This window comes from Nasonia vitripennis (assembly GCF_009193385.2).
Source record: "Nasonia vitripennis strain AsymCx chromosome 1 unlocalized genomic scaffold, Nvit_psr_1.1 chr1_random0001, whole genome shotgun sequence".
Classification (NCBI taxonomy): Eukaryota; Metazoa; Arthropoda; class Insecta; order Hymenoptera; family Pteromalidae; genus Nasonia; species Nasonia vitripennis.
In genome coordinates, this window is record NW_022279587.1 from 494,868 (window position 1) to 555,815 (window position 60,948).

Consider the following 60,948-nt stretch of genomic DNA (forward strand, 5'->3'; position numbering starts at 1 on the left):
GGGAGCATGGGGTAGGAGGGTTTAAGCACTTTGTTTTTAGATTTTATCCTCGCTTTGCTCGCCTTCCGCCGATGTGTCGAGGAGTTTTAATAAATAAATTACTGATCCGGGGAGCATGGGGTAGCTGTCTTTAAGCACTTTGTTTTTAGATTTTATCCTCGCTTTGCTCGCCTTCCTCTGATGTGTCGAGGAGTTTTAATAAATAAATTACTGATCTCGGGGATCATGGGGTAGCCGGGTTTAAGCACTTTGGTTTTTGATTTATATTCGCATCGCTGACTATCCTCCGATGTGTCGAGGAGTTTTTATAAATAAATTATGGAGCTCGGGTAGCATGGTGTAGTTAGGTTTAAACACTTTGTTTTTACATTTTATCCTCGCTTTGCTCGCCTTCCTCCGATGTGTCGAGGAGTTTTAGTAAATAAATTACTGATCTCGGGGAGCATGGGGTAGCTGGGTTTAAAAACTTCGTTTTTAGATTTTATACTCGCTTCTCTCGCCATCCTTCGATGTGCTGAGGTGTTTTTATAAATAAATTACTGATCTCGGGGAGCATGGGGTAGCCGGGTTTAAGCACTTTGATTTTTTATTTATATTCGCACGCTCACCTTCCTCCGATGTGTTGAGAAGTTTTAATAAATAAATTACTGATCTCGGGGAGCATGGGGTAGGAGGGTTTAAGCACTTTGTTTTTAGATTTTATCCTCGCTTTGCTCGCCTTCCTCCGATGTGTTGAGAAGTTTTAATAAATAAATTACTGATCTCGGGGAGCATGGGGTAGGAGGGTTTAAGCACTTTGTTTTTAGATTTTATCCTCGCTTTGCTCGCCTTCCGCCGATGTGTCGAGGAGTTTTAATAAATAAATTACTGATCCCGGGGAGCATGGGGTAGCTGTCTTTAAGCACTTTGTTTTTAGATTTTATCCTCGCTTTGCTCGCCTTCCTCTGATGTGTCGAGGAGTTTTAATAAATAAATTACTGATCTCGGGGATCATGGGGTAGCCGGGTTTAAGCACTTTGGTTTTTGATTTATATTCGCATCGCTGACTATCCTCCGATGTGTCGAGGAGTTTTTATAAATAAATTATGGAGCTCGGGTAGCGTGGTGTAGTTGGGTTTAAGCACTTTGTTTTTAGATTTTATCCTCGCTTTGCTCGCCTTCCTCCGATGTGTTGAGAAGTTTTAATAAATAAATTACTGATCTCGGGGAGCATGGGGTAGGAGGGTTTAAGCAAATAGTTTTTAGATTTTATCCTCGCTTTGCTCGCCTTCCTCCGATGTGTCGAGGAGATTTTATAAATAAATTATGGAGCTCGGGTAGCGTGGTGTAGTTGGGTTTAAGCACTTTGTTTTTAGATTTTATCCTCGCTTTGCTCGCCTTCCTCCGATGTGTTGAGAAGTTTTAATAAATAAATTACTGATCTCGGGGAGCATGGGGTAGGAGGGTTTAAGCACTTTGTTTTTAGATTTTATCCTCGCTTTGCTCGCCTTCCTTCTATGTGTCGAGGAGTTTTAATAAATAAATTACTGATCCCGGGGAGCATGGGGTAGCTGTCTTTAAGCACATTGTTTTTAGATTTTATCCTCGCTTTGCTCGCCTTCCTCTGATGTGTCGAGGAGTTTTAATAAATAAATTACTGATCTCGGGGATCATGGGGTAGCCGGGTTTAAGCACTTTGGTTTTTGATTTATATTCGCATCGCTGACTATCCTCCGATGTGTCGAGGAGTTTTTATAAATAAATTATGGAGCTCGGGTAGCATGGTGTAGTTAGGTTTAAACACTTTGTTTTTAGATTTTATCCTCGCTTTGCTCGCCTTCCTCCGATGTGTCGAGGAGTTTTAATAAATAAATTACTGATCTCGGGGAGCATGGGGTAGCTGGGTTTAAAACTTCGTTTTTAGATTTTATACTCGCTTCTCTCGCCATCCTTCGATGTGCTGAGGTGTTTTTATAAATAAATTACTGATCTCGGGGAGCATGGGGTAGCCGGGTTTAAGCACTTTGATTTTTTATTTATATTCGCACGCTCACCTTCCTCCGATGTGTCGAGGAGATTTTATAAATAAATTATGGAGCTCGGGTAGCGTGGTGTAGTTGGGTTTAAGCACTTTGTTTTTAGATTTTATCCTCGCTTTGCTCGCCTTCCTCCGATGTGTTGAGAAGTTTTAATAAATAAATTACTGATCTCGGGGAGCATGGGGTAGGAGGGTTTAAGCAAATAGTTTTTAGATTTTATCCTCGCTTTGCTCGCCTTCCTCCGATGTGTCGAGGGGTTTTAATAAATAAATTACTGATCTCGGGGAGCATGGGGTAGCTGGGTTGAAGCACTTTGGTTTTTGATTTATATTCGCACGCTCGCCTTCCTCCGATGTGTCGAGGGGTTTTAATAAATAAATTACTGATCTCGGGGAGCATGGGGTAGCTGGGTTGAAGCACTTTGGTTTTTGATTTATATTCGCATCGCTCACCTTCTACCGATGTGTTGAGGAGTTTTAATAAATAAATTACTGATCTCGGGGAGCATGGGGTAGCAGGGTTTAAGCACTTTGTTTTTAGATTTTATCCTCGCTTTGCTCGCCTTCCGCCGATGTGTCGAGGAGTTTTAACAAATAAATTACTGATCTCGGGGAGCTTGGGGTAGCTGTCTTTAAGCACTTTGGTTTTAGATTTTATCCTCGCTTTGCTCGCCTTCCTCCGATGTGTCGAGGAGTTTTAATAAATAAATTACTGATCTCGGGGAGCATGGGGTAGCTGGGTTTAAGCACTTTGTTTTTGGTTTATACTCGCTTCTCTCGCCTTCCTTCTATGTGCCGAGGTGTTTTTATAAATAAATTACTGATCTCGGGTGGCATGGGGTAGCTGAGTTTAAGCACTTTGGTTTTTGGTTTATACTCGCTTCTCTCGCCTTCCTTCTATGTGCCGCGGTGTTTTTATAAATAAATTATGGAGCTCGGGTAGCGTGGTGTAGTTGGGTTTAAGCACTTTGTTTTTAGATTTTATCCTCGCTTTGCTCGCCTTCCTCCGATGTGTTGAGAAGTTTTAATAAATAAATTACTGATCTCGGGGAGAATGGGGTAGGAGGGTTTAAGCACTTTGTTTTTAGATTTTATCCTCGCTTTGCTCGCCTTCCGCCGATGTGTCGAGGAGTTTTAATAAATAAATTACTGATCTCGGGGAGCGTGGGGTAGCAGGGTTTAAGCAATTTGTTTTTAGATTTTATCCTCGCTTTGCTCGCCTTCCTCCGATGTGTCGAGGAGTTTTAATAAATAAATTACTGATCTCGGGGAGCGTGGGGAAGCAGGGTTTAAGCAATTTGTTTTTAGATATATATTCGGATCGCTCACCTTCCTTCGATGTGCCTAGTATTTTTTATAAATAAATTATGGAGCTCGGGTAGCATAGTGTAGTTGGGTTTAAACACTTTGTTTTTAGATTTATATTCGCAGGCTCACGTTCCTCCGATTTGTCGTGGAGTTTTAATAAATAATTTACTGATCTCGGGGGGTATGGGGTAGCTGAGTTTAAGCACTTTGGTTTTTGATTTATATCCGCATCGCTCACCTTCCTTCGATGTGCCGAGGAGTTTTTATAAATAAATTACTGATCTCGGGGAGCGAATGAAAATCTCTGTTATTATTTGTTACACTACAAGTAATAATAAACCATCGCAAAAAAGGGATAATAGGTGTGTAAGCCGAGCACTTTGTCGACAAAGTTCGAAGTCCGCGATTTTCAACTCTTCGAACGCACTCTACTTAAGGTTCCTCACCTTCGATTTTAACGAAACTTGTTGTAATCATTTGTTATACTACCAGTAACAATAATCCGTCTTAAAAAAAGGGATAATAGGTTTCTAACCCGAGCACTTAGTCGACAAAGTTCGAAATCCGCGATTTTCACCTCTTCGAGCGCCCTCTAGATACGGTTCCTCACCTTCGATCATGACCAAACTTGCTGTAATTATTTGTTATACAACCAGTAACAATAATGCGTCTTAAAAAAAGGGATAATAGGTGTGTAAGCCGAGCACTTTGTCCACAATGTTCGAAATCCGCGATTTTGACCTCTTCGAACGCCCCCTGCTTAAGGTTCCTCACCTTCGATTTTAACGAAACTTGCTGTACATATTTGTTATACTACAAGTAACAATAATCCATCTTAAATAAAGGGATAATAGGTGTGTAAGCCGAGCACTTAGTCGACAAAGTTCGAAATCCGCGATTTTCACCTCATCGAACGCCCTCTGCTTAAGGTTCCTAACCTTCGATTTTAACGAAACTTGCTGTAATTATTTGTTATACTACCAGTAACAATAATCCGTCTTAAAAAAAGGGATAAAAGGTGTGTAAGCCGAGCACTTAGTCGACAAAGTTCGAAATCCGCGATTCACCTCTTCGATCGCCCTCTGCTTAAGGTTCCTCACCTTCGATTTTAACGAAACTTGCTGTTATTATTTGTTATACTACAAGTAATAATAAACCATCGCAAAAAAGGGATAATAGGTGTGTAAGCCGAACACTTAGGCGACAAAGTTCGAAATCCGCGATTTTCACCTCTTCGAGCGCCCTCTGCTTAAGGTTCCTCACCTTCGATTTTAACGAAACTTGCTGTTATTATTTGTTATACTACAAGTAATAATAAACCATCGCAAAAAAGGGATAATAGGTGTGTAAGCCGAACACTTAGGCGACAAAGTTCGAAATCCGCGATTTTAACCTCTTCGAGCGCCCTCTGCTTAAGGTTCCTCACCTTCCATTTTAACGAACCTAGCTGTAATTATTTGTTATACTACCAGTAACAATAATCCGTCTTAAAAAAAGGGATAATAGGTTTCTAACCCGAGCACTTAGTCGACAAAGTTCGAAATCCGAGATTTTCACCTCTTCGAACGCCCTCTGCTTAAGGTTCCTCACCTTCCATTTTAACGAACCTTGCTGTAATTATTTGTTATACTACCAGTAACAATAATCCGTCTTAAAAAAGGGATAATAGGTTTCTAACCCGAGCACTTAGTCGACAAAGTTCGAAATCCGCGATTTTCACCTATTCGAGCGCCCTCTGCTTAAGGTTCCTCACCTTCGATTTTAACGAAACTTGCTGTTATTATTTGTTATACTACAACTAATAATAAACCATCGCAAAAAAGGGATAATAGGTGTCTAACCCGAGCACTTAGTCGACAAAGTTCGAAATCCGCGATTTTCACCTCTTCGAACGGCCTCTGCTTAAGCTTCCTCACCTTCGATTTTATCGAAACTTGCTGTTATTATTTGTTATACTACAAGTAATAATAAACCATCGCAAAAAAAGGGATAATAGGTGTGTAAGCTGAGCACTTAGTCGACAAAGTTCGAAATCCGCGATTTTCACCTCTTCGAGCGCCCTCTGCTTAAGGTTACTCACCTTCGATTTTAACGAAACTTGCTGTAATTATTTGTTATACCACCAGTAACAATATTCCGTCTTTAAAAAAAGGGATAATAGGTTTCTAACCCGAGCACTTAGTCGACAAAGTTCGAAATCCGCGATTTTCACCTCTTCGAGCGCCCTCTGCTTAAGGATCCTCACCTTCGATTTTAACGTAACTTGCTGTTATTATTTGTTGTATTTCCAGGAACAATAATCCGTCTTAAATAAAGGGATAATAGGTTTCTAACCCGAGCACTTAGTCGACAAATTTCGAAATCCTTGATTTTCACCTCTTCGAGCGCCCTCTAGATACGGTTCCTCACCTTCGATCATGACCAATCTTGCTGTAATTATTTGTTATACAACCAGTAACAATAATGCGTCTTAAAAAAAAGGGATAATAGGTGTGTAAGCCGAGCACTTAGTCGACAAAGTTCGAAATCCGCGATTTTCACCTCTTCGAGCGCCCTCTGCTTAAGGTTCCTCACCTTCGAGTTTAACCAAACTTGCTGTAATTATTTGTGATACTACCAGTAACAATAAGCCGTCTTAAAAAAAGGGATAATAGGTATCTAACCCGAGCACTTAGTCGACAAAGTTCTAAATCCGCGATATTCACCTCTTCGAACGCCCTCTGCTTAAGGTTCCTCACCTTCCATTTTAACGAACCTTGCTGTAATTAATTGTTATACTACAAGTAATAATAAACCATCGCAAAAAAAGGGATAATAGGTGTGTAAGCCGAGCACTTAGTCGACAAAGTTCGAAATCCGCGATTTTGACCTCTTCGAGCGCCCTCTGCTTAAGGTTCCTCACCTTCGATTTTAACGAAACTTGCTGTAATTATTTGTTGTACTACCAGTAACAATAATCCGTCTTAAAAAAAGGGATAATATGTTTCTAACCCGAGCACTTAGTCGACAAATTTCGAAATCCTTGATTTTCACCTCTTCGAGCGCCCTCTAGATACGGTTCCTCACCTTCGATCATGACCAAACTTGCTGTAATTATTTGTTATACAACCAGTAACAATAATGCGTCTTAAAAAAAAGGGATAATAGGTGTGTAAGCCGAGCACTTAGTCGACAAAGTTCGAAATCCGCGATTTTCACCTCTTCGAGCGCCCTCTGCTTAAGGTTCCTCACCTTCGAGTTTAACCAAACTTGCTGTAATTATTTTTTATACTACAAGTAACATTAATCCGTCTTAAAAAAAGGGATAATAGGTGTGTAAGCTGAGCACTTAGTCGACAAAGTTCGAAATCCGCGATTTTCACCTCTTCGAGCGCCCTCTACTTAAGGTTCCTCACCTTCGATTTTAATGAAACTTGCGGTAATTATTTGTTATACTACCAGTAACAATAATCCGTCTTAAAAAAATAGGATAATTGGTGTGTAAGCTTTTCGATCATGACCAAACTTGCTGTAATTATTTGTTATACAACCAGTAACAATAATGCGTCTTAAAAAAAAGGGATAATAGGTGTGTAAGCCGAGCACTTAGTCGACAAAGTTCGAAATCCGCGATTTTGACCTCTTCGAACGCCCTCTGCTTAAGGTTCCTCACCTTCCATTTTAACGAACCTTGCTGTAATTATTTGTTATACTACCAGTAACAATAATCCGTCTTAAAAAAGGGATAATAGGTTTCTAACCCGAGCACTTAGTCGACAAAGTTCGAAATCCGCGATTTTCACCTCTTCGAACGGCCTCTGCTTAAGCTTCCTCACCTTCGATTTTAACGAAACTTGCTGTTATTATTTGTTATACTACAAGTAATAATAAACCATCGCAAAAAAGGGATAATAGGTGTGTAAGCTGAGCACTTAGTCGACAAAGTTCGAAATCCGCGATTTTCACCTCTTCGAGCGCCCTCTGCTTAAGGTTACTCACCTTCGATTTTAACGAAACTTGCTGTAATTATTTGTTATACCACCAGTAACAATATTCCGTCTTTAAAAAAAGGGATAATAGGTTTCTAACCCGAGCACTTAGTCGACAAAGTTCGAAATCCGCGATTTTCACCTCTTCGAGCGCCCTCTGCTTAAGGTTCCTCACCTTCGAGTTTAACCAAACTTGCTGTAATTATTTGTTATACTACAAGTAATAATAAACCATCGCAAAAAAAGGGATAATAGGTGTGTAAGCCGAGCACTTAGTCGACAAAGTTCGAAATCCGCGATTTTGACCTCTTCGAGCGCCCTCTGCTTAAGGTTCCTCACCTTCGATTTTAACGAAACTTGCTGTAATTATTTGTTGTACTACCAGTAACAATAATCCGTCTTAAAAAAAGGGATAATATGTTTCTAACCCGAGCACTTAGTCGACAAATTTCGAAATCCTTGATTTTCACCTCTTCGAGCGCCCTCTAGATACGGTTCCTCACCTTCGATCATGACCAAACTTGCTGTAATTATTTGTTATACAACCAGTAACAATAATGCGTCTTAAAAAAAAGGGATAATAGGTGTGTAAGCCGAGCACTTAGTCGACAAAGTTCGAAATCCGCGATTTTCACCTCTTCGAGCGCCCTCTGCTTAAGGTTCCTCACCTTCGAGTTTAACCAAACTTGCTGTAATTATTTTTTATACTACAAGTAACATTAATCCGTCTTAAAAAAAGGGATAATAGGTGTGTAAGCTGAGCACTTAGTCGACAAAGTTCCAAATCCGCGATTTTCACCTCTTCGAGCGCCCTCTACTTAAGGTTCCTCACCTTCGATTTTAATGAAACTTGCGGTAATTATTTGTTATACTACCAGTAACAATAATCCGTCTTAAAAAAATAGGATAATTGGTGTGTAAGCTGAGCACTTAGTCGACAAAATTCGAAATCCGCGATTTTCACCTCTTCGAGCGCCCTCTGCTTAAGGTTCCTCACCTTCGATTTTAACGAAACTTGCTGTAATTATTTGTTGTACTACCAGTAACAATAATCCGTCTTAAAAAAAGGGATAATATGTTTCTAACCCGAGCACTTAGTCGACAATGTTCGAAATTTCTCGTTTTGGGGATCGGACTTCGGCAGCGCCCTCTAAATCGAGTTTCTCATCAGGGATCATCGCAGAAACTGACATTTAGCCATTTTTTAAGCAAAATAATCATTACCCATTATTAAAAAGTGACCAACTAAAAAAAAATTTTTCGTTGCTAGAAACGTTGCGAACTTCAACTACATCCGCATTCCCTTTACGTACCATCACGACTGGGCTGGACCAATCGCTATCGGATGGCTCAATGATGTCGGCCGCAAGGAGCTTTCTCACTTTATCGTGCAACATCTCTTCCAGTCCTTTGGACACCGGATAATATTTCTGTTTGATCGGATGACATGTCTCGATCTCCAGATCAATTTCGACCAGATTAGTAAATCCGAGCGGACCCTCATATTTAGGTATCAATCGGTCGAGCATTTCTTCTAGCATTCTTCTTTGTCCTTCCTGTAAATCTTGAAGACCAATTGCTGCTAGGGTTGGTTGGCCATCATCGAGCGATGTGGCTTTTTCGGTTGATATGACCTCGATGGAATTCTCGATAGTCAGTGAAAATGTATCCCTTCTCTTCACATTTGCTGCCTTTAAAAAGGAAAGCCGTTCCATGGATGAGTACAGTTAGTCTGTTGCAGTTAACGTGAGTTGGCTTTAGTAGAATTTTTTTTTAAGTGATATTCCAATAAGCAAAGATGGCTTTAATCGTTTTTTGAACGCCTTGTTCAATTACTTCGTGATACTTTACAAAATGCTAGCCAAATGAGCATTAACGATATTAATTATTGCCTATACATGTGTAATTCTACTATAAAGGAGTTAAATGAGAAAATAGTAAAATCTAATCTTACACGAGGAGAGAAACAGAAATATCAAACTTGTATGACACATCTTTCATGTATGCAAGTTGAATTTGAGCAACATCTCCATCAAGGTGGTAGTTTACAATCTGAAGAAACTAGAGTTGAGTGGCGAGATGTGCAGTCTGCGTTCCAAAATCGCATTAGAAGTGGTGTGATTGTAAATATAAAACATGTAAACATTCTAAGTTTCATGAATGATGCATAAAAACTCTTCAAAGTTAAAACAGAGACATGCTTAAAAGAATACAATGCTATGAAAATAAATTCAGACTTTATTGCAGAATTTTCTATGCAGAAAAATGGAGAAAAAACTTGTGTTAAAATATGTTGTGTTAAAATTGTCAAGGCATAATATTTAAGAGCTCTTCTCGGTCTTCTTGGGAAGAAGAACAGCTTGGATGTTGGGCAGAACACCACCCTGAGCAATGGTGACACCGGAGAGCAATTTGTTGAGCTCCTCGTCGTTGCGGATGGCCAGCTGGAGGTGACGGGGAATGATCCTCGTCTTCTTGTTGTCACGAGCGGCGTTACCGGCCAACTCAAGAACTTCAGCGGCCAAGTACTCCATGACGGCGGCCAGGTAAACCGGAGCACCGGCACCTACTCGCTCAGCGTAGTTTCCCTTCCTCAATAGACGGTGGATACGTCCGACGGGGAACTGGAGTCCAGCCCTGTTGGAACGGGTCTTTGACTTTCCCTTGACCTTGCCACCACCTTTGCCGCGTCCAGACATGTTGAAATGGAGTAGAGTAGAACTTGGTTAGCAGACGAAACCAAAGCGACGGACATAAAATATTTTACAAGTGAAAGTGCTACAGTATAATTGGCAACAGATTTAGATGAATGGTTTAAAAATAATATCAAAGATTCCATCATTTCACAGCTAGAAGAATTTCAGGAATAGGATTCTGTCTGGACTTTAAAGAGTATTATAAGTTTGTGCATAAATATGAAAAAATATTCACCACTCAAGGGCAGTTCATACATTCCTCTTCCAAAGTTTATAGAGAAGAAAAAGGCGTGCATTAACGTTCATAGCAATGACAATCAGTGTTTTAAGTATGCTATTCTTTCAGCATTATATCCCAGTAAAAGTAATCCCCATAGAGCTAATCAATATCGATTGCATGAGAACGAAATAAACTTTGGAGTTATTGAATTTCCAGTAAAACTGAAAGATATACAGAAATTTGAAAAACTAAATAATATTTCAGTAAATGTATACATACTTAGAAAATATGGACCAAAGTATAAAGTATCTCCTTGTCATATTTACTCAGAAAAAAAGGAAAAACACGTAAATCTACTCATTATTCAAGATTTTTACATAGATGAACATGATGAAAATAATCGGGCTGATGATGGAATCTTGCCTAAATATCATTACGTCTGGATCAAAAGCATGTCTCGTCTTCTGAGTTCTCAATTGTCTAAAGTCAACATAAAATCTTACCATTGTGAAAGGTGTTTACAAATATTCTATAGTGAAGAAAGATTAGAAATTTATAAAAATAACTGTAAAAATATGAATAACTGTCGAATTAATTTAGCTGACTCTAAGAATAATATTCTAAAATTTGATAATTATAGTAAGAGTAAAAAAGTACCTTTTGTTATTTATGCAGATTTTGAATGTTTATTGAAGCCTACTGAGAATGAGAATGCTTACCAACTACATGAAGCATACAGTATAGGGTACTACATAAAATGCAGCTTTGACGACAGCTTATCTGGCTATAGATCATACAGAAGAAAAAATGAAGAAGAAGAGACAGCTGCAGCATGGTTTGTTCGAGAATTGAAATTAATTAGTGAGAAAATTGACGTACTCTACAAGAATCCAAAACCAATGACTCACCGATTTGGAGAAAATATCTTTTCGGAGATCAACAACTTGTCATATATGCCGAAAACGAATCCATGGCGAAGAACTTGCTGTACGAGACCATTGTCATCTCACAGGGCGGTAAGTTGTCTTCTCAATTATATATGAAATAAAGTAAACGAATTTTGTAATTCTAAGATAGATTTTCTTCTTCAGTTTCAGAGGTACAGCTCACAACTTATGTAACATGAATTATAAGGATTCAAGATTTATTCCTGTGGTTTTTCATAACCTCAATTACGATACTCACTTTATTTTAAAAGAGATTGCCACTTCAACGTTGATGAAAGGACGAGTCACTCTAATACCACATAATAAGGAAAAATATATTTCATTCACGAAGTATAAACATGACTCTGACATCAGTTTTAGATTCATAGATTCTTGGCAATTTTTACCGTCATCATTGGAAAAGCTTGCATCATATCTGAAAAATGTGCCGATAGCAGTAAAGGAATTTCGATCAGATGGACTTACAGCTAAAAAGATAGATCTCCTTCGACGAAAAGGTGTATTTTCATATGATTTTGTAAATGTATTAGATAAGTTGACGTCTACAAAATTGACAGAAAAAAATGATTTTTATAATAAGCTAACAGATTCTCATATTGCTGAATACTATAAGCATGCTGTCCAAGTTTGGGATAAGTTCAATATTAGTACGATGGGAGAATATTCAGATCTTGTCGATAAATTACTAACAAATTGACATTATCCCTAATCAGATGTTTTCCTATATGAGCATAAGATTGACATAGATAGAAACTATCTACACTTTTATGTCTCCCCATACAGAAGAATGCTCTGACTTTATCCTGCTTCTCACATGCCACATCATCAAAAATCATAATTGAATTTGGAAGGGCTTCATCTGGAGATACTACAGATTCATGCTCACTGAATGGAAGATATGATACTCCTTCAATCGGATCCAGGACATTTTTGAGAAATTGATACTTTGGCTGATTCAAGGATTTAGAGCATACATACAAATTTTCAAACCTAAGACCATTGGGATGTGTTATTAAAGCCAATAAACTATTTGTTTTTCCACAGTTCGATGGCCCGCAGAAAACTGCTCGTATACTATCTGGTAGTAATTCCCCATGACGCTTTTTTCTCTTCTCTTTCCCAAAATCGAAATTTGTCACGAGGAGTTTGACGTTCTGCTCGATAAAATCCATGTTCACTCAACAGAAACAGCCGAAAGGCTATGGATTGCTTGATAAAGTTATCAATAACTTACCTGTTGAAATGCATCTTCCTGAATATCAATACTGCGGTCCCGGAACCAAATTGAAAAAGTGAATGAAAAGAGGAGATCCTGGCATTAATCCGCTTGATCAGGCATGTAAAAAACATGATATAGCTTACTCAGATAAAAACGGAGATCGTAAAGCTGCTGACAAGAAGCTTGCTGAGGAAGCTATGCAACGTGTCAGAGCCAAGGATGCTAGTCTTGGTGAAAAAGCTTTTGATTTTGCTGTTCGCAATGCTATGAAATTAAAAGGAAAAACTGGAATGGGACTGAAATTTAATAAGTTAGTGACTGTAGCTAAAAAATCAATGACAGCAAGTAAACATTCTCGCAAGGTTATTCAATCAGCCTTGAAGGGTGCAAGTCAAGCTGTTAAAAGTGTAGGTGGAAAGAAAAAAGTTATCATTCCACGTGTTCTGCCGCTTCCATCAAAAATTGGTGGAGTTCTTCCTTTTCTCATTCCATTGTTCGCAGGACTAAGTGCCACCGGTGCTCTAGCAGGAGGTATTGCTGGAATAGCTAAAGCAGTTAATGATGCTAAAGCTGCGTAGAAAAATCATGAAGAAAGTAAGAGGCATAACAAGACGATGGAAGCTATTGCTTTAGGCAAAGGTCTCTACCCCAAGTCCTATAAAAGTGGAATGGGATTATTTATGAAACCTCATATAGGTCGTGGTCATCAAGTCAGTAGAAAAAAAAAACTTCGATTTAACTTTGCCAAATTGTGCACTGACTGACTACGATCTAAAAAAATATGCTCATATGATGAAAATTTCAGATTTCCGTGGTGTTTTCATGAGAAATAATCTACCTCCTGATGGCCCATTGCCTCATTAATGAATCAGCAGTGGTAAACTTGGATGACTTTCAAAATAGAGGCACTCACTGGGTTTACTATCGCAAACGTGGTCCTGAAATGATTTATTTTGATATTTTTGGCGATCTCAAACCTCCTAAAGATCTTATAATGTATTTTAATGTGAAGGAAGTGAAATGCAACTATAAAAGATATCAAAATTTTGACTCATTTATATGTGGTCATCTTTGTCTTTATTTCTTAGCTGGGAGACTATAAAAGAGGTGCTCACAGACAAATGGAATCATTATCTTCCGATCAGTCATGGAAGATAGCTTCACTCTAAGTCTCTCAGGAAATTCATCTGTCCTAGAAGCGCAATATTTTCCTTCGATTGAACTACCACAGGATAAAAATTTTGTCTTGGGTTTAGATGAACTTTTATCATTTAACTCTATTCCCAATGTTGACTATTCAAATAATAAACTGCATTTAAACGGAGATACTGTTATTAGTATTCCTACTGGCAGTTATGAGATTGATGCCATTAATCAATTTTTACAAGTAACATTGAAATCCAAAGGAATTGAATTCTCTTTGAAAGCTAACAGCAATACTCTTAGAAGTGAAATTCTCTGCAGTCATCCGATAGATCTCACACCTAACGATTCCATAGGCCGTCTCCTTGACTTTGCTCCTCGCATTGTCAAAAAGAACATTCAACACAGCTCTGATTTACCAGTAAAAATATTGAGAATCAATGCACTAAGAGTTGAGTACAATATTACTGGAGGTGCTTATATCAATAATAAAAAAGTTCATACAATCCATGAGTTCTTTCCCAAAATACCTCCGGAAATAAAATCATAGAAGTTCCGTCACACGTCATATATCTACCGCTCAGTGTCAAGTGCATAGATCATCTACAAATTCGAATCGTCGATCGGGATGGAAATTTGGTGAATTTTCGAGGAGAGGAAATAACTATTAGACTCCACATCAAATCTGTATAATGGGTATCGTTTACAATTCTGGATCATATATAAGTCAGCCATCATGTCAACCAGTCATCAGTCGACCGAAGAAACTCAAACCGTTAACACGCAAGAGCAAAAGTTCGTGGAAAAAATTCACGTGTGTAATTCTTTGCTGCTTCCAGAAAAATGGACGAAATTCTAAGCATTCAATCAGGTGTTGTATTCGATGAGTCTATTGCTCATTACGAAGTACACACACATCAAACTTACTCATCATTAAGCTTTGACAACAGCGATGAAATTCGTATTTCTATCCAACATCAAGATCTATGTCTCTTACGATCGCGTAGCTCTATCCACATATGTGGAAAATTGCAAGTAAAAGGTGGATCAGCAGCACTTGCTAAAACTAAATTTGTCAACAATGCCATTTGTCATCTTTTTGATGAAATTCGTTATGAGATTAATGCTGTGGAGATAGATAAAAGTAAAAATGTTGGTCTCAACAGTGTTATGAAAGGATTGATTTCATTTAATTTGAATCAGAATGATATGCTGTAGAATGCAGGCTGGCTTGGTATTCAAGACGATATCAAATCGGTCGTAGATAACAAGGGAAATTTTGACGTTGCCATTTCACTGAGTATGATCTTGGGTTTTGCAGAAGACTATAAAAAGATTATAGTTAATATGAAGCATGAGCTCATTCTCACAAGATCGAGAAGAGACTTGAACGTAATAATCCAGGAAGGTACTGTAGCAGCTGGTGTAACGACTTATGAAGATTACGAAGTAAAAGTAACAAAGATAGAGTGGTTGATACCATATGTTGTTGCATCTGATAAACAAAAAATTCAGCTATTAAATTACATTGGAAATCAATCAAATCAATTGGAAAAACCTCGTTTTGTGATTCTTGGACTACAAACAATGAGAAAATTATCGTTCTTGAATTCACAATATTATCCATACAACAATATGAATCTCGACATATCTAAAAATCAGTTTGCCATTCTCTACGATATGTACGCTAATTTTCAAAAATCCTACTATGGAAAAGATCCGCAACCGCTGCTGACAAAGTCTTCGTTTCTCAACTTAGTACCACTCGTAGTTGTTGACTGTTCACGACAAAACGAATCTCTTAAGAGCGCTCCTGTCGATGTACGTCTAGAATTTGAGGCTAAAAAAGATTTTCCTGCTAACACTTCAGCATACTGCCTGATCTTACACGATCGCGTCGTTCAGTACCATCCTATCAGTGGGGGTGTCAAGATGCAAGTCTAGGCTGCACCGAAAAATGGAATATGCAATAGATATGACTGGTTTCAAGCAAACCGAAGAAGATTATATTCTAAAGGAAATAGCAATCATATCTCTCAACGGAAATATTGATCCTGTTTTTATAACATTCAAAAATCCCTTCTCATGGAAAAAACTCTCAGACAAAATGCAAAGGGAAAACAATTGGCTTAAACATAATTATGTTTAAGAATGAAAACAGATGGACATGACTACTCTCAAATTGGAAACTTGCTTCGTGACGCTTTACATGACGCATCAAAAATTTTTGTCATCGGTGCATTAAAACAGAAATGGCTCCAACGATTCAAATTTTTCGTCTATAACATTCAACAATATGGCTATCCACCTAAACCATCATTCAAGAGCGTCACAGTATGCACAAATCATAATCCAATCTATAAGACTGCCTGCGCACTTCACACTGTCAAACTTATAAAATTATTCTATCAGTCATGCAAACATTTGTAAGAAAAAAAAAGTAGAGAACACTATAGGCACACTGGAACTGTGAAAGAGGGGGGAAGCTCTCCCCCTCCTTTCTACTTCGGATTCTAAAACACTCTTATGTGTTTTAGAATCGGTACGGATGCTGGAACACTTTGAGAGGGAAGGGGGTGTTCTAGAACCCGTGTGTTCCAGTATGCCTATAGCCTATCTACTCGTTGAAACCGGAGGCGAGATCTCTGACGGCCTTTACAGTTCCTGGTCTAGGTTTATTCCAATACGCGCGTATGCCGTTTGGTTTAGCCTACGCTGAAGCGACCTTCCAGCGAATGATCGACGAAGTGATCAGCCCAGAACTCCAGCCATACGCGTACTCGTGTCTTGATGATATCATCATCCCGACAGAGACGTTCGAAGAGCATCTCGAGTACTTAGAGAAAGTGCTCCAGCGAATGAACGCGGCTGGATTGACGATCAACCGGGACAAAAGTGTCTTTTGCCGAGAAGAGGTGAAGTACCTCGGCGTCCTGGTTAATCACGATGGTTTTCGGCCAGATCCAGAGAAGATAGCGCCCATTGTGGCGTATCCAGCGCCGAAAAACCTAAAACAGCTAAGACGTTTCGTAGGAATGGCGTCGTGGTATCGCAAATCCTTGCAAGAATTCGAAGAAAAGCAGAAAATACGAGTGGGGGACGGAAAAGCAAGACGCTTTCCAACAAGTGAAAGTGCTGATGCTTTTCCAAATAATCAACGGAAAAGAGCGGGTTTTAGAATTCGCGAGCCGCACGATGTCGAAAGCCGAGAGAAATTACAGTGTCACGGAGAGAGAATGTCTCGCTGGCATCTGGGCTATACGGAAATTTAGACCTTATATTAAGGGATATCAATTTAAGGTCGTCACGGACCACAGTAGTTTGCGGTGGCTATGCAACTTGCATAATCCCACCGGACGCCTAGCAAGATGGGCACTAGAAATGCAGGGTCACGTCTACACTGTGGAGCATAGAAAAGGCCTGCTAAATGCCGTACCAGACACATACACATTGTCGCGTATGTAAGAAGAAGACGCAGTACCAGTCGAGGCAGTCGGATGGGTAAGCGAAACCCAGGACGAATGGTACTGCGAAAAAGTCCGTGAGATACAGCTGCATCCGAGCAACGATCCGCTGTATAAGATGTACAAAAGAAAAGCGAGCAGAGATCTTGCGAGAGTATGTTCGACGATGCTTCGATTGTCAGCAATGCAAAGTCGACCAGCGCTCGCCAAACGGCCTGATGGGAAAACGAGTGATTACTCGGCCATGGCAGATCATAGCGGGAGATGTCATGGGGCCGAAACCAAAGACCGCTCGAGAAAACAAATATATTCTCATATTCGAAGACTTGTTCACCCGCTGGATAGAGTGCATCGCGTTCGCCCGATTAAGCGGGCGAACGCGAAGACAATCCTGCAGCATCTCCGAGAGCGAGTCTTCTTGCGGTACGGTGCGCCAGAGGTATTCCTGTCGGACAATGGCACAGAATTCAAAAATAAGGCCATTGATCAATACCTCAGAGGACAAGGCGTGCAACATGAGTTGACGCCACCTTATAACCCCCAGGAGAACCCAGTGGAGAGGGTGAATCGCACCATAAACAACATGGTGCGCGCGCTCATCGAGGAGAACCATAACACATGGGACGAGCGATTGAGCGACATCGCCTTTCGGTATAATGCCGTGTCCCATTCCTCGACAGGTGTGAGTCAGGCGATCCTGAGGTATGGGACTCAACCGAGGAAGCCTTCTGCAACGAGGTGCGAGCAGGACACCGCCGCAGAAGAAGAATTGCAGCGACGCGCGATCGATGCATGGCAATACTTGTCGATGAGGTGGGTGAGCAAGTAGATCTTGCACCAGCTGCACAGCTGAAGCCTTTCTATCCGTCAGCGACGGATGAAGAGTCGCAGAAGAACGAAGAAGATGGCGACGCTCAACCTCCGAGGGATGCGAGCCCAGACGCGGGTGCTAGCGAAGTACCAGCGCAAAGCGAGCGAGACTCTGTCTGCGAACAAAGCGATATTGCGTCCGAAGCGAGCAAAGACGCCGGCCGTCCGAAGCGAGCGAAAAAGACGCGCCTGGTCGTAGTAAACCCTGCGACCAAGAAGAGAGGCCATCCAAAGGTAAAGTTGTACACGGCTAGGCGTGTGAGACCTACGCCAGAAACTCCTAGAGTGGAGGTCAACACCGAGAAGAGGAGGCCTGGTCGTCCGAAGGGTTAGCGCAACCGCGGGCATGCAACGACGATTACTAACCCTCCGACGTCACCGCGAAAAACGCGCGCACAAAGAGCTGCGGACCTAAGATAGAAATTTTATATGCTTAGGTATGAGTCCCGAGGAGCTGCAAGTAGCTTTCGAGCTCGTGATAGCTGCGTTAACCCGCGAAGAAGAGCGGCCTCACGTGGTCATCCGGGAGGTAGTCGAGGGAGAAGACCCTTGGAGCGTCTTCCCTCCCGATGTCGAGGTGGAGGCGTACCTCGCCCCGGAGACAGGAAAGGAAGAAGAAGGGGCGTTGGTGATACGCCGCCAAGAGCCATCTGCGCTGGTTGCTGGCGTGGGCGAAACGACCGCAAAGGGTCTGCTCCGCCCGCATGCGCCACAACCAGCGTCGTCGCGGATCGGGCGACCCATCGCAGCCCGCTTGGAGCGCGAGCCCATCCACCCCGAAACCAACACCGCGGAGAGACGAGCGCCGCTGGCTGGCCGCTCGAGCCGGCACTCGCCTGTCCCGACTGCTCCCGTACGGACGTGCCTCAATTTCAACTTCACCCGGTGATCCAGCTTGAAGAATTTAAGATCAGTGAATAGTTTTCCGTTTTCTCTAGTCGTATCAGTCTCGCGGGTGAACGGCAGTTCCACGTTCGGTTTCGCGAACGAAAAGGTTATCTCGCGTACGCGCTAGTTACCTTCGGATCGCTGTCTTTATCTCTTTATCTCTTTGTATTGTGTTCCGTCAGTAGTGTGTTGTCTCGAGTAATAAGCGAAGTATAGAATTAAGGGTTTTTATGATAGAAGTCTAGAGTTATTTTGTGAAAACGTAGGTTAATACTTGGTGCCGACACTTGGACGTACGAGGCGTAAGGTGGTCGGGCAATTCTAGGATAAGTCGTTCGGCGTTTGCGGAATTTGCGTGCAACGTAATTGTGTGAGTGAGTGAGAGACGAAAAGTGCGAGCAAGTGTGTGTGATCTGGTTGCTTCTTGAGCCTTGAGACGCGCGCGAGTTACGCGGGATATCTTACGTATACGGGTATTTGCTTGTCGGAGTTGCCTTTGTTCACGGGTTATCTTAGTGAGTTGTACGAGTCGATTATAAGTTGTAAGAATTTACTAAGAATATACAGTTCCGTCTGATAAACCACGTGTCTCTATTATCCCGAACCGCCCCCTCTCCTTACCGTTTTTCGGGACTGCAGCTAGCCGAGCAAACCACGTGCAAAAAACCCTCGCGCCGGTTAACAAAGAGTCGCGAGACTCTGGCGTTCACGAGGAGCGCCTGGCGCCACTGGGTCATTTTCCAAGCCCTGGGCGAGGGATTGCACCATAACTGGGGTAGCACGAAAACTCCAGTTACAAATTGGCGCCCTATATCGTGTGGATTAATAGAAAAGAATATCGTGATAGGTAAAATCGCTGTCTCGAGACAAAGAAAACAACCAGTGTGAGTAAAATTTGAGAGCGCGTGTGTGAAAATAAATTGCGTGAAGTTAAAAATTGTAGAGTATTTGACTGGATATCTAAAATAATTTTGTAGCGACACGAATTTCTGGCTTTCTAACTTAAAATTATATCTACTAGTTACCTCTTAAAAACTAATATTTCTCCCAGATATCTATAGCTAGCTACGAAAAACCTATTCTCGTATAGATTCATATAACTATACAAGTAGCAAGCTCAAAAAGCACGTAAATAATCTTAAAAATACGTGCGCTAGAATAAGAAAATTACCGAATAAATAGTTCTAGAACGGAAAAGGTTAAAATCTCACGAAGGCAATATCGACACAACGGGAAAATTCCTACGAAACAAAGTCGAGAAAGGTCGCAACGTGTCGAAATCAAATTCTAAGAGCGCAAACTCAAACGTACCTCGGGCCATAAAGAAAAAAACAAAGGGACACTGTTGCCGAGCGGCTCACAAACAGCCGGTGACACGTGTGTCCGCGCCGGTCGAAGATCAACGCGAACGCGCGGGTCGAATAACGTAAACACTCTCGAAACTAACTTCGGTAATACGTGGAACTGCACACACCGAGATTAGTACGTAAGAGTAGTACAACAGAGGTGAAAGAACAAAGCGGCGACTGTTTACAGTACGCACGACAAACCGAAACATTGATTGCTCGAATTCCTCCGAGGGAAATTCGATACTATTTAGGATATCTAAAACTGTGCGAGGTCACCTTTCCGAAATGGCTAGCCAAGCCTCAGTCAACGATCGGGTTATGGCATTGTCGAACGATGAAATTAAACGCGAAGCGGAGAGCCGCGGATTAAATACAGCAGTCAGCTTAGCCGAACTGTAGAGGCGTTTGGCACACGAGGTGTACATTGAGAGTGGCATAGTGCAACCCGACGAGGAACTTCCACCGTCAGGCGCTATGCGTGAGCACGACGATCCGCCGCCCCCTACCTGCTCTCAACGAACGTCCCACTGCTAATATCTAGTGTATCGGACCCTATAGAGACGGCGCGAGAGCACCCGTTTCACGCATCGCAAACATCCAGCTCTATAGAGACCGAACGCGGGCGAGATAGAGAAGAGCAGACCTCTACGGATTTCCATATCAGTTTATAGGACTTTTCTTTCTATTGGATTTTCTTTGCACTTTTAAACTTGAATTATCATTTTCGGCAATATCAGAATTTAATTCGTTAGCTCTACTTTCCTCGAAGGTCTGAGTAGAGATAAGAGATTTAGTTCAATTTGAATTTACATCATATTTATTAATTTCGGATTCATTTTCCAATATCTCATTTTCTACCTTTATAGATTTGTTATCTTCCAAATCTCTGTCTTTTTCATCATCAAGTTTTTCTAAGCAAATAATTTTAGTATTTTCTTCAACTACTTTACATGTCTAGCATGAATAACTCTGCCGTTGACTAGAACTTTATAGCCATTTTCTACATAACCTACTAGTACTCCTAATTGGGCATTATCATCCCATTTGCTTTTTCGCAACACTTCTGGGACTTTTACAAAGACTTGCCTTCCATAAATTTTCAAATTTTCTACGTTAGGTTTGTTACCAAAAAATATTTCATAAGGAGTTATCCGCTGTATTGGCAATTGTACGATTTTTTAGACAAGCAACAGTTTTCATAATCTCTGGCCAATATCCCCTGTGTATTTTTGCTTCTCGCATCAAGCATCTACCTATATCCTGAGACAGCAGGCCCAGCCCGGGGGATAAGAGAACAGCAACAGATAACTTGCCTGGCGTAGGCAAGTTACCGACCGAGTGGCGCTAGTAGCTACATGTAAATAATCTACCTAAGCGCTGGTAGATAGCGTGCGCGCAGATAACACAGGAGAGAGGGAGCATCCCGGGTATATAAGGAGCCCCGGAGCCAGCAGCGAGCATTCATGATCTGGCTCTCAACTGAGCAACGTGCGAATGGTAGTACTCGCTGCTTGCTCCGGTCTCCACACATACCCAGTAGTCCATGAGCCCCAAGCTCTCGAAGAGTATGTGTGCAGTCCACTCTCTCTCCTTGTAGATCCAGCATCGATTATAATTGAATATTGAATGATTAAATAAATAAATGAAAGACATTTAAAACATATAAACTATGTAAACCCTTGTTTAGCATTACCCACTCCCATCCTCCCATCAGTTGTGTCACCGGTGTAGGATGGTAGTACCCTGCATTTAGGTGGCGCATCTGGTTCTAGACTCATAGTGAGATGGTAGTACCTCACACATCAGTCTAATAGCTGCGTGGTTTACCTAAGTGTGCAGGATATGCGTAGTGGGAATACCCTACTCATCTCCCTCTACACACGAGCAGCTCTCCTCTGGTGACTCGGCCATTACAGAGGATAGGGAGGTCTTTTGTCCACTCAATAGATGTTACCGGGTGGATCAAAGACTGCTATCGCTCTTCGAATGTGCTTCTCTCCCGCTTTACTAACCTCGGGTCTCGAATGCTTCGCGTTCGTGTATTAACCCTTCGCGGACCGTTTCAATCCATAGCTGACATATTGTATCTTTCCGCTACTTCATTCAGTCCATGGACGTACGGTGGACATGGCAGTAATTCAATTCCTTTAGATTTTATAAAATCATATATTTCGCGATTTAAATATTCTTTACCATTATCACATCGTATTTTCTTTACTTTTTTATTGAATTTATTTTCTACTAAATTTACAAATTCTTTTAAACAACTAGCAGTTCCTGATTTATTTTTAATGCAAAAGATTCTAGTACATTTACTATAATCATCAACAAATGTTACAAAATATTTTTCTCCACCTTAACCAGTTGTATTATATGGGCCGTTGAAAAATAATTTTATAGTTTTGTAGTAGCTTACAAATTTTTATCATCTGGTAATTTTACTTCAATAGGCTCTTTTAAACATCTGAATTTATCAAAGAATTTATCGTTATTTACAATGTGGTCTGTACAGCCACTATCAAGAATCCACTTCATTTGTCCTAAATTTTCGCTACTATTATTTAACGCAGTTACCTGATTTACCTCTGAATTATAGACCTGTGTCAGCCATGCTTCGGATGTGCAGTCGCCCTGTTGTTGGCCTGAAGATTCGCCTCTGGATTGACCTTGTCTTCTACCTCGTTGACGGCCTCGGTAGTTTCCTCTGTTAAGGCCTCTGTTGTAGCCTTTGTTGTAGCCTCGTTGATTACCTCGTTGATTTTGGCTGGAGTGAACACCTCTTTCCCGGTTGCTCTGCTGCTGTGGTCTTGTGCATTGTCTACTGTGATGACCGGTTTCGCCATATGTATAGCATTTTCCTTTGGTTTGTACCGCAAAGGTACTGACGTTGTTTTTATTATCAGACTCTGGTTGAGTCATATTTTTCTCCTTGATCTTTGACTTGACGTCTACTGTTCTTTGATCCTCTGGGATAACATTTATAAAATCTCCGATGTAGCTGTAGCTTGGTGGCAAGGCTCTGATTAAATATCTCAACTTTTCAGTATCTTTTAGTTAACCACCAGCCGTGTTGAACTCGTTTGTAACTTTTTCGAATTCTATAATAAAATCTTCAACTGATTTATAGTTATTCAGTTTAATTTCCTCAATTTCACTTCTGCATATTATTTTCAGGGCTGTAGACTATGACAGATACATCTTATCGAATTTTTGTATCATTTCAAGAGACGTTGTGCATTCACCAACATACTCTAATTGTTTATCCAAAATTGAACTTATTATTATTGTTTTTCCTTTGAGGTCAATCTTTTTCCATTGGGCCTTGTCCTTTTTTTCATCTTCCGTCATTTCTCTGATTGCTGGATCTTTACACTCTTTGTATTCTAATAGGATCATTATAGTCTTATTTTCCGGCTTGTATAATTTACACCATCAAACACTGGTATCATAATATCTTTTTGCTTGTTTAGCCATTTCTTCTTTAACTCTTATATTTTCGTATATTTGATTTTTTAACACAATTATATATTCTTAAGTCTTCTCAAAAATATTCTTCTAAATGACTTTCTTATATTTTTCTTCTAAACAACTTCTTTATCTTCTAAATCTTGTTCTCGATCCACTTTTTCCTAAGACTTCAATCTGCTTGCATCGCACGTAAATTTTAATTATTTTTCAAAAATCTCCTTATTTTTCAGTAGCTGAGGACTTTATCTTCGGCACTGAGCGTATATTTTTTTACTTTAACCCTTTCTGACCGGTTAATCTTCACTTGAAAATTTTCTATTGTTGACAGACGTTTTGACATTAAATTCGAATTTCAATACTTCACAAGTATGTAAATTTTTCAAGAAATATTCTACTTCAATTTCACTGTATAATTTTCACTGTGCGATTCACTTTGTTAACAGTAATCGTTAACTACTTTTCCACATGGCTCTTCTTCTGACCTCACTTTTTATAAGTATTTCTATACCTACCCGAAGGTTGGTATACCCTGTTAGAAAAGTTCGATAGAAGTCGATTAGATCACTTATCGACTTGAATAGTGAATCTTAATTCCACTTTTGCATTAGAACTTGATAAAACGTGATAAAATACGATAAAAAACGATAGAAGTCGATAAAACTCAATACAAAAAATTACAATTGAAATCGATAGAACATGATCTTGAAATTCTATCAATTTCTATTGTAATTTTTCATATTAAGTTTTATCGACTTCTATCGTTTTTTATCGTATTTTATCACGTTTTATCAAGTTCTAATGCAAAAAGTGAAATTAAGGTTCACTATTCAAGTTAATTAAAATCTTATCGACTTAAATGGTGAATTCTAATCGACTTTAATCGATTTCTATTCACTTTTTCCAGCAGGGTTCCTTTTGCAGGAAAAGTTATTGTAACATCCGGTGACTTTAAACAAATCCTGCCTATAGTACGGCATAGAAACAGAACAAAAATCCTTGAAACATATGTGAAAAGGAGTTTTTCATGGTCAAAATTTTCAAGACTATCATTAAGTGAGAATCTACAATTACAATATCTAGATAATAAATTTAAAAATTGGTTACTTGCCATAGGTGAAAACAAAAATATGATTAAATATGAATTAGAAAATAATATAAGAGAAATACCAAAACAATTTATTTGTGAAAATGATTTAATGACTGAAATTTTAGTACATAAAATTGATCCTAATAATTCGACATTAAAAATAAAGTGATATTATCACCGTTAAATTCTAATGTACTAAAAATAAATGAAAGTATAGTTGAAAAAATAGATGGATATACTATAGTGATGATTGAATCCAAAGTGACGCAGATGACAAATTGACAAACACGATACTTACAGAATTTTTAAATCCATGAACACCTAATGGATTGCCACCACATGAATTAATATTAAAAAAAGGTGCAAAAAAAGGTAAACGAAAATTTACACAAAAAACATAGTCTATTCTGAAATATTCAGAAATTAATTATATTAATTATAAAACATTACTAGAATATGGAGTATCTTTTGATTGATTGAGTAATCGCTACTAAAACAACAATACTAAAGTATAAATTATATATTGATTTGCTGAGCACTACTACTATTAGTACATTGCATATACATATTACTGAAATCTGCATCATTTCCACTAATAGTACATTACTCAAATTTAAATTATTTTTTGATTGGTCGAATAATCGCCACTAGTTATAAATTAACAAAATTTAAATAATATATTGATTGACTAAGGTATTTTTAATAATGGTACTTTACTAAAGTACAAATTATGCAATAATTAGCTGTGTTATCTCCACTAATAGTACATTAGTAAAATTTAAGTTATTTATTAATTGGCTGAGTAATCGCCATTGATTATGTATAATTAAATTATAAATCATATATTGATTGGATGAGTAATCGCCATTAATTATAAATTGTTAAAATATTACTTTTCTATTGATCAGCTAAATTATCTCCACTAATAGTACATTACTAAAATTTAAATTACATATTGAATAACTAAATTATCACTTGAAACTAAATATCATATGTCATATTGATAATTGTAAATAAAATGTGAATTCAACATAACCATATTAAAATTAGAAATGTAAAATATTGGCTAAATAATCGCCACAAAAACTATATTCAAAATCCAAATGTTAGATATTTTTTTTTTTTTTTTTTACATGGCATTTGGAACTCGAAAGTTCATCGCCTCATCTACGCAAGCCTTCCACGCTGCCATATCTTGTGTCAACCCCACCCAAAATGCACCTCTCCGATCGTCACCCACCCGTCCTATTTCTACTAGATCCGCTTTTACGTTGTCCTCCCATCTACGTCTAGGTCTACCTAGAGGTCGCGTTACCATCGGCCTGCCCTTCATGACACGCGCTGCCGTACGGTCGTCTCCCATTCTCGCTACGTACCCTGCCCATCCCAATCTGCGCGATTTTATTATTCTGTTAAAATTTTGTGACGCGTACAGATTGTGTAACTCATCATTGTGTAGTCTCCTCCATTCCCCGGTTTCCTCATCTTTCTTCGGCCCGTATTTTTTTCGCAAGACTTTATTTTCAAATACCCTAAAACGGTTGTCCGCCTGCTTAGTGAGAGCCCACGTTTCGCACCCGTACAGAACCACCGGCAGTATTATTGTCCTGTATATTCTTATTTTAACGTTTTTAGACAACAGCCTCGACTTAAGTAAATTACTCACGGCGTAGAAGCAAGCATTACCCTAATGGAGTCTCTTATTTATTTCGACATTAATCTCGTTTCTATCATTTATGGTCGTACCCAGATACCTGAATTCGCTAACCTTTTCAAAAGTAAAATTCCCAACTCTGAGATCTTCCTCCCCTCTGCAGATGCCTAGCTTATCCACAATCATGTACTTTGTTTTTGATTCACTCACTTCTAACCCTGTATACTCCACCGCTTTTATGAGGATTTCCGCGTTTCTTGCTACCGTTTCCCTACAATCCCCCAGTATATCCAAATCATCTGCGTAGCCTAGTATCTGCGTTGTTCCATTAAGCGTTGCGCCCAGCTGGCTAACCTGCATTTTTCTAACGGCATACTCTAACGTTAAGTTGAACAGCACTGTAGAGAGCCCATCCCCTTGTTTTAAACCATCGCATATCATGAAGGGTTCTGATACATTACCGCCTACTCGGACCTTTCCCGTGCTTCCGTTCAGACATATTTGAATTAATCTCACGAGTTTTTTCGGTACACCGAGAAGTACTAGAATTTGATACATTTTGCTTCGCTTAATAGAGTCGTACGCTTTTTTAAAATCTATAAATAGTTGGTGTATGGTTTCGCAAAATTCCCACTTTTTCTCTAACAACTGTCTTATGGTAAACATTTGATCGCTCGTCGATCTGTTGCGCCGAAATCCGCACTGATAATCTCCTACTATATCTTCCGCGAATGGAGTGAGTCTAGCTTGTATTACGTTTGACAGAACTTTCTGTAGATCGCGCTCGTCTGTTTCCTTACGTTAGAATACTCTTCTACGGTCCTATCGCTTCTATTTTGTAAGCTATATAATTTAGCCTTTTTGCGCCTTTCAAACCAGAGTTCGCACTCTTCGTCAAACCATGGTTTGCTCTTTGGCTTTTTCTTTTTACCCAGTACTTTGTTCGCGGCCTCTTTTACCGTTTTTTCGATGTCCCCCCATAAGCTATTCGGTTCGTCATTCCCCTCCGGCGATGTGTTTGCTTCTTCAAGTGCCTGAAACCTGTTATTAATTTCTATCTGGTACCTAATTCGCTCTGTTCTATCTCGTAGTTTCTCAATATCGAAGCTTTCTACCTTGTTTGCTCGCTTACTATTTTGATTCGCTACTAGTCTAGCTCTTAATTTGGCTACTACTAGGAAGTGGTCCGAGTCGCTATCTGCCCCTCTGTAAGCCCTTACGTCAAGAACATTAGTATGACGTCTTTTTTCAATGAGGAAATGATCAATTTGGTTCTGTGTGGCCCCGTCCGGCGATGTCCACGTTGCCTTGTGTATGTTCTTGTGCTTAAAACACGTAGTTTTGATTATAAGATCTTTTGCCGCCGCGAAATTTATGACCCTAATACCGTTATCATTGCTGGCTTCGTGCAGGCTTTCCTTACCTAGAGTAGGCCTAAACATTTCCTCCCTACCTATTTTAGCATTGAAATCGCCTAATACTATTCTTGTGTCGTAAGACGCGAACTGGTCGATTACCTGCTCTAAAGTTTCGTAATAGAGATCCTTAGCTTCTTCTTCTTTGTCCTCCGTAGGACAGTGTACATTAATAAATACATATCTATACCATTCACCTTCGATAATGATGTACGAGAGCCTATCATTGACGGATTTGAAACTTTTAACCGAATGTACGATGCTTTTGCTTACGAAAAATCCGGTGCCTAGAGATCCCCCACTCCCGGCCCCATACAGGTACGTGAAGTTACCCGATGATAGTACTCCGCCATCTGGCCACCGCGATTCCTGTATTGCTACCAAATCTAGATTGTATCAGCTTCCTTTACGAGTTCTTTAAACGCACCTGCTCTGTATAGACTGCGAACATTCCAAGTTCCGACCCTTAAGTCCCTTTTGGTTCGGATTTGATTTTTTTGAGCCATGATGTTATGTTAAACCCGCGCGCTTCGGATCCTGTTCCGATCGCAGGTGAGTCCACCGTTCTAGAGGTGATAACCCCCATACCTCTCTAGAACTAAGTATGAGAACTTTCCGACTTTGACGAGGACAGTGTCAATTCGTCGTCAGACACACTACGGTTTCATTCTCGCATCCTAACGCCCCCCTGCAAGGCAGCGCGCCTTCGCTGGCATCGTTACCGCGCAAGACCAGGTGACGAATCATTCTACACATCCCCTTTCGGGGCAGTTGTCATCGCTCCCGCATCCTCCTCGGCAGCAGGATTTTTGCCCATTTTCGTAATGTGTGATGAAAGAGATAGATTGAGAGATAAGAGATAATGTGAAGTGTTTTTGTTGTTGTGGTGCTTGCGTAGTGTTTCTAGATGAATGCGTTCGACAGTGTGGGCTCATCACACCCACGCCTGTTCCTATCGGCTGTCCGCGGCTGCTTATTCAATTTATTCGCAGCTAACCTCTTTCTCAGGGGCTGTTCCTCTATCCGCAACCTAAGGACGCGCTGTGTAGTGGTGATACCCTGGTAAAAATAACTTATTAAATCCGATTCAAAAGGTAATAGGTTGTAATTGGATTTCTTAATCGGAAATTATTCAATTAAAACCAATTTAATCGATTAAAATCTATTTAATCTGATTATAACTTTTAGTCGGTTTTAATCGGATTCAATCAGTTGTATTTTTCATCAAATATAACATTTTATTTAAAAACACAACTGTTTCAATCCGATTAAGACCGACTAAAACTTATAATCAGATTAAATAGATTTTAATCGATTAAATAGGTTTTAATTCGATAATTTCCGATTAAGAAATCCAATTAAACCCTATTATTTTTCGAATCGGATTTAATAAGTTATTTTTACCAGGGTAGGCACCCACCCGTCCGATCTGGACGACAACGCCCAAGACCCGCTTAGGGTAGCGGCATTGTAACAGCCAAATGTTAGATATACATAATAATAATTTGTATAAATATTAGATAAGTAACCGTTAAGTTTATTTTGTAGCGATATATTAACACTATCATAATTTATATATATATATATATATATATATATATATATATATATATTAAATCTGATGACACGTTTCTAAATAATTCGTAATGCGGGCGTTATTATTAAAAATGTTACAATTAATAATTAACGACAGTATCCACCCTGCGAAACGCAGAGAGAACTTTACAACTGTTTATTGATATGAATAATTCATTTATAATAGTATCATTTCCAGACTTCTTTATAAAAACAGGCATGAAACAAGAACATATCTGCACAAATGATTATTCGCAGCATTCCTTTCATCTGGACCAAATCTGCAGACTACGTCTTGTTATATGCGTGAATACATAGAGCAGTCGTCATTTCTCATTCACAAACAGATATCTTCATAAAACCAGATCATATCTGCAAAAATAACTATTTGCAGCATTTCTTTCATCCGGACCAAATCTGCAGATCACGTCTTGTGATATGCGTGAATACATAGAGCAGTCGTCATTTCTCATTCACAGATATCTTCATAAAACCAGATCATATCTGCACAGATGATTATTCGCAGCATCCCTTTCATCTGGATTGAATCTTAAGATCACTACTAATGATATATGTAAAACTTTTTTTTTTCAGTAAGATTATGTATTTATGTTTGTACCACATATCTATTGTAAAATAATTAACATCCCAGAATGATTCACTAGTTCCGGTAAATTTTTACATAATTGCTCATTTTAGTGTTTTAATATAGTATATTAAAGATTAGTGTGTGTACATGTCAAAGTGCATGTATGTGTATTGTGTATATCTTCTAACATACAAAAACATAACAATACTTGTTTGTTATATGTTTCTTCACGTCTTACTTATTATTCTTTTTGTGTATATGTATATATATATATATATATATATATATATATATATATATATATATATTCTTTTCATCAGCCAGATATCCAAATTAATTTGATATATTTTTCATTTCTCACTTCCCTACTGAAAAATCTCAGGTAAGATCTCTGGCCAAAATCTCACCTAAGATTCTGCCCAACTGATTGTAAAAATTTCTTAAATAACTAGTATTCAGTTTGTTATAATTAAAAGTTACCTTCTAGATGATAAAAACTCGCAAATAAGTTCAAAAAACGTTTGAACTTATTTCAAACGTTTCAAAATGTTTCCAAGAACTCTTAATTATAAGAAACTGAATTATAGTTATTTAAGATATTCTATAGCTATCTGCAGGGCAAAATCTCAGGTGAGATTTTGGCCAGAGGTCTCACCTCAAGTGGATTTTTCAGTAGGATTCTTTAAATTAGCTTGTTACATTTTACAGTATGATCATAAAAAGAGATAGAAGAAGAGCAGAAAATGTACTAGAACAAAATTTTTTTAAATTTTGCATTCTTATAGAAAACCTAAATAAAATGGATACAAGTATAAGAATTTTTAACCAAATGTAAAAAGATATAATGTAATATATTATTAGAAACTACAATAAAAAAAAAATACCTGAAATCTGAAAAATAATATTGTATTGATAATTGTAAGTAAAAACCTATAAACATATAATATTTCAGTTCAGATACAAAAATAATTTTGTGTATGAAGGACAAGGTAGCACCCCGATGGCATTTAGCCCTACTGAAAAAAATCAGATGACAATCAACTGATAATCAGCTGATAATCATGCCAAAACGTCAGCTGATTATCAGGTGATTTCGGCTCAGTATTTTTAATAAAGCTGATAGTTATAAATATGCGTTTATGTGAGATAAAATATTGATGATAATCAGGTGATAATCCTTCAAAATTTGTAACCTTTAATATATTTATTATAAGTTGTTTAAAATAAGTAAAATTTATAATTTCACATAATGAGGACCAGTACTGGTGTTACCATCAGGATGATAACACAAAAACTCTAACTGTGAGCTCCAAAATTTTTGTTTTTTAACAATTAAAAAAAATTTGTTTAAATTAAATTATTGAAAAACAAAAATTTTGAAGCTCACAGTTAGAGTTTTTGTGTTATCATCCTGATGGTAACACCAGTACTGGTCCTCATTATGTGAAATTATAAATTTTACTTATTTTAAACAACTTATAATAAATATATTAAAGGTTACAAATTTTGAATGATTATCACCTGATTATCATCAACATTTTATCTCACATAAGCACATATTTATAACTTTCAGCTTTATTAAAAATACTGAGCCGAAATCACCTGATAATCAGCTGACATTTTGGCATGATTATCAGCTGATTATCAACTGATTATCAGTTGATTGTCATCTGATTTTTTTCAGTAGGGAAGGTAGTACTACACCTATGTAGCTAGTCAAAAGAACTCCACAATTTACTTCTTGATTATTCTCGAGATACAATTAATAACAGAAGTTGCATACGTCAAGGTATAACAAATGATGATTATATACTCTCATTAATAAGACTCATTTTTTTATGTTAAGTTTTCCTTATTTTGGTTTTTATTTGTTTATTACTATGCTCACAGGCTCCAAAGCTGCACAAGCACTCAAATTGTTCATTAATTTTTCTACTGATAACTTGCCAAATTTGAGAGAATTCTGAACTGTCAGTTTTATACAATCAGGAGTGCAAGAGAAATGTGTGGATTTATGGAAAATAAAATGTTTATAACTTGTATCTCGCATTCCAAACTTTCACTATACTTTAACTGAGTCATTTTCTCACTAAAATCTACTTTTATGTCAAATTTTAGATTTTTCTGAACCGTCAATCGCTTTGGTGTAGTATTAAGTTTAAACTATTGAACTGCTTGAAAAAAAAGAAAACTGCATTTTATTATATAGGTATCAAATTTTTTTATTCATTTTACATAAAATTATTATTTAATGTATTACATTATAGATACAAAAACAATAAATAATTTAAGTAATATTAATTTATAACTAATGAAATCAAGTTAAGATTGTTCTCTAAATAATACAATATTTTTTTGTTGTATATAAAAATTAATTCCAAAAGAATCTATGAATTAAAAAATTATAGTTGCAACATTTTTTCCAATATCATCCAAACTAATGCAAATATAATAGGTGCAACATAATAAATAGGTACCATAAAAGTAGTATTTATAAAATCTTTACATTGGAAATCTAGCTTTTCGTACTTTTTATGTAGTTTAGCTTTTTCTTCAATACTTAGGTTATATCTTTCTTTAAGCATAACTAATTGTTCACTTAGTTCTTGAATTTGCTGTGTTTCATTATCAATTTGAAGGTAATATTCATTTAATTTATCAATGATAATATCATTAGACTCATGGGTAAGCCAATTTTTTAAATCTTGTACAATTACATCATAATTTTTATACCCACAATTAATTTTACAAACATTGGTTGATCTGATTAAACTTTGTAATATTAATTCTTGAGAATATTTGTTAACAGAACCATCAACTTTATTCAATGATTTCAATTTAATTAAGCTGTCTTTTTGTAAACATAATTGATCAATTTTAGAATCAAAACTTTTTGAATGTAATATTTGCTTATTCATTTCAATAACTTTATTTATTTGCTGAGCAACTTTTATTATTTGTACAGACAATAATTTAGTAAACGAGTTTTCATATTCAAATTTATCTACCCCGATATGTGATAAATCTAAATTATTATTTTTGACTACATTTTGATCAATATTCTTATTACTTTTATTATTTGAGAATCTCATTATTAATTTAACAGAGGCAATATTTTCCTTTTCATCGACACTTATATTATCATCAATTTGAACAATAGAAATTTCATCAATTTTTTTGATAGCACTGAAATCACTTAAACAATTAACACAGTCTTCTGTAGTACTTTCAGTAAAATTTTCATTATTAAATTCACTATCTAATTTTTTTGAATACAAAGCACTATTTGTCATAATCAATGATTTATTAGTTATAGGTGGTAATATATACTTGGTAAGCTGTTTATTTTCTAATGTTGTTGAATGATCAGTTTTAAAAATAACATTTTCAGAAAGTAATTTTTTACATTTAGTGTTATCAAATGAATTGATTTCATTATCATGTTGATTAGCATGAAATAAAGTATCATTATCCACAAAGTCTAGTTGTAAAGCATTCCATTTACTCAGAATAATATTAATAGCATCAATGGGATTAGCAAGATTTTTAGAATCATTAGATTCATCTGTAACATACTTAATGTCTTGTAAAGTTTGCATATAATTTCTCAGAGCACTGATTTGTTTATGAATATGAACTGTATCTAACTTTAAATCTCTGAGGCTTGTTTGTAAATTTTGTTCAATACTTTTTTGATCCTCTATCTTTTTTAAGAATTCTTGTTTTTCACTTTCTGATTGTTCAATTACTTCTTTTAATTTAGTTTTTGTTTTATTCAATTTATCAGTTGTATCATGTAAAGTTTGTTGAACTTTAATATATTTAATTGCTAGCTCTTGAAGTTCATTCTGATTATCTTTTATAATATTTTGCAAACTTTGTGTTTCTTCTTCTGTTTCACTCAATCGACATTTTAAAATTTGTATCTTATTAATAATTTCACGTTTTTCTTGTACTTTCTTTTGTAATAATTCTTTAGTTGCTGTTTGATATTGAACCCTGTCTTCCAATAAATTTGCCAATTCAGTTCTTAAGCTATCTTCTCCTAAATTTTTAGAATAGGCAACTACTTGATTTTCAAGCATTTCTAATCGAGATAATAGACAATCTTCTAATACCAAAGCCTTCCATGACTGATTAGCAGCTACTCTTGTATTTTCTAATAATTGCTGCATATATTCCAGCTTTGATCGCAATGCATTTTCTCTTCGTCCAGCTTCTTGAATAAATTGATTTAATTTGTAAAGATCTTCTAATGTAATGTTTACATAAGCAATGGAATTTGAAAGAGTTGCTTTTGCTTCTTTTCCATCTGGCAAATAAAGTTTCAAAGTAGCTACAATACATCCATGAGTAACTTTCTTAGTACTTTCAACTACATCCACACCAAATTGAACAACATCACCAGAGCAAATTTCACATGCTATTGATTCTTCGCCTGATGGACTAAGACGTTTATTATTAATAAATGTACCATTGCTACTTTTTGTATCTTTTAGATAAAATTTACCAGAATCATACCATAAGAGGGCATGATTTCTAGATAAAACTTTACAATCAAATATAGCATTGTCATTAGCAGCTCTAGCCCGTGCCACAGAACGACCTATTTTAATAGGCTGTTCTAATGATAATGTTCTTTCTTGAAATGGATATGAATTGTCATGACAAATTAAAATTCCAGTTGCAGACATAATTTTTTCATTATTAGAGTCCGAGGCATTTTGAATCCAACTACTAGCTATAACCATAGCAACTTATTTTTAAATCTTAATCTTAAAGCTTTAAATATCTGTAACGAAACTTGAATCACTCATAATAAAGTTCACAAAATAACAATTTGAATATATATTTTTATAATTGCACTTAGTAATCAGAAGTATTTATTTATAACTTGTGCACTGTAAAAATTTTGTTGATACAAATTATTTTTACACAACCTTAAAACCACCATGATACAAAAGCATAATGTTAAATCAAATCCTATATGAAATTTATAATTGATTTCATTAATATTTTAATCTTGTTATCCTTAATTGTACTTAATATTAATTATGTACATAATAATATACGTAATAATTTATATTTAATTATTATATAAATAAAACACTTATTTTAAGCATCTTTTAAGTATCAAGTATATTTGTATGATGATGATTTGAGACTTAAACCCAGGGAATAAGAGAGGAGACCAAACCCTTAGTTTTTTGACGAAGATTGGAAGGTCAGCTCGGTGAAACTGCTGACACATAACGAAAGGCAGCGCCGCCTGTCGGCGGCTCATTATTATTATAGTTATTACTATTGCTTTATTTCGGATACCAGGGCCCAGGCCCGGATCCTTTAGGACCCCCGCACGCTGAAAACTTAACTTCAGGGGAATAAGAATAAGAAGGAATAAGGGGGAATAAGACGAAACAAGTTACTTATTCCCCCGGTTGAAAAAATCATATGTTTTTATCAATGTGTTAAAAATATGTACTTTTATCATATGTTTTTGTGGTTTCAATTTAACATATGATAAAATCACACGATAAAAACATGTAATAAAAGCACATACTAATAACTCTTCTAATTGTTAATCAAAAATAAAACTTAAAAGCGACACATTTATTATAATTGGTGAATATAAATGGTAGTACCATGCTAATGATACCACCAAAATAAGTCATATGTCTATGCTATATGCAACTTGACTTGTTTTGTTTAAACTTTTAAAAGTTAAGTGGCAGATAACATAGACATATGACCAATTTTTGGTGTTAGTCCCCCTGTTGAAGCTTTTGCGGAATACGCAACCGTGGGTATGGGAAGAGGAGCAATAAGAGGCGTTTGAGGCATTAAAGTTAGCCTTGACTCGCGCTCCCGTTCTCGCGCGCCCCGATTTTACAAAGAGGTTCACGATTCAGTGCGACGCGTCCGACTTTGCAATTGGCGCGGTACTTACCCAAGAGTTCGAAGATGGGGAGTATCCAATCGTGTATTTAAGCCGCATATTATCGCCAGCGGAGAAGAACTACACTACGACCGAAAAGGAGTGTCTGGCGATGATATACGCGATTAAGAAGTTGTGTCCGTATGTAGAAGGTTATGGGTTTACGGTAATCACCGATCATAGCGCCTTGCGTTGGCTCCAAAACCTCAAAGACCCAACTGGCCGATTAGCGCGTTGGGCCCCTGAGTTGCAACAATGGGACTTCGAGATCGTGCATAGGAAAGGAGCCAACCATCACGTATCCAACGCGTTATCTCGTAGTAAAGGAGAAGATGAAGAGTTAGTTAGCGCGTTCGATGTAATTACAGATGAGTGGTATCTTCAGCGCCGGCGAGACGTAATGACGTCGCCAAAGAAATTTAGGGAGTGGAAAGTCGAGGACGAGATGTTGTACAGTTACCGCCGCGACCCTTTGTTAGACCCGATTACTCACCCGTCAGAGGGTTGGCGCCTGGTGGTGCCGATAGAATATCGTTCCCGAGTTTTGAGTGACGCCCATCGCGAAGCCTCGTCCGGTCATTTAGGAGTAGAGAAGACTTATGATCGCGTCGCGAGGGAATATTACTGGCCGGGAGTTTGGCACGATGTAAACCATTATGTACAGGAGTGCGACGAATGCCAGCGATACAAAACTTCTCAGTTAGGAACGGCCGGTCAAATGGGGCAGAGAATCGTGGAACGACCGTGGTCGGTAGTAGCTGTCGACTTGATGGGATTTCCCACGAGTAAAAGCCAGTACAAATATCTGATAGTTTTCCAAGATCTATTCACGCGTTGGGTCGAATTAAAGTCAGTTAGGAAAGCGACGGGCCAAGCAGTAGCGAAGGCGTTCGAAGAATTGATCTTATTCCGTTGGGAAACCCCCGATTTTCTTCTAACGGACAACGGGAAAGAGTTCATAAACAAAACCATGAAGGATACTTTGGAGGAGTATGATGTCATCCATGTAACTGCGCCACCGCACCATCCTCAGGAGAATCCGGTAGAGCGAACTAACAGAACTTTAAAAACGATGATTGCGACGTTTGTAGGGAAAGATCACCGAAATTGGGATCAACACCTGCACGAATTTCGCCACGCGGTAAACACGGCAATGCAGTCGAGCACCCGGGTTTCGCCGGCGTTCCTAAATTATGGACGCCATCCCCAACCAGTGAAAAGTTTGCGCCGGGAAGTAGAAGTACGAGGTCCCAAAATTGAATTAGATCCTTCGGTCTGGGTAGATCGGGTAAAACGGTTGGATGCGCTTCGTGATATAATACTGAAACACTTGGACCAAGCCTGGGGAAAACAGGCCGCATTATACAACCGAGGGAAACGCGTACTAGAATTTGAGGTGAGCGACATTGTACGTCGGAAAGTACATTCCCTCTCCAAAGGTGTGGACGGGAAGTGCAACAAGTTAGACGCGAATTATAGCGAACCGTGCATGATTCTCCAGAAGTTATCGCCACTCGTGTATATTCTGGAGACCAAAGATAAGCGCCAGACTGCCAAAGTCCATTTGAGCGAGCTGCGTAGGTATGTGCCTCCGCGGAACCGTGCCGCGAACACGTAGCGCCCACAACGAAGGTAGGTTGTGCTGTTCTTGTTTTGTACCATAGCGTCGTGAAGTCTGGTGACGGATATACAACGACTTACTAACTCCATACTAATGGACGTTAAACCCCTGTGAAGCATTATGAAGACCGTGTCATGGGCCGAGCACATCGCAGAGATGGAAAGCGAGTGTGAGCGGGAGCTACGCGCCATCGAAGATCAGCGGGAGAAGCAGCGCCAGAGTCAGCCCCGGACCGACATGACACGGGCGGCGGAGATCTGGGCCCGTCGGAGCCCCGCATGCTCCAACACAAGCTCCGTGGAGGAAGGAGAGCGCTGGAGTGCCGGGGTCACGGACACCCGAATTCCCCGCAAGACTAAGATTGGCGTCGCGGGGCCCCTGCCCCTCACGGAGGAGGAAAGAGAGGCCTACCAGCGGGAGGGAATTCCGGTGCAGGAGGAGCCCTCCGCCCTCGAGGAGAGTCGCGCCGCGGTCGACGAGCTGGACGCATTGGTGGGAGATGGCGATGATCTCACCATCACGATCTCCAACGAGAGGGCGGAAGCAGTGGGGGAGTACCCTCGACTTCGAGATCCCAACGGCAAGAGGCGAAAATACAACCCGTTGCGCCACCTCGAGTTGGAGGACGTTGAGTCGGTGGTGGCCGGACCGGCTCGTCACCGTGACCACTCCCCCCCGGGTCCACCGATCCGTCGGGAAGCCGTGGAGGTACGTATGCCACTAAATTAGCGCCACGGTTCCCTGTTGACGGTTCGCGACGTTTCAGGTGGATATTCCATTCTATCAGCCGCCTCCCGCGCCGAGAAACGCTCCGCTCATACCCCGTCTGGAGATTCTGGGCGCCGAGAGTGACTCGAGCGGGAGTCCTAGCACGGGCGCGGTGCCCCGTCGCTCGGGTGGTAAGGCGAATACGGGCTCCCGTTCGCGTTCGCGCTCGTCGCGCCGGAGAGCCGCGGTAAGGCTCGACGGGGTCATGTTCGGAGGGTTGACTCCCATCGCGACGGCCCAATCTGTTGACCCGCCTCCCCGGACGAGCTTTAACTGCTGGCAACCGGGACACCGTAGGACAGAATGCCGGGCGCGGCCGACCCGTTTCTGTTTTAATTGTGGCCGACAGGAAACGGACTTGGGGAACTATCCGCGGTGTCGTGACGCCCACGTCGTCTATTTGCGCCGCCAGGGATTTCGCCCGAGGGGACGGGGAGATCCCGAATGAGAAGCCGGGAGGCCTGGTACCTGGGAACACCAAGCCCGTGGCCCCCAGATTGACGCGCCACCACCATCATACGAGGAGGTAATGGGCGGTAGAGAACTGCCCCACCGTCCCGCTCCTCACATGCTGCCGCTCAGGATGGACCGAGGTCAATCCCACAACCAGCTGCCGAGCCTCTGGAGGATGGCCCTCCACAACATCGCTACGGCTCCGCCGGAGGTCCTGGCGTTGCTCAGGTCGCATCTGAGTAACGTCTAAGGGTTGCTCCTTGATTTTTTTTCTTTCTCTTTTGTTATAAATAAAGAGTTCCACATAAATGGAACCCGGAGAAAAGCCTTTTGTGTTCTCCTTGTATAAAAACCGTAGTGCCTCAAATCGCGGACGGTTTGCCAAGTACTAGCGCCAGTTGATGGTCGTGTGTTAGCGTCGTGCCGTTCCGTTCCCCGGTGTCGTAGAGTTGGAGCTGTAAACGTGTTAACGGGACTTAGTTTTCGCGGCGAACTTTCAGGATGAAGCGGCGAGATCAGGGGCCAACGTCCAGGAGGGGGTTCCAGTGGTGTTCGATCCAGAGAGGAGCTGTCATCAACCGAGGTAATCCAAAATTCCGTGGAAACTTTGGTTTAGGGGGGGGGCATTGCGACGTGTAGTCTACACGTGTACACTATCACTAAATTATCCGCACAAGTAATGTTGTTCCCTGCTGCAATGTATCATGCAGCAGAGGAACAATAACATTGTTTATCGTAGCGCCGAGGGAGATAACCTCACCTGCCAACCACGCAGAGCAACGGTGGCTCCCCTGCAGGGTTGGCAGACGACTATGTGGTACGATAGCGCCGCCGCGATCCATCAGACGTGGTCGAGTACCTCTGTACCGACACAGCCAGCACACACCTGCTCCTGCGCACACCAGGAGTCGCGTCGCGACACGAATAAGCGGTTTCGTGGTAGCTCGGCGGGCCGAGCGATGGGGGGAGTAAGAGCCATCGGGAGAGAAAGAGAGAACGCGCCGCGGGAGAGCGCGCGCGGAGAGAGGGGTCGCGCGCGAGGCTTTCTGCCGCCGCGATTAGTGGGGGGAGCGCACACCACTAGACTGAGCCATGTCGCAACACTGGTGCGACCAAGTGCGCTAGTGGGAGTCCCATGCACCGCGACTGCACGGTGACTTACATATAACTTCAGCGCTAGATGACGCGTCAGGACGATACTACGTGTTCGCGCTGTCTCTCTCTTGCTCGTTCGACGCGGATGGAAGGGAGCGTCCGTGCGTTTGACGCCGGCGATGTCGCACCGCCGTTAATTAATATAGAGGGCGCGGATTCGGGTTTTTCCGGGAACGCGCAGGACTCTGGAAGAACAAGACTTCCTTCTTGTACATTATCGTCTCGACTACTGAACAAGCCAGACCAACTCGCGACAGTCAACCATTTTTCCAGGTGGATTCCGATGTGGAGAGAGAGGAAGTCGCCGGGCAGTAGTAGGAAGTTGGAACCGAAGAAGAAGATTGTGTAAGTTGTTGCATATTCGACACGAGGTCCTCTAATTATTGTTCGGTGGATGTATTGGTTGAGGTACGCGATGCGGAACGAAGGTACGAGTGCCAAGAACGAGTGAATACTCGCATCGGTGCGTTGAGACGTAGTCGATATAACGAGATCCCGCCATTTTAATAAACCGTTTGAGCCGCTGTCGATTGCTCTGCAATCCAGCAACGTGCTAGGAGAGTTACTCAAGCCTCTGTTGATCGTTAAATGATCCAGAAATCCTCGACCAATGGTGTAGCGCCGCTGTCGATCGCTAAACGATCCAGCCTCGAAGGAAGGGGGATTATTGAGTCGCTGTAGAATCGATAAACGATCCAGCAATAACCTCTGATATTGTGTAGCGCCGCTGTTGATTGCTAAGCGATCCAGCTTCCTTATAGACAATCGCCGAGCCGCTGTCAATCAACAGATCCAGCAATTAGGAGAATATTAAGTAGAAAGGACGCCATCCAGCAATCCGAAATTCCCGTAAAATAGTTGCATGGCGCCGTCGCCGGTCGAACGGCAGTAGCGTTACCCTCTCAACGAGCAGTATTCGCAGCCTCGCCGTCCGAATAACCGCTATTCGTCTCGCCACCGAAGTATCCCTTATTGCAAGGATTGTCGCGACGTTGTAGGGGATTTTCGCGATTTTCAGCACACATTCCTACTGCGAGAAATACAACAACGAGGAAATAATGCCAGCGATTCCCTGCGGGCAACTATAACGACCGAACGCCATCTTGACGGACGCCGCGTCCTTTGAGTGCGACTCCGACGCCATTTTGGGACGATCTAAATACGGGATTTAGAGTCACGGAAGCACGGAGGGTCTTGTTTGTTTACTAGTAAAAGTTTGTTATTGTTCATCAAACTAGTAACCGGGTATTATCATGTTTATTTTGTGAGTAATTTAACAGTGAGTAACATAGCGTGCCGAGTTTAAGACAGAATTATCACGGGTAACCTTGTAATCAGATCAAGTCTGATCCATACTGGGGGTTGCAGAATATACAATTATTGTTGTTCAGAAGAAACAGTGTGTAATAAGCTTTATTTCTACACCTCTGCCACGCCAGGCATACCTGTTCCTAGACCTACACGTTGTCCCCTTCTGTAGATGTAAGAGTCCGCGGTACGAAGATCGACGTAAAAACAAGTGTAATCTGATTGTTTGCGTTACCGGTTCGGTTATAAAAAGCGCAACATCACAATGATGACATATATAACGGATTGTAACGGATTGAGTAAAATTGGATTTACTGTTATGGTTTGAAACGGATTATTACAATAATTAAAAAGTTATAATCCGTTACATCCAATTCATATCGACGTATATATGGACTGTAACGGATTATAACTTTTTAAATATTGTTATAATCCGTTTCAAACCGTAACAGTAAATAACATTTATTCAATACGTTCCAATCCATATTAATCTATTTTTTACTGTAACAGTCATAGAATACTATATGGTGTGCGTATATATATATATATATATATATATATATATATATAATATATATATATATAATATATATATATAATATATATATATATATATATATATATATATATATATATATATATATTATATATATATATATATATATATATATATATATATAATGGTGTTCTAATTGTACTGTTATAGTTTGATACGGATCATTACAAACTGTAGTTTATTTTATAAATAGTTTATTGCGACTAAGAAAATGATGTTCTGCGATTTGAAAAACTTAGGAACCCTAGATACGTATTTTCAATATTACATAAATAATTTGCTATGCAAATGGATATTGTTTATAAAAATCTTCATGATCAATAGTATAAATGAATTGGAAAACAATAAGTATTTGGAACTTAAAAAATATATATTGTTATTTGATTTAAACCCTATAAGTTTCAAAGTCTATTTTATAAAAAATAATAATCGATACAACACATCCGCCATTTCAGTTAGTGCCTTTAATTTTCAAATCTGTTTCAGTTCATTTTTTTTTAATTATGCAAGTTTTTCAAATGTCAATTTGAAAATTAAAATTTCGTGGTATAATATAAAAGACAAAAAAAAAATAACGTTATAATAGGGAAATTTAAATGTTTATTTTGTCTTTTATATTATAGCACGAAATTTTAATTTTCAATTGACATTTGAAAAGCCCGCATAATTTTAAAATAAATCGATTAAAACGGATTTGAAACTTAAAGGCACTGATAGTAGTATATGTGCAAGGATAGGGACAAGATGGCGGCCAAAGAGGGGAGGTAAGAGCCTCAGTCGGACCCCCCTTACCCCAGCCCGCAAATATTGAATATATATAATAAAAAAAATACTAGTCGATGTATTTTTAATTGCACATTACAAATAATCTATTTATTGTAATTGAACCTCCGTAGTTTTTTAATTAAAAATAAAAAAAGAAATGTGCTATATGTACCTTGGAAAAATACGTTTTTCTCAAGAAATATTGTGTTTACCGATATTCTATCAACGTTAAAAAATTGAACCCTAGCTATTTGTAATTGAGACACTGCTAAATATTGCAAAAAAAGCATTTATTTATAAAAAAATCTAAAAAATCACTTTTGAGAAATTTAACATACAGCACCAACGTATTGCGCATGCGCAAACCACTCCGAGTGCGTCAGCGGTCAGCGTGTGGCAGGCAAAGCGAGCAGCTGTTCTGCAGTGGAGAAAATACTTAGTGCTGCTGGCTGCACTTTGTGCTTAAAGTTGTTGCTACATAAATATCCCAAAAAATCTCAAGACTTGTACTTGTTTATGTAGCAACAACTTTTATTAACTTGTTGAAATATCTTAGAAATTAGAATATCAGCATTAAAAGAATTCATGTTTTCATATTTCACTTATGTATATTTAAGATTTCAAGATATTTAATATACTAAAATATATTCTCATGAATAAAATTGTTGCATTACAATCTATCATAAACAAGTAAGTGTATATACACATGTATAATACAGAAACTGCAAACAAATCCAATCATAATTTAAAATATAAAATACATTACAAAGACTAAGATATAATATAAAATATGTTGTTAATCATGGAAGTTCCTATTGATACACATAACACAGCTTTTGAAACATTGTGACATTATTTTAATTGTACTCGAATTAATGTACTTTAATAATTGTTTATATGACACTTTCTTATTCTTTATGTCTTGATACTGCCTTTGGTAAGAATATAAAAAAAAATAGTGGCACAAGATTTTATTACGTTTCGTCAATATTGTCTTTAGAAAAGAAAAACTTTGTTTTATGTTTTAGAACAAGAACAAAAAAGATAAATCGAGTTTAAATTGAATTCATTCCAATAGCAAATCATTATAAAAACTAAAACCACCTAAATAAGATAAATAAATATACAACTTTCAACTTGACTGACAATTTCTTTTTAAAAGACTTTCTTTTTGTTGACTTAAATTAGATAATTTAATCAAACTTGATGGTCATCTCAAATAAGATGATCATCTCGCCTGCAAGAATAACGGGGAGGATTATGGCAAAGAAGCAGCCAGAATATAGGATGGCTCTTGCCACAGACTTGAGCTAGTAGAGTAAAAGCATGAGTATTCTTATGATGATTGTGAGTTCCTTGTACACGTTCAACAGCGGTTTCATCATCAAGAATAGCTTGGAATTGATATATTAGAATTGCAATTACAAGCATTCCAAATAATGATGATTCGAGAACTAGTATCACACAGTGTAAACTGAAACAAAAAAATATAATTTTGTAGCAATCATCAAAGATCGTTGTAATACTAGTAATTTAAAATGCATGTTTCTTGTCACAGTTATTTATCGAAAAGCTATTATTCTTTGCAAATAATTTTTAACTAGAAATTAAGCAACTCTGAAAATCAGTACTTACATGCGACTCTGTTTTATTGCAATGTCATTGCTGCACTGTGGATAATCAAATACCCAAGACACGATTACTAAGGCTATCGCGTATAAAGCTAGAGTACCGACATACACTAAAAATGGTATGAAATATTTTTGATTTCTTTCACCAACACAATTGTTTATCCTGAAAAGTAGGAGGAAAGAGATAAGTATTCCAATACTACCCATCCACAGTGAATATGCATGATTAATCAATCGTACCAGGGACAATGATGATCCATTCTCCTAATGCACCTTTTACAAATCCTACAATGATGTGCCCTAGGTGGTCTGTAAGTCTCACACCTAGTGCACACAGTCCAGTCATTTCTCATCACAATCATCTCCACCAGAACTTCCTGTATGAATAACCGAAAAGTCCATCCTTGATTGCGGCAATGGCACAACCCCTGGATCGCTGCATACTGCTTTCAGATGCGACATCATCAGCATCAGCACAAAGTGCAGCCAGCAGCACTAAGTATTTTCTCCACTGCAGAACAGCTGCTCGCTTTGCCTGCCACACGCTGACCGCTGACGCACTCGGAGTGGTTTGCGCATGCGCAATACGTTGGTGCTGTATGTTAAATTTCTCAAAAGTGATTTTTTAGATTTTTTTATAAATAAATGCTTTTTTTGCAATATTTAGCAGTGTCTCAATTACAAATAGCTAGGGTTCAATTTTTTAACGTTGATAGAATATCGGTAAACACAATATTTCTTGAGAAAAACGTATTTTTCCAAGGTACATATAGCACATTTCTTTTTTTATTTTTAATTAAAAAACTACGGAGGTTCAATTACAATAAATAGATTATTTGTAATGTGCAATTAAAAATACATCGACTAGTATTTTTTTTATTATATATATTCAATATTTGCGGGCTGGGGTAAGGGGGGTCTCAGTCGGCGTACAAGGATGGGGACAAAGATGGCCGCCGTTGTAGGGAACAGCTGACGCTCGTACAAGGTTAGGTCCAAGATTGTGGACAGAGTGGTTGGTTTGTGTACCTCCCCCCTCTAGCCAGCGATATAGCGTGGCTGTAGCGTCTGTGGGAGTTACCCGCTTCCTTCAGCAGCTGTCAATGCATCGTGTACATGTGGCGTCCTTTTAACTATGTGTTGGTGAGGTAGATTTCTGCACCTTCTAACACGTATGCATACATATGTGTACATGCACGTACGTATGCATACATATGTGTACACGTCCGTACGTATGCATACATATGTGTACACGTCCGTATGTATGCATATGTGTACACACATCTCCACATTCAGGCATATGTGTGTGTGCACGCGAGCACCTGCTCGAAAGCGTCTATATACACGCTCATATGAATATAATAATAATAATAATAATAATTATTATAATAATAATAATAAATATCAATAATAATTACGTAAAACTAAATAAATAATAGGTGCAGGATATATGTTCAGTTTCTGTAAATAAGGAAAAACAGGTTTTTATTTTATGTATATATATATATATATATATATATATATATATATATATATATATATATATATAAATCATGTGCTGTATTTTCAATATTTATGGAATAATAATTCACAATAATAATATTCACTTAGGTGTCGTAATTTTTTCAATTACAGTTTCTGATATTATATTACAATGTAGTGTTAGCAGTTCACTAAAAATTACGTCAAAATAATTTTTATTAAAATTCTCGTCAAAGTTAGTTGATATTGCATTTTTAATTTCAGTACTTTTCGAGCGTAAATACTGTTTGATATAGGATTTAGTTGGTGGAGTACAGTATTTTCAATAAATTTTTTGTAAACATTATTAATAATATCGTTACTGCACTGTGACACTGCAGAGGCTATTTTGACACATGCCTCAATCGTATAGTCGATACACTCAAGCATATTAACAATGCCCTCAAAAGTCGTCTTCTGTAGAACAATTGCAGGAGAGTACGCTTTTTTCTTATTGCTCACTTCCTATTCTACACATTCATTAGTGATTATTGATGTGCAGCTAGTGGTGGTCTTCTCCTCGATTTTATCCAGTAATATAGCTTTGGTCCCATATGAACTTGTAAAGCTCAGTGTAATTCCGTTGAACGAGATCTTGTCAAAAGCTGCTGGATTATTCTGTACTTCGTCACTAAAATAGCTATTAATTTTAACAAAATGTAGTTTGAACGTAGTCCATGTGTCGGTTGTGAAATTTATACCAAAAAATGTTTGATTAATTATTTTTACAATACAAGTAAAATCGTTATTGCTTTGGGGCTTAAGACCAACGATAATTTTTTTAGTACACGATGTGTTTAATGGATAAACTCTTGAATATAGTAAATATTGCAGAGCATCTTCTCGTGAATTATAAGATGCCATTGCGATGCGCTTTGTATCTCTTGACAAACGAGTGTTGTTCATGTTTTAAACAAAACTTGTAATACTACTGTGAAAACTGATGTGAAAACGTACGTCTGTTACTTAATGTCGTAGCAACTTGAATACTCAAAGACTGTCACAGCCATCCTTTAAATACGTTTGCGTGAAAGGGTAGTATACGTGTTTATACAAGAGAGGGAAAGAGAAAAGAGCGTGTATGAATAATAACTCTAATGACTAGAGTATGGTGAAATTTGTGTTTAAATATAATTACCTAGATAGTAGCCCACTACGGCTGATAGTATCGGACAGCGACGCTTCACTGATGCATTTAAAATGTCTCATAAACTCAGTCGTTCAAACGCAGCCTCAGTAATGACGATGCGTCGTTATCGTTCTTTTAGTTAGGAATCGGTTGTCTAAATGACTTTATTATTATTAGATCATAAGTCGCAATATCATGCATGGGTAGCCTGTGTCCGTCCTAAGCACGTCATTAACGACTCATACACAGCGCGACGTTGTACACCATTAAACTCCCTAAACGGTCACTTCGGTAGGTCATTAAGGGTCTCGGGTCGGTTCAGCGCTCTCCAGCCCCAGCCAAACGTACGTCTGAATTTCCAAAGATTCACTTTGTAGCCCGAAAAGTATCCTTCAAAATTATTTTATTACAGGTGCATTAAAGTGCCTACATATAATAAAATAATTTTCGTGGATATACGTATGGCTAAGGATGGTCCGCTGTTATTAAAGAACGGTATCGTCAGGAGGTTCAGAGTGGGGAAACTATCGGTATATAAGGTCCTAAGGAGTAGTTTAGTTTACTATTCCAAACTTACTGTCTACAAGTGCGGATTGTGCACAGTGTCTAGTGTGTTGTGCAGCTATCTAAGTCACAGAGAACTTCTTGAGTGTACAAAATGGATTTCAAGACGGAGTCTTTGTTCAAAATCTTCAAGGATGCCCTGGACGGGGCATTCCTCCACGCTAGAGGTGACAGCGGGTGTATTCAAGAAATACGTAGGTTTCGGGATGAACTTTACGAAGTGAAACTCTATATGAGAGCCTATCAACCTCGTGGCGGAGAACGGACCAACCGCACCCTGACCACGGCGCTGAGGGATGCTGCCAGGGATGTGAGAAGGTTGTTCCGGGAATTTATCCAGACGCAAAGCACGGTGTGTATCGGTGTCTTACATAGATACAGGGTGTTTAAAGAGGATTTAGACTCTTTAGAAACCGTGTCTATAGTGCTTAGAGCACGAGGAACCGAAAACGCACCTGAAGTAAGAGCCTTGATGGGTCATTTACTTCGACTGAGAGAGGGTAAATATTTATTATTAAAATTCGTAATATATTAGTTAAAACTGCGACTTTAATATTATTACTTATTTTAGGTCTACAACGCGAGAATGATGCTCTCGACGCTGTGAATGCAGAGCTACCTGGAGACGTGTCATTCGGTTTAAATGACGAGGACCATCGGGACGCCGAATTGATGGTTTTGGAAGAGTTTGACGACGCAAGTTCTAATTATCATCGTCAAAATCAAGAAGAATGTGTGAATAGCATAGGTGGTTATAGTGACTCTAGTGAGGGCGGCTCAATTCTAGGCAGTGGCTGGACCAGTGATTTGAGTGGCTGCTTCAATGAGTGCGAAAAAATACGTACAGTGGAGAACCTGGATGAAGAGTCTATGGAGATTCCGGACGCGCTATTGGAAGAAGCAGCCATAGCAGCTGAGGAAAACTTTTCACTAAGTGAAAGAAACGCAGCAGATCACCCTGAGGTGACCTCAGCGGAGCTCCAGGAGGCCGCAGCAGCGGAATCTAATGAAGCCGCAGCAGCTGAGGTTCAAGAGGTAGCAGCAGAGCTTCAAGAGGCCGCAGCAGCGGGGGCTTCCGCGCCAACAGCTGCAGACCTTCCAGGAGCATCTGATATATAACTGAAAATTGTGCATCGACTGATTACGTAGGAATCACAATATCTAGTAATTTTCTACCAAACGGACCGTTACATAATTTTAGATTGTTGACCGACTACCAATTCAACGATCTCTGGAGGATGATAGATCTTATCACTCAGAGTTCGCGTGAATTGAAAGTTGATGACACGTTATGTATTAGAATAATTAGCATCACACCGCCTACGGGTAGAGGATCCCTAACAAATTATGATATTATAAAATAAAAATCCGTAGTTAGCATAGTTAATAAAGACGCTAAATGTCTACCGCGCGCGTTAGTCGTAGCCTTAGCGCACTGTGCAAAACAGGAACAGGATTCGCCTATCGTGAAGAGCGAGTGGGAACGGATACGAAAAAGTAAATTGAAATTTCAGCTGGAAAAAGCTGAAGAGTTGTGTAGAAACGCAGGTGTTGATATTAATGAAACACTTGGTTGTGGGTTGCCCGAAATAAAAAAATTTCAGGATTTTTTAAAATTAGGTGAGACTATAATTAACATATATACGTTAGAGATATTAGGTACTGGTGACTCAATATTTTTTGATGGTTATAAATACGTAAAATCTGAAAATATAACTCCAAAACGTTTTTTAAACATACTATATAAGCAAATAGATAATGAGGTAGGTCACTTTGACGTTATAACCAGCTTAACTGGTTTAACAGCTTGTAGATATTACTGTCCCTTTTGTAACAAAAAATTAAATCGTAAATCAACGCACAAATGCGCGTATACGTGTGACCGGTGTATGACTTCACCTATGTGCCCGAAAAATACCGAAATAATAAAATGTCGCGATTGCTCACTTAATTTTTACGGTGAAACGTGTTACAATAGACATTTAAAAATAAACTCACTTAATAAAAATATCAGCATCTGCGCTGCCGTGAAAAGGTGCAACACTTGTAATAATATCATATCCGTTGAACAGAATGCTCATGAATGCGGTAAATCATACTGTCCCACTTGCACATGCGTAAGACCGTATAATCATTTGTGTTATGTACCGATTGTACGAAATAAAATTAAAAAAAATGTTGAGAATACGGTAGATAGCAAAGCCATAGAAAAACCAGCGCATGCTTTTCTTTTTTATGACTTTGAAACTACCCAAGAGGAAGAGTTCGAAGGTCTCAGTAAAACTTCTTTTAAACATAATGTAAATTTAGGTGTAGCGCAGTTATGCTGTGAAAAATGAATTGATTCAAATATGAATCAAGAATGCAAGTTTTGTGGCGGTGGTGTAACTATTGTGTTCAAAGGCACCAACACCGTAAAACTATTTAGTGAATATATAATAAATGCAGAAGCGTCAAAACCAAAAAATATAAAACAAATCGGGTGTATAGCACACAATAGTAAGAGCTTTGACGCTCAATTTATATTAAAATACTTTGTTGAAAAAACAAACATTACACCTAAAGTTATAATGAATGGTACTAGTATCATGCTTATGACTATAGGTGAAGGGCTCAAATTTGTTGACAGCTTAAATTATTTTCATATGAAATTATCTGACTTACCAAAAGCTTTTGGTTTTTCCGATGATCTGATTAAAGGTACGTTTCCGCATTTATTTAATAAAAAAGAATATTATAACTACGAAGGTACTATACCTGACGAGAAGTTTTTCTCTCCAGACTCCATGGGTGTTCACGAGAGAGAAAAATTTCAATCGTGGCATAAAGAGATGCGAGAATCTAATTACGTTTTCAAATTTCAAACTGAAATTTTAAAATATTGTAAAACCGATGTTGACATTCTTAGAAAAGCTTGTTCAGCGTTTAGAAAAAGTTTTGTAGAAGTAGGTGGTACATGTCCGTTTGTTGAAGCATCGACAATTGCTAGTGCTTGCTCGAAAGTTTTTCGTAAGAACTTTCTCAAACGTGACGAAATAGGCATAATACCGCCTGGTGGTTACAGGAAGAAAAATACTCATTCTAAAGAATCTTTAGAATGGTTGCTTTTCAAAGAGAAGGAGACAGGATTCGACATTCAACACGCTGGTAAAGGAGCTGAGGTGAGGCTCACCGAAAACATTTTGGTTGACGGTTACTATGAATCGGTCACCGGTGATCGATACGTTTTTCAATATCATGGGTGTTTTTATCATGGTTGTACTTCATGTTATAAGGGTACCGAACGCTTAAAATCTGTACATGGTACGAATTTCGAAGAAAAATATACGCGAACTTTAAATATGTCGGCTCGAATAGTAAAGGCTGGGTATATATTAACTGAAATTTGGGGTTGTGATTTCAAAAAAATAAAAAGTAATTTTCCAACTGACATAAAGAGATATATTGACAATCACCCTCTGTTATGGTCGGACACTTTGAATCCTCGCGATGCCTTTTATGGTGGTCGAACGGAGAATACCGTAAATTTGGCAGAAGTAAAGGAAGGTGAAACGATCGATTATGTCGATATATGTTCGCTTTACCCTTACATTTGTAAAACAGGTAAATTTCCTATAGGCCACCCTGACATTTTTGTGGGGGACGAGTGTAGGCAATTAACCGGGGATAATAACTGTTTAAGTAGAGTCGAGGGGTTAGTAAAATGTCGAATTCTGCCTCCACGTGATTTATTTCTTCCTGTACTACCTGTGCGAATGCACAAACGTCTAATGTTTCCGCTTTGTAGAACATGCTGCGAGAATTTAGAGCAGGAGGATTGTAACCACGAGTGTTTAAAAGATAGAGAGCTTACAGGCACTTGGGTATCGGAGGAGTTGAAAAAAGCCGTTAGTTTAGGTTATAAAATTACTGCCATATATGAAATATGGCAGTACAAAGTTAAACAGTATAATCCAGAGAAGAATGAATCGGGTCTGTTTGTTGATTATATAAATACTTTTTTTAAATTAAAACAGCAAGCTTCTGGATACCCCAGTGACTGTAACGACGCGCAATCACGTGAGAACTATATTTCAGAATATGAGCGAAAAGAGGGTATAAAATTAGATAAAGAAAAAATAGCTAAAAATCCTGGCTTAAGATTTTTAGCTAAACTTTGTTTAAATTCATTTTGGGGTAAGTTTGGCCAGCGAGAAAATATGGGCGTTACAGAAATTATAAAGGATCAGGTTAAGCTTATGGAAATTTTACAGTCATCTGATAGAACCTTGTAAAATGTATTACATGTCAATCAGGAAACTTTTTATATCAACTGGGCTTACACAGACGATAATTATAAACCATCATCTGTAACAAACGTTAGTATAGCCGCTTATACTACGGCTCAGGCTAGGTTAAAACTATACTCTTATTTAGAAAAACTTGGTAGGAGAGTGCTGTATTATGACACTGACTCCTGTATATACTTAAATAAAAATACCCCTGGAGAGTACAAGGTACCTGCAGGATGTTTCTTAGGCGATATGACTGATGAGCTTGAAAGTTATGGTGTGAAAAGTTATATCGAATCATTCGTTACAGCAGGACCCAAATTTTATTCGTATAAAGTTAAAAAAACCGATGGTTACACGCATGAGGTGTGTAAAGTTAAGGGTATTAGTTTAAATTATTCAACAAATAGTAAAATTAACCATGAAAAAATAAAATCTTTAGTTTTAAATAAGGCTGATAGAATTGTGCATAATTTTACTTCAATCAGGCGTACGGCGATGCATGATGTCGTTACATGTAACGAGTCAAAAACATGTAAATTAAACAGCATGAAAAGACGCTCAAATAGCGTTAATTCATCAAGTCCTTATGGATTTAAAAAAAGACGTATAAATAATTAAGTTTAATAAACTTTTTATTGTAAATAAAATTTAAGAAATATTTATAAAATGTATATATTGTAAATATTTTGTTTAGGAATATAAATCAACTAAAATTGTAATAAAAGTCGAAATATACGGAAATCATTTTAAAGAATGTAAAAATTAATTTTATTCGTTATATACATAATGTTAATTTTAAAAAAATTTTTGTTTTAGCTTTAAATTCAGAGAGCACTGCTACTTGTAACGTACCGACGTGTCATTATTTCCCTACATTCAAGCAGAGTTTGGAGGGTATAGCCTGGAGACAGGCTATAGGTTATTTACTTAGGTTAAAGTTGGAGAAAAATAATTATTATAAAAAATATTTAGATGAATTAAGTGTATTTGCGGAGGTCTGCAATGTAAAGTTTAGTGCCCAAGTCAAATATCAAAGCAAGTGTGAGTGGTGTATTATATGTAATAGTAAATTTTGCAATACCGATGATTGTCCTCGAAGAGTTACAATAGTAGACTATGAATATTTTTGTACTTACTCAAACAACGCCAAAGTCACCGATTTATTACGATGGATCATTTACTGTGATGTACTATCTATTCAATTTACTATAGATAACAAATATGATATTGGAGTATGTACAGATAACCATAGATGTCCTATACACGTTAATAGTGATAAGTATTTTTGTAATCATCGAAAAGGAGACCCAAAACTTAGTTTAGATTATTATTTTTAATGTTTCATAAAATTGAATAAAGTTTAAAGAGTTAGCATTTTATTTTTGTCTTAATGTGTTTGTTTTATTCTTATTTCCAGTACCTAAAAAAATTAACCTGGAGGAAAAATTCTGCATAAACTGTAGCGTATCTAACTGTCGTTTCTTTCCTGAGTATAAACAATCATTGGAAGGGCTGGCATGGCATCGTATTGTACATACACTTTTACTAAAGGAAAAAGAGAATAAGGAAAAATACGTTGATATGTTAAAAAACTTGAAATACTTTTCACAATTTACTAAAATTTTATTTTCATTTCAGTGTCGGTATATAATACACAACTGTAGTTTCATGGTGGACGATGAAATTCTTGATAAACGTTATTGTATTTTTTCATTCAAAAATAGGCATATTAGTCATTTATTAAAAATGATCGAGATATATGATGTAACGTCAATCGACTTTATGGTTTCCAACGTTGAAAAAATATATGGTTTTACAGATAATCCCTACTGTCCAATACACGTATCAAAAAAATTAAGATATATGTATAGAACTTGTGGTGATTTATCATATGAAAAAATAATGCCTTTTTCGAAGAAACATCGTTATTAAAATGTAATATTTTGTGTATTTGCTAAATTTAATAAATAAGAATTTTAAATAATTCTAATGTGTATATTATTTCTAAATTCAATAGCTTACCTTATGAATTACATTATTAATATTACATACGCTAACAAGCTTATAAAGTGAAAGAAGCTAAACGATAGCGGTCATTGCTAGAGTAGCGGCCTCGGAGTGAACTTGTATATTAGCTAAATAATAGCTTGTCGTGTACACGGAGCGCGTGCGTGACCTGCTCGACAAATAAGCTTTTTCTGAAAAATAAAAATGAGTCTACCATGGAAACACCCTTGGACCTCTATGATATGTGGCCCGACAGGCTGCGGAAAGACGCACTTTGTTAAACGATTTTTTCGGAATATAGATGTCATGTCAGACACACCTTTTGCCCGTAAAATGCTTTACTAATCAGAATGGCAAGACGGTTACTTAGAATACGGTAAGGACGTCGAATTTCATGAAGGCCTTCCACAGGATGATGATTTTGTGTCGGATTCTAGACCGAAATTAATAGTTATCGACGACCTTATGCGTGAATCTTCCAACAATACGATTTGTGATCTTTTTAGAAAAGGTGCTCATCATCGAAATTTATCATGTATTTTAATCTCACAGAATTTATTTCATCAAGGACCGAAACAAAGAGATATTTCGTTAAATGCTAACTATATTGTTATTTTTAAAAATCCACGAGATCGTGCTCAAATCCAGCATATGGCGCGTCAAGTTTATCCTGAAAATTCGAAATTCTTACAAGAAGCTTATTTCGATGCCACGTCGGTTCCTCACGGTTATTTACTGTTAGATTTAAAACAAAGTACTCCTGAATCATGTAGAGTGCGCACATGCATTTTTCCTGATGACAAGCATCAATATGTCTATATTCCACGTAATATAAAAAGAAACGTAGGTGAGACTGATTTACCAGTCCTGCGTATATAATGGCACCGTCAACATCTAGAACGTCACTCGATGCTAAAACAGCGAGGATATTACATGCTCTGTATCACTTAAACAAGGAGCAGCGAAAAGCTGTACTGAAAAAAGCAAACCGGAATCTAATAAAAGGTATCTGCGAATGTGCTTTAAACACATTGAAAGGTAACGTACCTTTAAACGCAGTACAAAAAGTAAAACTCAAAAAACATAAATCAATTTTACGTCGTTTATCAGACAAAAAATCGAAAGGTTAGAACTAATGATTCAACGTCTTTCAATAATAGTTCATATACAGATGCTTCGACAATAATAAATGCAGCAATAGACAACGTGGCCTCCGACGACGATACCGTCAACAGTTCATACAGAGTACGAAGTAAAAGAGCTAGAAGAAAAATCGGTAAAAACAGTAGTGGTAGTAATAGTATACAAGCAGGTGGTTGGTTAAAATTTCCTATGTAATTTGTAATTTGTAAAATAAATAAATATGGATGAAGCTAATCAGTTTTTAAATAAAATTTATTATAACCCAAAAGATGAAGCAGGCTACGCAGGAGCCTATCGCCTTGTCGATAAAATCAAGAATAAAGCAGATAAAAATAATATTTACAAGTGGTTAAGAGCCCAAGATGCTTATACATTGCATAAACCAGTACACCGAAAATTTCAAAGACTTCATTATAATGTACCGACTATAGATTCTGTGTGGGAGGGTGATCTTATAGAGCTTACACCATTAAAAACTTATAACGATGATTTTTCATATTTACTAGTGGTTATCAACGTACTAAGTAAATATGTCTTTGTCGAACCTATTAAAGACAAAACTTGTTTAACCGTTACAGAGGCGTTTAAAAAAATTCTTTCGAGAAGTAATGATAGAACGCCTATAATATTTCAAACTGATAAAGGTGGTGAGTTTTTAGGCCTTAAAATGCAAACTTTCTTAAAATCAAAAAATATAACTCACCAGGTAACTAGAAATCCAGACATTAAAGCAGCTATTGTTGAAAGATTTAATCGTCTTTTAAAAGAACGGATGTGGCGTTATTTTACACATAAAAACACAAAACGTTACATTGATATTCTGCAAGATCTAGTTTATGGTTACAATAATTCTAGACATTCTACAATTAAGATGGCGCCAGCAGCTGTTACTATATATAATGCCCAACAGGCTAAGCGTAACATGGATCTCAGGTATAAAACACAGGAGAGAAAACCCAAGTAGGTACTCAGTTGGTGACATAGTGCGTATAAGCAAAACAAAAGGCACCTTCGAGAAAGGTTATGAGGCTAACTGGTCAGAGGAAGTTTTTAAAATTATCAAAGTATTAAAACATAGAAAGCCACCGGTTTACGAGCTCGAGAATTTAAATGGTGAGTTCATAGACGGTATATTTTATGAGGAAGAACTCACAGTCATAGAAAAAGATTTAACCAACACAGAATACAAAATAGATAAAATTATTAAATCAAGTGGTGAAGGTAAAAAGAAAAAATATTTTGTTAGCTGGGTTGGCTACCCTAGTAAATTTAATTCTTGGATACCTGCTAAAGATATCAAAAAAATCTAAACAAAATGAAGAAAAACCAGTTTTATATGATTTTACCTAGTAATAGTAGTATGAAAGTATATCCAGAGAACACCACTGCCTGTTATGTCACGAAGCTACCTCAAGAAATCAATTTGCACGGCTCGTGGGAAGTAGGAATTTCTGAAATACACTTCCCGCGCTCATTTTTACATTTAAGAAAAGAAGATAGAGATATAACAATGTTTTCAACTATATCACCTTTATATAGAGATATATACGGCAACCAACCGGCTCATAACCTAGAAGTAACCGCATCTATTCCCTATGGCGTTTATAATAATTTTATAGAATTTTTAGAGCATTTAAATGAAATTCTATTAATAAACAATTCACATATGATATTTAGATTTTCAATTGAACATAACAATACCTACGTTTTTGCCGAACGCACATGCAGTGATGAGCTCTGCAATTTTGAACATTCAGTGCAGATGAGTCGTGCTGCATTATTATTTATTTAGTTTTACGTAATTATTATTGATATTTATTATTATTATAATTATTATTATTATTATTATTATTATTATTATATTCATATGAGCGTGTATAGACGCTTTCGAGCAGGTGCTCGCGTGCACTCACACATATGCCTGAATGTGGAGATGTGTGTACACATATGCATACATACGGACGTGTACACATATGTATGCATACGTACGTGCATGTACACATATGTATGCATACGTGTTAGAAGGTGCAGAAATCTACCTCACCAACACATAGTTAAAAGGACGCCACATGTACACGATGCATTGACAGCTGCTGAAGGGAGGGGGTAACTCCCACAGACGCTACAGCCACGCTATATCGCTGGCTAGAGGGGGAAGGTACACAAACCAACCACTCTGTCCACCATCTTGGACCTAACCTTGTACGAGCGTCAGCTGTTCCCTACAACGGCGGCCATCTTTGTCCCCATCCTTGTACGCCGACTGAGGCTCTTACCTCCCCTCTTTGGCCGCCATCTTGTCCCTATCCTTGCACAAATACTACTACTGATTGTTGAACAACTCTCTATCTCAAGTCCATACTCATGTAATATTGGTATATTCACATTTTGTTTGTCGTCTGCTTATTATAACTTTCAACACTTTTAGAAAAATCCGCTAGGTTTGCCACTTTTGCTTGGACGTGCGAATTCGCGTTCGCTTAGCTTCCTATAAAAGGCCATGCGCAGCCTATGCTTATTCACTAGCACCAGCGTAATTTAAGCGCACTAGTCTCTACTCAAGAGCAATTTACGCCTTGAGTAAAAATACTTAGAAATATTAAGATAGATTCAAAACTTGTAAAATTTATTAGACTGTAAAATTGATAACGCAATTTCGGCGTATCAATTAAAAAGCTTAGTATAAATATAGAATATTTTCTAGGAGCGTCCGTGGCTCAGTTGGTAAAGGCGCACGTCTTATCCGTCCAAAACACGTTCGCTCAAAGGGTCGTACTTTCAACGGGAAAAGTACCCAAGACTCCGTCTGTTTCGAGGCAGGTTTTTCCCCGGAATTTTCCTTCAGTGTAATTCCGGGTTTTCCCTGTCTCACAGGCGTAAGCCTGGGCGAATGCGAAACAGTGGTATAGGGACCAAAGGTAAGGCAGGAATTAAGGTAGCCAACCCGATGCATTAGGCAGGGAGCGCCGGCCTTACCGGTGTGGAGCTGGTCTAATATGGGACCTTCTCCAGGGAAAGCTACACTGAGAGACGGACCCAATGCCCTCTCGGGGGAAGAGAGTGCTGGCTTAACAAGCAAGGTGTGTGTCTGAAAATATGGTCCTCACTGGAGAAGTCTCTCAGGGTGGAAAAATATAAGGTATGGGATATAGTGAGGTAAAAAAGTAATAGAATTGGGCACTACTCCCGGCAGCTATGCCAAAAGGCTACGCCGGTAATAGAAAGATAAAAAAAAATATTTTCGATAGTTATAAAATTATCTTGCGCGGTAGCTCGTCTCCAGGGCGCGGAGTTTTGAATGTAATAATTTGTACGCAAGATTTAATAGTTAAGAGAAATGATTTATTCAACTCGTCTGATTATAAATGGTACAAGATATAGGAGACCTCGACTGAGTACAACTCGTGTCTGGGGCAGAAATATGACTAAGTCCGAAAACTAGGCGAACGCTCTGAGTCTAAGTCCAATTACGGAAAAATAGTTTAAGTCGCGGGTTGGGCAGAGAAAAGCCCTACCAGTAAGAACTCCGGAATCCGAAAGATGTTCCTTGCTCTCCATTAGTATTTATAGGGATGAGGATAATGTATAGGCATAAGGAAGGTTCTAGCCAATCAGGAATTTGGAAGGGTGTGTGTCTCAGCGGGTGTGTGCTCCCCTTTATTAATTAGCGCCCCTCATTATGCGGCCCCTAGCCTGGTCATCTGCAATAATGGTTTTCTTTGACCTGGTTTATTCAGGATCGTCGCCCTTTCTTCTGCCGCCACACGTGTCAGTCGCTGGCTTGTATTGTCGCGTTCTGTGTTGCCGACCGTCGTTGGTTCGCCGGCTTCTGTTATGCCTACCGTGTAACAGCCCCGATTACCGTGGTAAAGTAGCTTGTTGGTTCGACGTGATATTCGTGTTTGCTTCGACTGTATTGTCTATCTTTTTTACAATGTGTGATTCTTGGATCGCATTATTCTTTCTCTTTTTTTTGTCCGAGGTCCGTTCAGCTTATTAATGGTGGTCCTACGTGCTCGGTCCCGTCGTCGCCGGGTCTCTCCCTCTCCGGTTTTTCTTCGTTGCGGTGGGCGTGCCTCCTTGTTTTCGCTTCTTGAGCGTAGCGTTTTCCTCTAATTGGTTGCCTTTCTCGGGGTTCGCCTACCTGTGTCCTTTTAAACGGCCCCTGATCGCTCGTTCCGTACTCAGTTTCTTGCCTTCTGTCCGCTTGAGACCCTTCTAATCCGTTCTCGAGATGTTCGCCACGGTTGTGCTCTGTGCTGGTGTTCTGGTGCGTTTTGCGAAAGCAGTTGCTCCGTTTTTGCTCCGGTCTTCGATCCGGTGGTTCGTGTCCTCAGCCTACATCGTCTTGCCTGGGTGCCGTCGAAGCCTCTGGACTGGGTAAGCTTTTCTTGCTCGAATTAACTTGCGTGTGTGATTCCGTTGCCTTATATTAATTTTCTCGTTTTTGGTTCTTGCTTGTAGTCTGACCGTCCGACCCCAGCTAAGCCGCGGCCATCTCCAGCTTCGGACTTCCAGGACTTCCCGGAGGACCAGTCCCCTCTGTTCTCTCTGCCGTGCCACACGCAGACTCCCTGGTGAGTAGAACAATATATATATATATATATATATATATATATATATTGTTTTTTTTACTTGCGTCAAAAAATTGATCTCCTTCCCTTAACGTTGATCATCATAACTTTTCTCTTCTGTTTCAGTTTGTCTTTGATTCTCAGTCCCCCGTCGTTCGGGAGTTCTTTCCTGACTCCTGGATTGAGTGCCATCACGAGTCCTGGGAGGATCATGAGGCCTGCAGGATTTGCTCTATCTGCCGTTGTCGCCGTGACCATCAACCCCATATGATGCGCCTTCGGGGTAAGGGTGTAAGTATTCTTCTCTGTTTGCTTCTTGGCTGTCCGTATTTTTGTTGATCGCTTCTAATCATTTTCTTGTTTATTTGATTTCAGAACTGGATCCGCATCCCTGGCCGCAAGTGCTGTCCCGCGATGAGTGACGACGGAATCTTAGTTTAGATTTTTTTGGGCGTAACTGCATGGCGAGTGTGATGCGTTCGTTCCTCGCCGTTTTCTCTGTGTATTTTGTTTTATTGGTATTCTGCGCTGCATATTGTTCGTCCTTTTTTTTGTCAACTATTATGTATGAGTCAGTGTGTTTGAGTGTCTTTTTTTTTGCTTTTACTTGTTCGCGTTCTATGTACTCATATGTGTGTTTTATAACCTAAATAAACTGTACATTGAAAAGAATTTCCTGCTTGTCTAATCTTATTTTCGTCCGCCCGAATCCTTTTTTCCTTTATTTGTCCTAGTTGTTATTCACTATAATTTTGATCTCAATTTAGCGGTATTCTATGTCAATTTTAATTTTACTTAATAGCGTATCAGTTGTTTTGCTATTTATTTTATTTCCCTTTTACATCATGCATAATCCGTAAAAATTTGGTATACCTTTTCTAAATACTTTTTTACCTAGATTTTGTGCTTTGCGTCTCCTATTGTTTATTATCTCCTTTCTTATTATTTTTTGGTATAGGAGTCAGTGTGCTGGAGCGTTTTTTTTTGTTTTAATTGTTTGCGTTTCTTTATATACTATGTACTAAGATGAAGTGTTTGATTTTTAAATAAACTATATACCAGAAAAAAAAATTTTCTTGTCAATTTTGTTTGTCCGTACTCTTTCTCCCTTTGATTATTTATTATTCACTTTAATTTTTTTAGTCACGTTTCAAGCCGTTCGCGCGAGTATCCGTTTTTATTCGTATGCCTTCTTAGATGTTTCCTAAGTTTTGAGGTTATAATTTTTTAATTTAGGAATATGATTTCAGTCTACATCAAAATTTATTAATTAATGTATCAATGTCTCTATTATTTATTTTATTTGCCTTTATAACTTGTTAGCGTTAAATTTTATTATAGCACAGTGTGGCTTAAATCCGCGTTTAAGTCACGCCTATCCGTGACCTAAGTAGCCCGGCTGAAAATAATCATATGAGAGTTCATATGAGCGATCATATGAGCGATCATATGTGATTTTCGACCGGATTCTCATATGATTTACACGTCCTTGTATGTTTTTCTTATTATTATACTCTATTATAATTACAATTAGTTTATTTTATAATGAAATAAACAAAATTTTATTCGAGTAATAATAAATAAAACACGCAAGGATGTATAAATTATAATGACGATTAGAATCTAAAGATATCAAAGATGATGGCTGAGCGGTTAGGACGCTTGCT

The 60,948-nt window shown here is 38.4% G+C and overlaps 2 protein-coding genes, 1 long non-coding RNA gene and 1 pseudogene across 3 annotated transcripts; 1 reads left to right on the forward strand and 3 right to left on the reverse strand.

Moving 5' to 3' along the window:
* Positions 1-9,581: 9,581 nt before the first annotated feature.
* Positions 9,582-10,060, reverse strand: LOC100113973 (histone H2A-like). Its single transcript, XM_001599149.4, has one exon. It carries the CDS (start codon positions 9,990-9,992, stop codon positions 9,615-9,617), a length of 378 nt encoding a protein of 125 aa, XP_001599199.1. The 5' UTR covers positions 9,993-10,060; the 3' UTR covers positions 9,582-9,614.
* Positions 10,061-31,737: 21,677 nt separating this feature from the next.
* Positions 31,738-35,102, reverse strand: LOC103315757. The gene has a single exon (XM_008206205.4). It carries the CDS (start codon positions 34,626-34,628, stop codon positions 32,280-32,282), a length of 2,349 nt encoding a protein of 782 aa, XP_008204427.3. The 5' UTR covers positions 34,629-35,102; the 3' UTR covers positions 31,738-32,279.
* Positions 35,103-43,026: 7,924 nt separating this feature from the next.
* Positions 43,027-46,600, reverse strand: LOC116416169 (annotated as a pseudogene).
* Positions 46,601-57,535: 10,935 nt separating this feature from the next.
* Positions 57,536-60,191, forward strand: LOC116415763. Its single transcript, XR_004226366.1, has 3 exons — positions 57,536-59,284; positions 59,408-59,572; positions 59,657-60,191. It is a non-coding gene; the product is annotated as an uncharacterized LOC116415763 (long non-coding RNA).
* Positions 60,192-60,948: the final 757 nt, after the last annotated feature.

Bases quoted from the DNA above. Each gene is read 5' to 3' on its own strand.
- LOC100113973 (XM_001599149.4), bottom strand. From the start codon at position 9,992: ATGTCTGGACGCGGCAAAGGTGGTGGCAAGGTCAAGGGAAAGTCAAAG.
- LOC103315757 (XM_008206205.4), bottom strand. From the start codon at position 34,628: ATGGTTATAGCTAGTAGTTGGATTCAAAATGCCTCGGACTCTAATAAT.